This window comes from Elephas maximus, chromosome 24, assembly GCF_024166365.1.
Source record: "Elephas maximus indicus isolate mEleMax1 chromosome 24, mEleMax1 primary haplotype, whole genome shotgun sequence".
NCBI lineage: Eukaryota > Metazoa > Chordata > Mammalia > Proboscidea > Elephantidae > Elephas > Elephas maximus.
The window spans coordinates 9,036,717-9,108,805 of NC_064842.1; positions in this window are offsets into that span (position 1 = coordinate 9,036,717).

The following is a 72,089-nucleotide window of genomic DNA, read 5'->3' on the forward strand; positions in this document are numbered from 1 at the left end:
GATCAGAATTGCTAATTCTTGTGAATGCTTGTGAAACACCGAAGGTCTCAATAACATGAAGACCTGGGGCCCTCGAGCTTACCAGAGGTGATGTCTCTTTGAAAAAAATCATCCACTTTCTCACAGAACATCACCAACTTTCTGATTCCAAAACATCTTCTAAAACAGCCTCTAGCCTGGCTCTCGTAGACGCCCCTGACATGGATGGAACAGCTGGAAAGCAGCAAAGTGTGGAGAAATTTATTCCAAAACAACACTCAATTTAATCAATGCTCACGCCACACCGGTACACAGCAAACTGGAAAACACAAATACGTAATTTAAAAATGTTTAGCAAATTGGATTTTTAAGGCATTTTAATCAGATAACTTATTTACAATGTTTTCAGATATGCAATATTTTTAAACTTTTGTCCAGAAGAACCTCATGGGCCCAGGTGGTTGTCCTGGCATCCCATGGGCACACATGCCAATTCTTTCATAGAGGTAAAAGGGAAACAATTCAAGTTGGTGTCTTAACACAACCCCAGGCAAACTTTGATCATTGTATTGAATTTTTCACATTTCAAGCAGTTGCTTTTGCAGTGTGCAGACAGGAACATTGACATCACTCCTCACAAGACCTCCGTCTTTCCCGACAGTCCCATACTTTGGGAGGAGGGTAGTGACAGACAATAAGAGAAATATGTGTTGGATGAATCTGATATTTAATGCATTCCATGAGATGCTTTGTGTCCAAACTCCACCAGCTCTCATCAGCTAACTCCCCCACCCACTCGCCCCCCAATCAAATAATTCCCTTCTCTTTGATAAAGAGCCAACACAGACAGAAGCAATGGTTTGGAACAATAGCATCTGAGGTGGAGGAAAGCACAGCGGGCCTCTCACTTTCCCTCTCTAACCACAATGACTGGAGGAGACTTTGGCCTGAAAACCTCTATCTGCTACTAAATGGTACCCAGATGGAAACCACAGCTGCTTTCTTGTACCAGCTGTACCTATGCCCATCCATCTTCAGAACAGGCCTGCAGCTGAGCAGAGAGAGAAATTGAGTTGACAGAGAAGTTCAAGAGCCTCTCTTTTCTTTGGCACACTTTTCCTTTTGTCTTTTTCTCTTCAGCTTCAGAGCTTCTTGTTCTCACCTTCATGCTGTGGCGGTGCTGACAAAAGAAAACGGCAGCCCTGAGAAGCCTCAGTGAGTAGCAGCCCCAGGCTCCGAACACCTAATGCCTATCGTATGCGCTGTGGGAGGCAGAGCAGAGGGAGGGGAGGAGTCTGGTCCAATTGCCTGAGTAGGAACCGGACCTTGTGGGGACGACGCACAATGCATCCAGAGAGTATCTGAGTTTTGATACCTGTCCTCTAATGAAATCCAAGGCTCATATACGCACGACCTTTAGGAATGCCTTGTTCAACTGGGTTTGATTCCAGCCCAGAGGCTCTGCAATTCACTGACCACTTTGAACCTAATTAGAAAAAGAAGAGGACACTGGAGACATTTTAATAAAAGGAATCCAGTTGCTGCTTCATCTTCATGACCTGGGATTTATAAGGGAATTTCACTGGCTTTGTAGCAATGTAAAATAAATAGACATTAGACGATGACAGGGAAAACAAAATTGCCGCCAAAGCTAAAAAGAACTTGGCAGAAGAAGAAAGAGCTCCTACACAGTCAGCCATTATTTACTGTACGAACCTTCCCATAAAGCACAGGAGAGAGACACACAGGAATAACGGGCCCTTGCCAAAAGATGAGAAGGCCTCTCTGTAGTTCACATTATCCCCTGACGAAGGCGCTGACGTGTCCCAGTTGTTACAAAATCTTATTGTTCTATCCCGCCATTCTGAAAGGCCAATGAGCAGCCCCGCTCTGGATCTCTTAAAGGCTGAAATAAACAGCCCTCGTGTTTCCAAGGAAAAGAATAAAACTATACTGGATGGAAATAACTAATTAATTAGTCAATTCTTACAGACTGACAGGCTCCACTGCATGTTCTCTAACCAGTTAATTACTCTTCAACTTGTAATACTAAAATGTAAATGATTGCACTTACCTAATCCGCCAGCTCCCGACAAAAAGATCCAGCTCTTCATTATTCAATTCAAGAGGAGGAAGGTTTTGCTTTTTGTTATGGTGGTTGTAGCCGTGTCACTAGGGTTGGTATCACCCAGTGCGATGACTCATGGTGTCACCCCACCCCATGGACCTCCTCCAGTACCAGTCCATACAGAATCCTTAGTATGTTTTTCGTACTAATGATACTCGTAAATCCCATTAATCACTCCTTTTATCCTTTAATTACTACTTCATTCTCAGAAAAGTTATTGATATAGTCTCACAAATACTAACTGTCAGAATATTGTGGCTGAAACACCAGAAAATTTAACCCCCCAAAAAATTGACTATAAAAACACCCACAGCAAGGAAAACAACAGCACTTGTAAGCATGCAGACGAAACCACGTGATTCGAAGCGTCATTGTAATTGGGTGTTAATCACAGCTCTTGCCGGAGCACGTTAGAAGGTTCAAAAAATAAATTAGCATAGAGTTTTAGCCTTGTAGGTCTACTGATATACCTAAGCTGGGCTTATGAAATATATTTTTGTTGTTTTAACTATGGAGATATTTTTATAAAAAAATAATGCATTCCTGCAGAAACCCTGCACAAAAATTTCATAGACAGCCATTTTCGTGTCATCCCCTCTGACAGTGTCACCCGGTGTGGTCCACACCCCCACACCCTCCTAGTGAGGACACTTGGGTGGTTGTTTTTGAGATGTCAGTGAACCACTACAATCTAAAAAGGTTCCACTTTATCATGCCTGACAGTGATGGTTTGATAACTATGTTGTTTCCCTCCACCTCATAGAATGCTGAACAAATCATGTGGCTTCTTTAAATAAAGTTCCTCAATTAAACTAGAAGAAAATTATTGTAAATGTAAATAAAGGAGAATGTTTCTGTAAACTGTAAAGTGCTCAATCCGTAAAGCACTATAATTATAAACGTGGCTTTTTTTTCCAGTTGCTGTCAAGCCAACCCCAATTCATGGTGACCCCAACTCATGGTGACCCCACGTGAGTCAGAGCTCCACAGCGCTGCACAGGATTTTCAGTGACTCATGTTTCCTAAGTAGGCCACCAGGTTTTTCTTCCAAGGGGCCTCACGGTGGACTCGAACCTCCAACCTTTTGGTTAGCAGCTGAGGGCATTAACTATTTGTGCCACCCAGGGATTCCAAACTTGGCTTGGACAACAGAAAGGTCTGAAGGATCAATATACATTATTTATTAATGCCAGTTCATAATCTACTAGAGTACCTGCCTAAAGTAACTTGTTTTTCCACATATTTACTATGTGGCTTGGGCTCTATTTTGTAGACCTTTTGTTCTCTTCTTACTTCTTTTATAAATTTTATGACTATATTTTTTTATCCCCCAAGCATCTGTCAATTTGTCATACATGAGGGCTTGTGTGTTGCTGTGATGCTGGAAGCTATGCCACCAGTATTCAAATTCCAGCAGAATCACCATGGCGGACAGTTTTCAACTTAACTTCCAGCTAAGACAGACTAGGAAGAAGGACCCAGCGGTCTACTTCTGAAAGGAATTTTCCAGTGAAAACCTTATGAATAGCAGCAGAACATTGTCTCATATAGTTTCAGATGAGCCCCTAAGGTTGGAAGGCACACAAAAGATGACTGGAGAGGAGCTGCCTCCTCAAAGTAGGGTTGACCTTAATGATGTAAGTGGAGTCAAGCTTTCAGGACCTTATTTGCTGATGTGGCATGACTCAAAATGAGAAGAAACAGCTGCCAATATCCATTAATAATTGGAACCTGGAATGTACAAAGTATGAGCCTAGGAAAATTGGAAATCATCAAAAATGAAATGGAACCCATAAACATTGCTATCCTAGGCATTAGTGAGCTGAAATGGACTGGTACTGGTCTTTTTGAATCAGACAATCATATGGTCTACTATGCTGGGAATGACAACTTGAAGAGGAGTGGCTTTGCATTTATCATCAAAAAGAACATTTCAAGATCTATCCTGGAGTACAATGCTGTCAGTCATGGGATAATATCCATGTACCTACAAGGAAGACCAGTTAATACGACTATTATTCAAATATACGCACCAACCACTAAGGCCAAAATGAAGAAATTGATTTTTACAAACTTCTGCAGTCTGAAATTGATTGAACATGCAAATAGGATACACTGATAACTACTGGTGTTTGGAAGGTGAAAGCTGGAAACAAAGAAGAAGGATCGGTAGTTGGAAAATATGGCCTTGGTGATAGAAAAGATGCCGGAGATTGCATGATTGAATTTTGCAACACCAGTGACTTCTTCATTGCAGATACGTATTTTCGCCAATATAAACGGTGTCTATACACATAACATGGACCTCATCAAATGGAATACACACGAATTGTACAGACTATATCTATGTAAAGAGACAATGGAAAAACTCAATATCATCAGGCCGACTTCGGATCAGACCATCAATTACTCATATGCAAGTTCAAGTTGACACTGTAGAAAATTAGAACAAGTCCATGAGAGCCAAAGTATGACCTTGAGTATATTCCACCTAAATTTAGAGACTATCTCAAGAGTAGATTTGATGCATCGAACTTTGATAACCAAAGACCAGACAAGCTGTGGAAGGACATCATACATGAAGAAAGCAGGAGGTCATTAAAAAGGCAGGAAAGAAAGAAAAGACCAAAATGGGTGTCAGGAGAGATTCTGAAACTTGTTCCTGCACGTCAAGTAGGAAAAAATGATGAAGTAAAAAGAGCTGAACAGAAGATTTCAAGGGTGGCTGGAGAAGATAAAGTATTATGATGACATGTGCAAAGAAGTGGAGATAGAAAACCAAAGTGGAAGAATATGCTCAGCATTTCTCAAGCTGAAAGAATTGAAGAAAACAATTCAAGCCTCAAGTTGCAATACTGAAGGATTCTATGGGGAAAATATTAAACTATGCAGGAAGCATCAAAAGAAGATGGAAGGAACACATAGTCACACCAAAAAGAATTGGTTGACATTCAACTGTTTCAGGAGGTAACATATGATCCGGAACCCATGGTACTGAAGGAAGAAGTCCAAGCTGCACTGAAGGCACTGCAAAAAACAAGGCTCTGTGAATTGTCGGAATATTAATTGAGATGTTTCTCAACAAATGGATGCAGTGCTGGAAGTGCTCACTCGCCTATGCCAAGAAATTTGGAAGACAGCTACCTTGCCAACTGACTGGAAGAAATCCATATTTATGCCTATTCCCAGGAAAGGTGACCCAACTGAATGCGGGAACTATCTAAAAATATCACTAATGTCACATGCAAACAAAATTTTGCTGAAGATTGTTCAAAAGCAGCTGCAGCAGTGCATTGACGGGGAACTGCCACAAATTCAAACTGGATTTAGAAGGAGACGTGGAACCAGGGATATCATCACTGATGTCAGATGGACCCTGGTTGAAAACAGAGAATACCAGAAAGATGTTTGCCTGTGTTTTATTGACCATGCAAAGGAATTCAACTGTGTGGATCATAAAGAATTATGGATAACATTGAGAAGAATGGGAATTCTGGAACACTTAATTGTGCTCATGAGGTATCTGTACATGGATCAAGAGGTGGCCGTTGGAACAGAACAAGGGGATACTGCATGGTTTAAAGCCAGGAACAGTGTGCGTCAGGGTTGTAACCTTTCACCGTACCTATTCAATCTGTATGCTGAGCAAATAATCCGAGAAGCTGGACTACGTGAAGAAGAATGGGGCATCAGGATTGAAGGAAGACTCATTAATAACCTGCACTATGCAGATGATACAATCTTGCTTGCTGAAAGTGAAGAGGACTTGAAGCATTTACTAATGAAGATTAAAGACCGCAGCTTTCAGTATGGATTACACCTCAACATAAAGAGAACAAATATCCTCACAACTGGACCAATAAGCAACAACATGATAAACAGAGAAAAGATTGAGGTTGTCAAGGATTTCATTTTTACTTGGATCCACAATCAACACCCATGGAAAGCAGTAGTCAAGACATCAAAAGATGAATTGAATTTGGCAAATCGGCTGCAAGAGATCTCTTTAAAGTGTTGCAAAGCAAAGATGTCACCTTGAGGACTCAGGTGCTCCTGACCCAAGCCATGGTGTTTTCAAAGGTCTCATATGCATGCAAAAGCTGGACAATGAATAAGGAAGACCGAAGAATTGCCACCTTTGAATTGTGGTGTTGACAATGAATGTGGAATATACCATGGACTGCCAAAAGAACAAACAATTCTGCCTTGGAAGAAGTACAACCAAAATGCTCCTTGCAAGCAAGGATGGCGAGACTGTGTATCACATACTTTGGACACGTTGTCAGAAGGGATCAGCCCCAGAGAAGGACATCATGCTTGGTAAAGTAGAGGGTGAGCAAAAAAGGGGAAGACCCTCAACGAGATGGATTGATATAGTGGCTGCAACAGTGGGCTCAAGCACAGCAACAATTCAGAGGATGGCAGAGGACTTGGCAGCGTTTCATTCTGTTGTGCGTAGGGTCACTATGAGTTGGAAGGTACTCGACGACACCTAACAACACAACAACTACAATGTTTTTTTATGAAAGCACTCAATACGTAGGTGAAAGATAAAATGGCTAGTCTATAAACCCCAACTTATAGACAATAAATCTACCAACTTTTATAGAAGAGCTTCACAGGTTTTCAGCTATTAATAGTTTAATTTTTAACTTATAAGCATCATATCAAGTTATAAATGGGTTTTGAGGCTCTGACTCAGCCAAAATATTTTTTTCTATTCCTGCTTGTGTTGTTCAGGGTCATCGCCAATGTTTTAAGCCAATGTTAAAAGTATGAGAACTGGAAATCACCCAAATGTTCACTAATAGGTGGCTGGTTGATTACGAAATAGTCATATACTACAGAGCAATTAAAATTAAGAGGTAAATTCATATATTGTTTAGGAAAAAATGTACTTAAAAGCCATGTACATAGTATGCTAGCTGGAAAGGGCTGATGCTAGAGAATGATGGGTGATATTCACAACTGTTCATAGAATAAACCTGGGTGGACACAAAGCAGCAAGTTTTAGCCGCTACTCATGGATGGTTGGATTATGGGTGACATCCATTTTCACATTTACATATTTCTGTATTTGCTGAACTTTTTATAACGATCATGAATTGTTTCTGTAAGCCAGGGAAAATTACATTTATTTAAAAAAATAAAATAAAAAAGTAAAGAAAAGAAAATACATGAGGATACTCAAAATCTTAACCCAAATTCAAGGACTATTGGGAATTATGTTGGAAAAGTTGTGCTGGGAAAATTTCTACCTCCCACAAATAAGTATGCTGCCGGATGGAACTCTCTGAACAACCTGGAGCAATATTCAATATATAACTTAATGAACAAGTGGCACCCACTGTATTGACATTGGCAGAGCTTCTTAGAGATAGAGTCTGGCTTGTAGGAAGCATTGAGGTTGATATTCGTATGTGTTTTATATTAGTTTAGTTCTTTAATTGATTCCCCCAGAATAGTAGAAAGGAAAAGAAGTTGTATACCTTGGCCCGTTGGTTTAGAATGGATGGAAAGCTCTTGAAGGAAGCAGAAGAAACAGCAGTAAAGAATCACACATTTTTGTTCCTGGGACATAACAGCCCAGCGTGGAGTGCCTGGTTGGTACAAAAAGCTAACACCTTTACCCGCTAACAGAAAGGTTGGAGCTCAAGTCCACCCACAGCTGTCTTGGAAGAAAGACCTGGAGATCTACTTTCAAAAATTCATCCATTGAAAGCCCTGTGGAGCGCAGTCCTACTCTGACACACACGTGGTCCATGAGTCAGAATTGACACAGCAGTCAGGGCCTTGGTTACATCCCAGCTTAAACATGGCTCTCCGTGTCTCCGTGTCTCCGTATCAGCATTAGAGCCTATTATGTTTCTTACTGTGTTTTTATTTAGGAGAACTATAAAGATGAGAAAGAGTCCATCCTGTCTTCAAGGAGCTCACAATTCATTGTGTCTGCACAGTCTTGGAGCTCCCAACAGAGATTGACAACAACCAGGTGAATTAGTCAGATTACTGTTTTCAAGATAACTATTCATTTTACTAATTTCAACAAATGTTCCTTTCCAAAGCATAATTATACTTTATGTAAGGAAAGAGCCATGGACAAATTTATAGATGTCAAAGCTGAAAATCTTCACCAGGCATCAGAAAAAACAAAAAAATTCAAACCCATTGTCATCAGGTCAATTCCTCCTTCTGGCAATCCCGGGTCTTTTGGAGTAGAACTGCTCTGTAGAGTTTTCTTGGCTATGATGTTTATGGTAACAGATCACCAGGCCTTACTTCCGTGGCACTGCTGGGTGGTTTCCAACTGTCCACTTTAGGTTAGTAGTCAAGCGCAAACTGCTGGCACCGGAAAAAATAGATACTTATTCTTTGTTCGTAAACCAACCTGAAATGTGGTATGTGCAGAGCCATGGGGTGTCTCTCTGCAGACCAGCCAGAGAGCAGGGAAATACTTAGTGTTAGGAGAGAAGGTAAACTGGAAAACATAGCAGGGAGTAGGGGACAGGCTCAGGAAGCTGACGGAGAGGATTGTTTAACGTTTAGACAGAAGTCTGCACACACAGAGGCATTCACGTGGCTATGAACAAAGGGGCAACTGCAGCGTGGTTTATTAATCGAAAGTAAATTTCCTTGTGAAATGGCTTGATATTGGAAAACCAAACACATGGTAAACGGACATGCACAGTCAGCAGAGAACTGCAGCTTTGAAAAATCTGCCAGGAAGGAGAAAGCTTAGGATGGATTTGTTTTCTGGCTCCTTGCAGCAAATAAACCACCACGGGACTCCCAAAGATCTGAGGAATGAATCAACCAATTTGTGTGCGTGCGTGCCTGTGTGTGTGTGCGCGCGCGCGCGCGTGTCCTCAAGAAGCAGGAACTAGGGAGTTGCTGTATTTGGGTCTGCTTTCTGATACGGTAACTGACCCCTGAGAACGTGGTGCCCACATAGCCTGTACCAAGGAGCTAGCGTCTTACTACAAGACAAAGATTAGATCTCTAGTTTACAAAGCATTTTTTTTTCAGTTGTTAAATTAATATGGTTGGCATTCAACAATTGTGTTTATGAAGCGATTATGTGAGTAACTGCAGAATATGTTTTCTCAGGTGTTTACACATTTCAGCATCAGGTTGCAAATTTACACATTTAACAGTGTGGCTTCATTAAACCAAATCCCATCATCATTGAGTCAATTAAAAAAAGAAACCAAACCCATTGCCGTTGAGTCAATTCCAACTCATAGTAACCCTGTGAGACAGAGTAGAACTGCCCTGTAGAGTTTCCAAGGAGTGCTTGGTTCATTCGAACTGCTGACCTTTTGATTAGAAGCCATAGCTCTTAACCACTACACCATCAGGGTTGCCACTTAGTCAATAGAGGGACTTAACTGACTGTGGTCCAAGACCAGGCAACATTTCCTTCTGTTCTACATAAGGCTGTCATGAATTAGAGCAACTAACAACAATAAATTGACTATATTGATGAAAATTTATGTGATGGAATTAAAATTTGTTGTTGGCCACTCTTGTAAAATGGGTGTGCTAAAGTGTTCAACAGTGGAGATAGATTGCTTTGAGCTTCCCAGAACTGAGTCCAAAGTACCCTGTCAGGATGCAATAGCTGAAAAAAAAAAAACCAAACCCAGTGCCATCGAGTCGATTCCGACTCATAGTGACCCTATAGGACAGAGGAGAACTGCCCCATAGAGTTTCAGAGGAGCGCCTGGCGGATTCGAACTGCTGACCCTTTGGTTAGCAGCTGTAGCACTTAACCACTGCGCCACCAGGGTTTCTGATGCAGTAGTTAGGACCACAAAAGTACCATCAGTATGGGTGTTTGTCCTGGAACCAACACAATGCTGGGCTCAGGCAAAACTGAAAGGTGGACAAAACTTGTTTTTGATATGATGCTGTACGCTGCTTCTTTTCCTGTACTTCACAGCCACGCGTCCACTCAACACACCCTATGGGACTCAATGCCTTCAGGTTTGTGCCTTCAGGTTTGTGCCTTGGTGTAAGTAGATGGCATAAATGGTTTGCTCTCAACTACCAACCTAAAGGTTGGTGGTTCCAGCCCACCAAGTTGTGCCATGGAAGAAAGTTCTGGAAATCTGCTTCCATAAAGATGACAACCAAGAAAACCCTATGGAGCACAGTCCTACTGGGTAATCTGTGGGGTCTCCATGAGTCAGAATTGACTCAGGGACAACTGGTTTGGTCTGTTTTGTGTGTGTGTGTGAGTGTGTGTGAATTTAAGTCGATGAGGTACCTCTACGAGATAATACTTGTTCTTAAATGATGTCTAAAGTGTGTAAGGGAAGCCTTTAATTGCACTTCCTATTTATAACTGTTCCAAACATCAAGGAAGGGACTGTAGAGGTGGCGCTGTATAAAAACCTACCCCATGTTTTCCTCTCTTGAGTAAGCCAGTCCCCTTTGCAAAGGAGACAGGAACATCCGCTTAAAAGGAGGCAAAGGTAAATATGTTCTGAAAGTGAAGCCCTGCCAAAGAGTAGTCTGTCTTGGGAAAACTCTCCCTGGGCCACGTACAGCACAACTGAAGGACACGATTTTAATTTCCACCGTCCATGTGTCAGTCTGATGTTAGTTTTGATTTTTCATCTTTGGAGCTCACGTCCCTGGACTTTCCAGTTTGACCATCTCTTGACTACAGTGAGCATGAAGGTGGATTTTCCCATTTGTCTGATACTGCTGTTTCGGCTTCCACCACCCATCTGTTAGTTTGTCTTAGTGGTGGCTTGCATGTTACTGTGATGGTGGAAACTATGTCACTGGCATTTCAAATACCAACAGGGTCACTCGTGGTAGACAGGTTTCAGCGGAACTCTGAGGATAAGAGAGGCTAAGAAAGGCCTGGTGATCTACCTCCAAAAATTAACCAGTGTAAACCCTATGGATCACAACAGAATATTGTCTGATATAGTGCTAGAAGATGAGCCCTCTAGGTTAGAAGGCACTCAAAATACACAGTGGCCATAACAATAGAGTTGAGCATCAAGGATCGTGAAGATGACACAGGACCAGGCAACGTTTCATTCTGTCGTTGCATCCGCCATGCATCGTGCCAAATGATGGCAATCGAGAAGAGTTACTTCCATTTTCTTCCCAGTGCTGTCAGCAAGGAAAATAAATTCTTTCAGGGGAGCTGTGGATCTAGCCTGATGATTTAAAAAGGATGCAAGGGATTAGCAAGAAGCAAGAGGAAAGGGAAGACGGAGCCAGGGTAGAAGATGGAACAGAGTGAAAATTCGCCCAAGACTTTGAGTACACTGGGAAAGAGCCCAGGTAACGCATCATGACTGAGCTTAAATGCCCTCTGTGTGTTTTACTGTTGAGGCACATGTAACCTGCCATTCTTAATGCTGAAAGTGATTACAAAGATTACTTCATAAATCTCAAAAGCAAATCATTTCTCTTTTTTATCATAATGGCATGCAATTTTTCTAAGAAAAATAAACATTAGACAAAAGAAAAAAGTCTCTCCAAGCACGTACAAAACCCAAACCTTAAATCTTCTGATGTTAGAAACAAGGGTGAATAACAGGAACAATCTTCCCACCAGCTGTTCCATACATGAGCTATTAAGGACGGCATCTCATGGTGTCACTTAACCAGCTGTCATATTGAGGAAAATGGACCCACTGATGTAATGCTCTTGGGAGGTGGGAAGAGTAGTGGTTTCTTTGAGAAGAGTGAGCAGATGGGTCAGGGAGGTATGGCTCTAACCTGTGAACAGTGGTGGAATTGTTTGGAATGTTGATTCAGGATCTCACAAAGGCCCTATTCTCCAGGTCTACAGTACACCTGACAAATGGTAATGGCAACATTACCAGGCCTGAGAGAGTTCTTTAGCTCTCTAGTGTGTGCCAGTATTAAGTCTGATAGCTCCTCTCTCTTGATCTCTCTCTCTCTTTCTCTCTCTCCTATTTTGATAGCTGCCTGCTGTTTCAGCAAAAACACCGGGTTTTCTGACAGCTGATGCCCAGGTGGCCCTGGTATCAATCTAAACAAGTGGACGTGAAATTGATCTGCCAAGGTTGGGACTAGGGGAGCTGGTGTCAACAGAGCATTCCACCTTCAGTAAAGATAATTCTTTCATCATCGAGAGAAAGGGGAGAGAGGAATAAAAAAAGCTGACACAGGTGTCCAAGTTGCCCACTTGTATTTGCTTTTGAAACCCCAATTGTGATGACATCACACTATCAAAGGGCTGTGTTTGGGGATGTTTGTTTATGTGGGTTGTCAGTATATAACCATGCACAATTACAGCTGGGATCAACCGACTATATTAAAAAATGGAAAAAATGAATCACAAAAGAAACTATTTGGGTAGAGAAATTTTCATGGGAGCAAACAAGGAAAATGTACCCTGGGTGGAAATTTCCATAGTTCCATAAACAATCTGAACAGTGTGGGCAGACTAGAGGCTGAGAAAAATACATACAGTTGACTCTTAATGATGCCCATCAATAAAGTCTAACTGATAGAATAAGTAATCCAGAAATACTTTCTACCTAGGCTTTAAAATTAATAGGTGAAATTTTTGAAAGTAAACTTCTCTTGTTAAGTATTTTTGGCTTAAGATTCATTTGGCTTTGGCATTTAATTAATCTTTTGGAGCAGTATATAAGTTCAAAACGTAAGTCAGGGTGACCTTTGTGTGTGTGTGACTTAAACTTGTCGGGGAAAAAAAAACTGTAGAGAGAAAATGAGTAGTCCTCACGAGTGTAGGTTGGTGACGTGAACAGGGGCATTTCTTTCTTAAATCTCACTGAGTTGGAACGGTTGGAAATGAGGCATGACCTAGAGTTTCGATGCAGGAATAACACTAATCCCTTATCTATCAGAGTTGTCCTGAGATTTAAGCTAGATCTTAGAAATCACTAAGAAAACTGATTGGAAAGTGAAAAATTTAGATAAACAACTGGTTCTTCAGTTTCTGTAACACTAGAATGAGTTGATATTAGATAAAGCCAGGCCTTTTCACTTAAAGAGTGTTTCGAAAACTCAACGTCAGCCTTTAATAACAACAACAACAACAAAATCTGCATGTACAATCCCCACCCAGTGCATTAAAGAGCATCTTCTGGTTTGGAGAAACATGAAATTAGAGCAAGCAAATGTATAGATTCTGCAGAAACTCAGTAGAGTCACCCACCAGCCGTGGAAGATCTCAGGAAACACATGGTCCCGGGCCCGCCCTGTGACTCTTGTGGCCTGAAGCTAAACATACAAACTCTTTGAGGTACAACCGAACTTTATCCTAGAAATGCAATGGAGATAAAGGGCACTACAAATGTGGTAAGCGTCTTACTAAGATTATAGGGGAAACTGATGGTTGAACATGTTGAAGAAAAACTTGGAAACAATATTTGAGGTCTTTAACACACAAATTCAGAGAGGAAACAACTTCAGTACAAACTTTCACTCGCTGAAGCTTTCCAGAGACTTCCTAGAACATGATGAGGAAAAAAAAAAAAAATTCAAGTAAGGGAAGCTAAAGCCATCACGTTTCTACTTCAAACAGTGGCACTCTTTTTTTCCCCACATACCTAATTGTTTGAGATTTTTCACCCCAACCTAGAGAATACTAAAAGCCACAATATTGGGTGGGCCCATGAGCTAACTGAAAAATCACAATATTTTCGTAACACGCAGCCATTCTGATAAGAGATCAATAATGTGGCCTCTCCAAGCTTTGCCTGATTTCAGCATCTTATCTCTGGTCCACTAAGACAGTTCTACCAGAGTTTGTCAATATAGACAAAGCCATCTAATAAGCCTTGATGTAGTACTGAATATTTCCCACAGATCTTTGCTTTATTAAAAAAAAAAAAAAAATTGCCGTCAAGTCAGTTCTCACTCATGGCCATCCCTTGTGTGTTAGAGTAGAACTGTGCTCTATAGGGTTTTCAGTGGCTTGTTCTTCAGAAGTAGATCACCAGGCCTTTCTTTACAGGTGGCCCTGGGAGGACTGGAACCTCCAAACTTTGGATTAGCACTGAGTGTGTTAACCATTTGCACAACCCAGGGATTCCTCTTTGCTTTATACCAGTAACCAACCAATTGCCTTCTAGTTGATTCTGACTCATGGTGACTTGAGTTAGAAATATAATTACTCTGGATCAACTCTGTTCAAAGGCACTTTTGTACTCCAGATGTATATAATAAAAATGTATTGATGTCTCACTTATTTGGTACCGTGATGGTATGAAATAGGCAATCTAAGTTAATACTCCAGATAACCTGTTTACCACTATATTTGAGAATCTAGTTCAGTTCTTGGCAAGTAGTAGATGTTCAAAATAAGTAATTTTAATAGCATGAAAGTTTTTTTTTTCTATCCTTATCATTATTGTCACATGCATTTGATCTTTTTTTAAACTTTATTTATTTTGTTGTTGAGAATATACCAATTCAAAATTCCTACGTGTCCAGTTCAGTGACATGGACTCTTTGTACCTATTCTCACCTTCTTTTTCTGAATTGTTCTTCTCCCATTAACATAAACTCACTTCCCTCTAAATTTCCTGTATAATCTTTCCAGTTGCTGTTGTCAGTTTGATCCCATATAGATAGATTTTTGTAAGAGCACAATGTTCAAGGCAGGCATTCTTTACTAGTTAAGCTAAACTATTTGGTTTTAAGAAGACTTCTGGAGATATTTCTGGTTTAAGGTTTAAAGCTTATCTCAGGGCAACTGTTTCAGGGGCTTATCCAATCTCCATGGCTTTAGAACATCTGGATGCCATGATTATTTGAAATTTTGTTCAGCATTTTACCCCTTTTGATCACAATTCTTCTATAGAATCTTTGATCAAAATGTTCAGTAATGATAGCCAGGTACCATCCCGTTCTTCTGGTTTCATGGCAAAAGAGGTAGCTGTGCATGGAGGCAATCAGCCACACATTCTATAGTCACCTTCTATTCCTCACATGCATTTGATCTTAATAAACAGGGCATTCTACGTACAATTTCATGTGTATTGATAAATCAAGCTTACCATGTAATTGTGCTATAGTGACGATGCCTTCAGAGAGAGAGAGTTGAGGAGTGTAAGGCAATTTTCCCCACACTGGATGGCCCTTTATGTCATCTGTCCAGCCTCAGTAAGCATGCTTGCCTCAGAGTTCTGCCTCTCACTATTCATCACCCATCCATTCCATAAACATTTATTGAGAACCCACCATGTATTACTCCAAGCATTAAAGCCCTAGACCTCCTATAGGCTTTATTCCTATAGAGAAAAGTGCTTGCCTTTTATAATGATTTTCCATACTGCTCAAAAGCTCTTTTGAACTTATGTATGGCTTTGTGCCCATATTCAAAATGACTGAGGTTCCTAGGTTTCCAAATTCCAGGTTAGTGGGGTGTCATTGAATTTCATCGACTTGCTTTACTCACTGCTGACATGTTGCTCTCCATCACGCTTTATGTCTTTGATTCCAGTGACCCCTAAGTCAGGAGACAACAAAGAGTCTTTCTCACTTTGCGATGGCTAGCACAGTGCTGATCCTAAAAGTATGTCTAAAAAAATTTTTTAGATGAATAATTTAATCCCTAAAACTATTGCCCTGAGATAATCTTTAAACCTTAAACCAAAAATATACCCTGAAGTCATGTTTAAACAAACGATGTTGTTGCTGAATGCTGTTGAGTCTATTTTGACTCATAACGACCCTATAGGCTAGAGTAGAGCTGCCCTATAGCGTTTCCTAGGCTGTAATATTTACAGGAGCAGATTGCCAAGTCTTTTCTCCCACGTACCCACTGGTGGGTTCAAACCATCTATCTTTTGGTTACCTACCTAGCATTTAAGCATTGTATCATCAGGGCTCCTTAACCAAACAATTGTTTAGCTTAATTCTTAATTCATATAGAATGTTTTCCTTGAGCATAGTGCTCTTTTAAGGAACTGTCTATATGGAATCAAACTGACAGGAGTAACTCGAAAGGTTAGATAGGAAGCTTAGGGGGCAGTGAGTTTATGTCAACGGTGGAGAAAAAAACTCAGAAAAGGAGGATGAGAATCATTCCACAACTTGAATGTAATCAACGTCCCTGAATTGTACATGTAGAAATTGTTGAATTGGTGCATGTTCTGCTGTGCATATTTTCAACAACAAAAGAGTAAATTATTAAGAATATATTTTTGGGGTTGGTGGTAAGTTATAACAGGGTGAGATTTCATTTTGTAAAAGCCTCAGGCCCCACGTTCATACAACTCAAAGAGTGCAATCCTAGCCCTTTTCAAATTGCTGCTCTGATTTCATTCTCAATGATGTGTGTCTGCTTGAATCAATGCAGTTCCGCTGTCACACTTGCTCCCAATTCATGCCATCTCCCGACGCGAGGGGCACGCAACAGTATGCAGGGGCCTGGCAAATTCAAAACAGCCCATTTCCCATTAGCTCCTTTGACAAACAACAATGAAACAGGAAATAACAAAGCATGATCCTTGAATTAGTTCTTCAGCAAAAATACTCAAGAGTTTTCCACAGTCTGTAAATTGCTCCAGCTGTGTTTTCACGGTTTATGAAATTGAGAGAGGCAAACTCTAGAGACAAATTAAAACCTTGGATCTGGTCAGAGATGGTTTTATAGTAAAGGTGCTTGGTTATATATGGCATAGCCCATAGATACACACATGAGCCAAGCTCTACTGAAAATACAAACGGTTTGCCTTAAACACTGTCCACCCACTCGGAGGGATAGGGACTGGCATATATCAAAACACAGATCAACCCAGAGAATAAGGTCTGTTTTATTGCTATGTTTTACCAGGAGAGGATGAGGGTATAATATTTTATTATGAAACAATGAATAGAAGGAACAGAAGAACACGTGGATGTGGACTCACTGTGGAAAGAAATAACTGGTGGATGAGGAGTGCCACCTTTTGGCTATTGGGTGCTTTAACATTCTTTAGGTGAAAACGATTTGGGGCATAGTGAGTACAGAGCTTTGCAATTCAGGTCAGAAATGTTTCTAAAAGTTCTTTAACAGGTATATATAAGCCTCATCCTGCTGAGAGTAAACCTTGTCTAACTAGTGTTCAGCCATTCAGTTACTGTCAAAAGGTCGATGTTAGCTATCACTGCTCTCCATTGCTCACCAAAGTGCCAAAGATATAGCCAGAAGACTGGCAAATATTGAAAAGCTGAGTATGCTTTAAAATTGCAAAGCACTGCTAGCTGGGTTGGCACTTAAAGAACAAATAGTCTGATTGGTCTAGTGTAGTCCTTAGAGGATAATAGCCCTGAACCCAAGCTATGACATTTTGGAAAAGATTTACGGTATCTGGTTGGATAAGCATGGAGTTTTCCAGAGAAATAAATTAAGCATACAAGTAACACAAATAACATGCAGGTTTTGATGTATGTCACATAAGCTCCCTACCTCAAAAAAATCTACAGATAGCCATATTGGTGCCTATTAACTGTGGTAAAATGGAAAGATTTTAGAAACTAAGAATTGACCAATGGCTTGGGTCACCAAGCCATGGTGGCACCAGGAGCAAAACTGCGCCTTGCGTCCTATAGAGTGAACAGGAGCATCAAATTCTGTAATGTAGTGAAAATGAGTTTTTATTACCACCCCAAGCAGAGCACAGATCATTAAAGGAGCTAGTATTTTAAAAGTCTTTTCTCCAGATGTGTTTCCTAGAAGCTTTGGGCATTTCCATCACTGTTAATAAAACCCGTTACTAGTTTCTGTTGCGTCCATTTGAACTAATGGCAACCCCATGTGTGTCAGAGTAGAACTGTGCGCCATAGGGTTTTCAGTGGCTAAATTTAACCCAACCCCAAACCCCTTGCCATAGAGTCGATTCCGACTCAAAGCAAACATATAGGACAGAGTAGAACTGCCCATATGGTCTCCGGGAAGTAGCTGGTGGATTCCAACTGCTGACCTTTTGGCTAGTAGCCATTGCTCTTAACCACTGCACCACAAGGGCTCCAAACTTTACCAGAGGTGTGACACTGGGGAGAGATGTATGGTGCTTGGTCGGATAAGCATGGGGTTTGGGGAGAGATGTATGGCGCCTGGTCGGATAAGCATGGGGTTTTCCAACGAAATGAATGAAACATGCGTGTATGTTTAATCACAGGTCTTTCTTCTGAGGTGCTTCTGGGTGGACTTGAATCTCCAACCTTTCAGTTGGCAGCTGAGTGCATTAACTGTTTGCACCACTAGGAACTCCTCATCATTAATAGTTTCTTCAAAGGAATTAACATTATTGTGTTGGTGAAGAATATTGAATATACCATGGACTGCCAGAAGAATGAACAAAGCTGCCATGGAAGAAGTACAGCCAGAATACGACTTAGAAGCAAGGATGGTGAGGCTTCATCTCACATACTTTGGACATGTTATCAGGAGGGATCAGTGCCTGGAGAAGGACATCATACTTGGTAAAGTAGAGGGTCAGCGAAAAATAGGAAGGCCCTCAATGAGATAGATTGACACAGTGACCACAACAATGGGCTCAAGCATAACAATGCGTGTGAGGATGGTGCAGGTCCAAGCAGTGCTTTGTTCTGTTGTACATAGGGTTGCTATGAGTCAGAACCAACTGGACGGCACTGAAGAACAACAACAACAAAAGGAACCAACAGCTCTTCGAGGACTCACTCTCCAGGAGAGAATACAGGCACCCTGCACACGTTCAAAGTCCTAGAATCCACTTCAGCAATAGTCCCACATCCTCCACCCCCGCCCCCATCAACCTTGCCCTTAGTGTTTGCTAAGTTCTTGTCTCCATGGAAAGCTACAGAAAGAAAAACAAGCAAACAAAAAATGGTAGCAGTTGAAAAAACTATCCCTGCCTTCCTGTAGTCAGAAGCAACACATGAGAAAAATCAAAGACCAAAGCAAGATGAGCGCTGAGTTGCTGAGTACACACCCAAAAACCTAACAGTCCCGAGGACCACCTCATCTAATGTTTGGCATGCATTACAGTCTCAGAAAAAGTTCATTCACCCTTCCTTCTTTCCTTCCTTTCTTTTCTCTTCTTTCTGGCCTTCCGGGTCAAAGAAGGAAAGACCTCGACAGTGGCATTCTGACTCACCTTTGCCTGTGAGACTTGGCTGCCACATACAGGTCTCACTCTGAAGCACAGCTACTGAAAGGCATTCTTCTGAGAATTATCATTCTGAGAATTATTAACAGGGGGCGCTGATAAACATCTCAGCAGCAAGGTTCGCTAAAAGCCATCCCTTCCCCTAACAATGCAGAAAGACACTAATATGCCAAATTTTCTGCACAGGGCAGAGCCCAGCAGCCTGGATTGCCCCTTGTCTGGTCAACCACAAGGGCTGCACACAATTACACAACCAGGGAGAGGTGGACGTTGGGCCTTTATTTTAATTCCATTGTTTTTTCACAATATGCCCTTTCTGACTGAGCCAATCCCAGCCAAAAAAAAAAGGAAAGAGTTCGACCAAGAGTTGACACAGATGGTAAATTTCATTTTTTCCCCATCAGGAATAGGGCCCTCTTGTGCCAGCCTTGTCTCCTCACTCCCAGACCCAGCCATGGCCCCTTGGAGATGGTGAAGAGCTGGTCTCGCTATCAGAACCAGGCCAATGAGTGCACCAGAGGACACCATGCACCAGGGAACCCGCTGAAGAAAGTATACTCTTTTATGCTACAAACATTTGCCGAATTCCCATTAAGGTTCCTACGAGACTGTCACGCCAAAAGTATCATCTTAACTAAGCCCCAAAACAACTCAATGTGTTGGGCACTGTTAGAGTCTCCATACTGATGAACTTCAGAAAGGTGAAGTCAATACCTAAACCCCGGAAGAAATGGTCTTATTGTGTCACCAGAATGGAAGAAAATGATGGGCAGGAGAAATTTCGAGAAGCAAGATCTGGAAGCACAGGCAGTGTAGATGTCTGTGAGGAGCCAGTGAGGAAGGGGAGGCACAGAAATCAAAACCTTAGCAGAGCCAAGCAGAGCAGATATAATTATTTAAAATCAGTTAAAAAAAATAATTCTAAAAAGTTCTTCAAAGCTCATCATTGAAAGGACTGTCAGAAAAAGTGACAGGCTGATAACTGTTGAAAATATTTCTAATTATAATCATTTGCCTTTATTTTGTGCTTTGTGTTTCTCATGGAATTTTATACCCATTATTTGATTTGTTTTTCCCAACCAAACTTGGAAGGTGGGTAAGAAAGACAGTGTCGATGCCAACTTGCAAGTGAAGAGACCAAGGTTTGGAGCAACTCAGTGTCCTGTGTCCTGACCAAGGTGAGTGTGTGATTGCTGGGCGTGGAGCCCAAGCTGGACTCCCCGCACTTCCATTTCAGTATTTTCTTTTATTACAGTGTTCACACGCCCTAGCGAAGCCAAGCAAGCCTGAGGTTGCTTTCCTCAGGTGTAGTTAAAATAAATGGTTAAAAAGAGACTCAGCTGGACTGAGTATTGTTAACAGCACTCATTTTCTTTTTATTTCTATTTTTTTTTTTCCAAGAAGCCAATTTTAAGGGTAGGAGATCAAAGGAGAACAATTGAGTCACAGCCACATGCTCAGGAACCGCAGCCAAAGAATTTTTTTAGATGGGACTTTGTTCAGAGTCAAAAACATAACAAACTTATTATTAATTTTTATTTAATTCTATTCTTTCAATTGATGAACTTTGTTCCAGACGAAACTGCATTGTAGCAAAAATATGAAACACGACGTCATCGTATTATTAGCCTCTGAAAAAAACAAACTTCACGGAGGGAGAGATTACAGACAATTGACTGCAAACAGGCTAGGTTAGAGTTATAGGTAGGTATAGATCCTGGGTCACGTTAGAGGCAATCTCCCCTGCCAGAAGACTGAGACCAGTCTCTTACTTTATGACCATGAGAAACAGAGCAGTATTAGACTGATTTATTGATAAAATAATAGTTACTTTAAAAAAGTAATTAATAGCAAGTCTGCAGACTTATTAATTATTGCATTATTTGGAAAGTCAGTGTGTTAGTTAAGGAGTGCCTCAAGGCCGTACTATCAACAGCAATGGAAAAGATGGAGGAGGGAAAAATGGCCATTTGCTTCATTTCTGCATGTCTGAGGAACTCTGCTATTGCCAGGATCAGGAGACTAATTTTGCTGTCAGCATACCCATTCTCACAAAGCTGCCACATTCCCCCTTGAAACCGAGAAGTATTCAAGACATAATAACGGTTTTCTGGGTTCCTAGCTAATTTGGACTTGGCTCTATTTTCTTTTTTTAATAGATTTTATTTTTTTAGAGAAGCTTTAGATTTACCAAAAAAGTATGAAGATAGTACAGAGAGTTCCCACACATACCACATCCACTTACCGCTGTTGTTGGTATCTTGCTTTAGGAGAGTACATTTGTTACAATTAAGGAACTGATATTGGAATATTTATGATTAACTAACTCCACGGCATATTCACATTCCCTTAGCTGTTACCTAATGTCCTTTACCTCTTCCAGGATCCATCCAGGACACCACATTACAATTAGTCCTCATGTCTCCTTAGGCTCCTCTTGGCTGTGACAGCTTTCAGGCTTGCCTTGTTTTTGAAGCTCTTAAGGTCGGCAGTTCAAGTCCACCAGGCACTCCTTGGAAATCCTATAGGGCAGTCTTGCTCTGTCCTATAGGGTCGCTATGAGTCGGAATCGACTCTACAGCAACGAGTTTGGTTTGGTGATGGCGTTAAGGAGTATTGGTCAGGTATTTTGTAGAATGTCTCCTACTTAGGATTTGTCTGACATTTTACTCATGATTAGTCAGGGGTTATGGATTTAGGGGAGGAAGGCCACAGAGGTAAAGGGCTGTTTTCATCACATCTTATCAAGGGTACATATTATCAACAAGACTTATCACTGCTGATGTTGACCTTGATCACCTAGCTGAGGTAGTATTTGTCAGGCTTCTCCACTTAAAGTTACTCTCTTTCCCTGTTTTCATACTGTCCTCTGGAAGGAAGTCACTCTGTGTATCCCACATTTAGGAATGAGGAGTTGGGCTTCCCCTCCTTGAGGGCAGAGTATCTGCATACACAATGTGGATCCTTCTGCAAGGGAAATTTGTCTCTTCTCCCCCATTCATTTATTTACACAATCATTTATTTATGTCCATATGAAGTCATGAATATTTTATACTTTGAATTGTATTTCAATACTACTTTATTTATATTCTTCAAGCTATGGCCATTGGGAGCTCTTTCATTTGGCTCCTGTGTTCCTTCGACATACTCCACCAATGTAGGTTTTTTTGTTTGTTTTCTAAGCACTTCCTTACTTTCTAGCACTGCGAGATGCTCCAGGCTCATCTTGCATATTTCTTGCCCCAGCCTAGATCTGCCGTTTCTCCAGGGATCCCTGGTTCCTTTTATTGGAGAATGGTATTAGAAACCAAGATCTGGGCATTAGGTGCACTTGCTACCTAGGGTGCCTTGGCTCTAATTTTAATGTCAGTTAAAGAATTTTTTTTCTTTCACATATACATTCAACAAATTATTCACTGAACATTCACTATGTATTTGAAACTACGTTGGACACTCAGGCACAATTAAGACACCTATAGTTTTCCCACATCAAACTTACATTTTACTGGGGGTTAAGTTTAAAAACTAGATAAATTCTTTTATCAGAAGGTGAACAGTACTCTGGAAAACTAAAGCAGGGAAGAGGAATGGGAGAGAGGGAAGTTGCAACTTTAAATAGACTAATCAGAGAAGGCCTCCCCTGAGGAAGGTAAGGGAATGGAAAGAGTCGTGTAGATATCCAGGGTGGAAACATTGCAGGAGATGAAACAGCTAGTGCAAAGGTCCTTTGGTGGGCACATGCCTGGCATATTCACAGAACAGAACAGAAGTAGAAGGTGAGGTCAGAAAGGTAATGGGCGTGGGAAACTGAAAGAGGTTGGGAGGGAAGCGCAAATCATTTACAGCAGGCAGGCCATCGTGGGGACTTTGGCTTTTGCTCTGAGAAATACGGGAGAGGGCATTGGAGGTTTAGCTCTTCTGGGCTAATTATAAATAGGAACGGTTACTTTAAAATGAATATATTTATATGTGTCTGTATTTTTTTTAACTTACATCAAAGATCACAAATACACACTTTAACACCAAATCAAACCAAAGAACACAACAAGGAAGTTGTTGTTAGTTGCCTTCGAGTTAGTTCCGACTCACGACAATCCCATGTGTGCAGGGTAGAACTTCTCCATAGGTCTTTCAAGGCTGTGATCTTTTGGAAGCAGATTGCCAGGCCTGTCTTCAGAGGTACCTCTGGGTAGCTTCAAACCAGAAACCTTTTCGTGCCTAACCATTTGTGTCACCCATGGACTCCTCAACAAGGAAGAAGGCCAACATTTTCCAAAAGTGCGGTAATGGAAAGTGATGAAGTTCATCCTGAGGAACGTGTGAGCTTTGTTGCCCTGGGATATTTCTGTGAGTTCCTGAAGGCGGGGCGGGGAGCCCTCCTGGTGGGGAATTCCTAGGTGCTGTCTTCAAAAGGTCAGTCATTTGAATCCACCAAGCTGCTCCTTGGCAACTCTGTGGGGCACTTCCCCTCTGTCCTATAGGGTTGCTGTGAGTCAGTCAACTCGAAGGCAATGAGTTGAATTTTTCCAGGGCTGCCTAATAAGCAATTAAACCTGTTGCTATTGTGTCAGCTCCAACTCATGGCGTCCCCACGTGTGTCAGAGCAGGAATGTGCTCTATACCGTTTTCAATGGCTGATTTTTCAGAAGTAGATCACCAGGCCTTTCTCCCAAGGTGCCTCTGGGGTGGACTCAAACCTCTAGCCTTTTGGTTAGCAGCCGAGTGCCTTAACTGTTTGTACCACCAAGGGACTCCTTATGAACTGAAGAAGGTAAAAAACCAAAAACCCAGCGTCATCGAGTCAATTCCGACTCATAGCGACCCTATAGGACAGAGTAGAACTGCCCCGTAGAGTTTCCAAGGAGCGCCTGGCAGATCCTAACTGCTGACCCATTGGTTAGCAGCTGTAACACTTAACCACTATGCCACCAGGGTTTCCGAAGAAGGTAGAGTACCCAGAATATTGCCTGGCAAGATGCGTGCTGTTACGAAATGTTGTATGCCTTATCCTTCCCCACTTTTATAGCGATGTAAGATCTATAGGAATAAAGACCGAGTCTCATTCGTTTCTGCATCTCCTCCCAAACCTAGCACAGTGACTTGAACTTATAGAGTAGAGGTTCCACGGCTGTCAGCTGAAGTAGTGCTTGCATGAAGTCCATAGTAACACCTCACATGCGTTGAAGGAGAACTTGCACCCACACACACACTCACACAGGCTGGCAGGAATCGTGGTGTGCCTTTCTGCACGTGTTGTTGACTTACCCCACGGCTTTCCACAGCCCAGTAATGAGCCGGAGCTCAGTAAACGCTGTTGGTTGACTGATAGCACAGACTTCGTGAGCGATAGAGGGCTCTGAGGTGAGCAGCTACCACCTGTGATTCCTGACACTCTTGCCTCGCTCCACCCACACCAACACTGGGAAAAACCAAGTCGCTGCCGTTGTCAAGGATACAGCACCCACGCTGGGCTGTATTTATGCCACATCATGTGCTTTTCAGCTCCTTAATTAAAATGGAAATTGAATGTGCCTATTGTGAGTGGAATAAAGTCTAAGTGATGGATGAGCTGCCACTGAAGCCATCTGATTTCTCTCCTAGGGTGACTTTTTCAAAGACTGGATTCAAGAGCTGTAAGACCTGGTGAAACACAGACTGCCCAGAACTAGCTGAAACCAGAGTCTCCGTGCTTAGACGCAGTCCAAATTTATGCTCTGCTCTGGATATTGTCATTGTTGGTCACCATCGAGTCAGCTCCAACTCATGGTGACCTTATGAACAACAGAACAAAGTATTTCCCAGTCATGCATTGTCTTCATGATTACTGGTATTCCAGAATCCACTGCTGTGCCTTCCAACCTCAGGAAATTATCTTCCAGCACTAACTATATCGGACAATGTTCTATTGTAATCCACAGAGTTTTCACTGGCTGATTTTCTCCCCAGTCTGTCCTAGTCTGGAAGCTCTGCTGAAACCTGTCCACCATGGGTGGCACTGCTGGTATTTGAAAGACTGGTGGCATAGCTTCCAGCATCACAGCAACACGCAAGCCACCACAGTCTGACAAACTGGCTGTCAGATGGTGGTATCTGGAAATACTGTCTTGTATTAATAAAGGAAAAATTAAAGCACCTCTGAAAATCGACTTCAAAGCACAGCCAACGAGGCCTCAGAGAAGGGAGTGAGAAACTGCACAGAAAAAGCCCTGGAGGGTCACCCGAAGGCATCTTGTCCTTCAAGCAGCATCGCAGCTTGGCTCAGCCTGTAGAGAGGTGAGGCCTGGCTGCCAAAGATTATCCTCCCCAGATGACTTCTCCATGATGAAATGCTGGCAGCTGCACTTGAGACTGGAAATTGCTTGGCCATCACCAGGACTCCCTTTGAACTAAAAGTGTTTCTTGGGAAAGTCCCTGGGAAGCACTAATGTGTATGTTGCGGAATCAAAGAAAAGGAAAGTAGAGGTCACATTGGATGGTGGGGTGGGATATTCCATCTAAATATTCTCTTCCTCTCGGCTGGCTCTCCAGTCAGAAATAAACCCAGACTTGAAACCAAGGTCCAAAGTCTGGTCCCTTCCTCGTTGGTCTTGTTGACCATCGGGGGAACAGCAACAGGGAATAAATGGGCCCAGAAAAAGAGGCAGGAGTTGTGTGAGGGGAGTTCCTTTAGACCAGCTGTTCTCAAACCTTGTTACTTTTAGAATCATCTGAGGAGCTTTTTAAAAATCCCAATGTTCCTGGAAACCCCCCACAACTGAATAAATCTCTTGGGGTGGGCCCGGACATCAGCACTTTTTTCTAAAACTTTTTTCTAAAACTCTCCAGATGATTTCTGAATGCAGTGGAGTTTGAGATCTAGCACTTCGGGCCACCAGAGTCTACTGGAAAGATGAAGCTAGAAGAATACTTTCCATGGACCTTATCAACTCCAGACCCGCAACCTCTGCAAGCTGCATGTGCCAGGCCCTATCAGCACCCCGCACCCCAAAGATGATGCACATCTCTCAGGACGTATCCCACCTGTTCCCAAGTCGTCCGGAGGGCAGAATGCTCCCATGAGTGACTTTCTAAGAATACCAGTTTCACTAAGGATGACCAAAAGGTTACAGACCCATCAGCTGAGGCCATTCTGTTTCAGGACACAGGATTTTAATAAGACAGACTAGAATTAGTCTCTGCTCAATTTACAAAGACTAAAAGCAACTGTCGTACCACTAGCGTGAGCTTCAAAAGCCAAAGGTTTGGTAAAGTGTAGATTTAATTGTTTCTAAGGAGAAAAGGAAATATTTATTTAGGATTAGTGGCAGCTGCTCCAGTGGTACAATGGAGGATAGTGTAAGATATAATTAAGAAGATTGTGTGAGGGAGGTCTGGAAAGCCACCAGAAGGTACAAGAGCCTTGGAAGAAATTTTTGCATAGGCTTTTGTGTGTGGGCAGCTGAGTGTTAATAGGCACTTAGAGGAAGAAAAGAGATAAAGACGCATTCTAATTAGCAGCAGACTTAGAGTTGCGAGATCAAATACAGGCAAGATCAACCACAGACCCTCAAAATTGTTTTGTTTAGTGAAATGGCATCATAATGAGTACATGTTAGAAATCAACACTCATATCTCCCTGCCTTTTCTACAATGTCCCCTCACCTAGAATGCCCTTCAAAAAGAGAAGCAGCTAAGTTTAGGATTGTTGAAAATGTGCCTGAACTGTCAAAAGTATAAGAGATTGGCTGTGTAGATAATGTGAGTAAGTAGCTATGGTTCTGTTTTGTTGTTGTTAGTCACCCTCCAGTCATGGTGATGCCATGTATAATAGAACAAAATGTCGCCCAGTCTCGCACCATCTCCATGATTGCTGGTATCCTTGAGTCCGTCGTTGTGGCTGTTGTGTCAATCCATCTCATGGAGGGTTTCCCTCATTTCTGCTGACCCTCTACTTTATCAAACATGATGTCCTTTGTTAGCGATTGGTCTTTCCTGATGACATGTCCAAATTAAGCAAGTGGAGGTCTCTCTCTTCTTCTTCTAAGACTGATTTGCCCATTCGTCTGTCAGTCCATAGTATATTCAATATTCTTCACCAACACAATTTGAATGCATCGTTGTTTCAGCAGGATAAAAATAAAAACTACTACTGTATACAAACAACCTGTGTCTTTAAACCAAATGGCTTGACCCAGCCTCTCATTCCTTACCCACTTTCTGTGTTGAAGAAGCCAGATTCATCTTTCAAGGCCTAAGTGGGCAAATGTCATCCGCCTTGCTCACATCCCTTTGAAAGAAGGACTTCCTTCCTCCGCAGCCCTAGCACATATTGCTTGCAGGCACACTGGACATTTATTTCATTCTGCCTTGTATCATCTTGAGCTGTCTTACTTATCTGCCTCCTCAACCAGGTTATAAGTAATATGAGAACTGAGAATTTACTTTAGCTGTCTTTTATGGGACTCTGTTCATAGTAGATAAAGAAGAAATGTTTATGAATTTGAATTATAGTGGCCTAGATTCTCTCGAAGAAAAGATTTTTCCTAACTGTAAGTTTCTCTTCCTCCCCACTATTTTAATAATGCTGGCATCAGAATGGTCTTTAGGTATGCCTACAGGGACAGATTACCCAATAAGTGAGTTACACACGGGCTTATTTGTGCTTACTTACTAATCTCTAGTGCACAATTTCACCTGTTTTTCACCACATCTTTGAAACCCTTGTATATTTATTTCACATAAATTTACATGTATTTAAAATATACATATAAGAATAAAATATTAAATAAAAGTATATTTTTATTTAAAATAAATTTATATTTATTTAATATAAATTAAACTTAATTTAAATAATCAGTAAGTTAAATAAGTAAATATAACTGAATAAAATTAAAAATTGAGTTCCTCAGTCAAACTAGCCCCATTTCAACTGCTCACTAGTCACATGTGGCTGTTGTTGCTGTGGTCAGTTGTCATGAAGTTGGCTCTGACTCATGGCAGTCTTACGTACAACAGAATAAAACATTGCCTAGTCCTGTCCCAGCCTCACAATTGTTGGTATGTTTGAGCCCATTGTTGTAGCTATTGTGTCAATTGATCTGTCTTAGTCATCTAGTGCTACTATAACAGAAATACCACAAGTGGATGGCTCTAACAAAGAGAAATTTATTTCCTCACAGTAAAGTAGGCCGAAAGTCCAAATTCAAGGTGTCAGCTCCAGGGGAAGGCTTCTTTTTTCCGTCGGCTCTGGAGGAAGGTTCTTGTCTTTAATCTTCCCATGCTCAAGGAGCTTCTCAGATGCAGGGTCCCTGGGTCCAAAGGACGTGCACTGCTCCAGGTGCTGTTTTCTTGGTGGTATAAGATTCCCAACTCTCTGCTTGCTTCCGTTTCCTTTTATCTCTTGAGAGATAAAAGGTGGTGCCGGCCACACCCCAGGGAAACTCCCTTTACCTTGGATCAGGGAGGTGACTTGGGTAAGGGTGGTGTTACAACCCCACCCTAATCCTTTTTAACAGAAAATTACAATCACAAAATTGAGGACAACCACATGATGGTGGAAATCATAGCCCAGGCAAATTGATACACACATTTTTGGGAGGACATGATTCAATCCATGACATCATCTCTTGGAGAGTTTCCTTTTCTTCACTGGCCCCCTACTTTACCAAAACCTGATGTACTTTTTTAGCAATTGGTCTTTCCTGACGACGTTTTCAAAGTAAGCAAGACAGAGTCATGGCATCCTCACCTCTAAGGAAAATTCTGGATGTATTTCCTCCAAAACTGATTTGTTTGTTCTTCTGGCAGTCCACAGTATATTCATTATTCTTCACCGATGTCACAGTGTGGATACTGGCTACCATATTGGACAGTGCAGCCATAGATATTTCCATCATTGCTACTAGAGAAACTTTACATGAAAGGAACTCTGTGGTGAATCAAAGGGAGGATCCTGCTATAATATGAACAATCATGCTCAAGTCTATCTACTTAAAGTCAGAGCTTTCTATGGGGTTCTCTTAAAGTACGCAACGATTGTAGACTTAAAGAATGTCAACAAGTTTCAATTTTAGTATCATAGCTTACTTTATTCAATAAAGACCCAAAATTTTCACTAGGGGATTTTGAAAATTGACTAGAAAATACTCAGAACTCTCCAGTGGTCAAGAAAACTGATATTCCTTATCATCATCGAACAGTACATCAGACCAAAAGAGGTGCTTCCCAAAGCAGTTGGCATAGTTTCTGCTCTAAGGAGCCTACCGCTCTAAAATATCGTGGTCAGGAAACATCATTATTTGAAGTCGATATTTTCCAGTTTCTCCTATGAGCCAGGTACATATTGGTGCTTCTCACAATTTTGCTTTCAATCCTTTCAGCAGCTCTTTGATGTAAGTATTGTTATCTGTGTTTAACAGGTGAAAAAAATGAACTACCAAAAAAAACAAAAAAAAAAAACTAATACTAAACCCATTGCCATCAAGTCAATTCCAACTCATAGTGACCCTATAGGACAGAGCAGAACAGCCCCATAGAGTTTCCAAGGGGTACCTGGTAGATTTGAACTGCTGACCTTTTGGCTAGCAGCCATAGCTCTTGAGTACTACGCCACCAGGGTTTCCAAGATGAACTACAGAAGCATTGAATTACTTGACCATTATAGGGTGACCAACCATCCTGTTTTGCCAGGGACTTTGTATGTTCCCTGCTAAAACCAGGATTGTTCCGGGCCAGTCAAGATGGCTGCTTACCCTGTCAGACCACATAAGTAATAATCTCAGAACAAAGCTCAAACTGAAGTCTTTCTAGCGCCAAAGTCCAAGTGCAGCTATAGATATGATCTCAGAGAGAGAGATAGGGGTAGAGCCAGAGATGGAGTTATAGAGGTGATTTTTTTTCCAGGTGTATCTGTATGTAAAAGATATATACATATGTAGATACATAACATATGTGTGTGTGTGTATATATACACACACACATATATATATACACAATACCAATGTCCCTCTATTGTGTCCCTAATGATTTTGTCCTTATTTCCTTACTCTGTTTCTAGTTATCATTACATTAGAGGCCATTCTGAAGATTTAGAGTCTGTGTAATTCAATTTTCTTTTTTTGGTTTATTCCCAGTTTTCTTCCTACATAAATTAAGCTTTATGTTGACATTCAAATTATTGAAACAATCCCACGGGGCTCTAAGAGTTTGTTTACTGGTTTGGCACCTACTCTGGTACAATTCAACATTTCTGTTGCGTTCCCTTATATCATTTGGGGGGATTGTAGTTTGAAAGACTCAGGTTATTTGACTTTTCCTCAATGGTCTTTGCCTGTTCAGTACACTGAAAGCTGCTGTCTGTGCAGGAGAGAGAGGTAAGATGAGGGGTTACATAAGCACTACTCAAAGTGTAAGACATGGCCTAGCACCATCAGCGTCACCTGGAAACTGGGGCGAGAAGCAAATTCATGAGCCCCATCCCAAACCTATAGCATCAGAATCTCTGGGAGTGCAGACGAGCAATCTGTGTATTAACAAGCGCTCTAGGTGATGTGTAGAATGCACGGTCAAGTTTAAAAGGCTCCAGACTACACTAGATCAGTGGGGGCAGCGGTTCAGTGGTAGAATTCTCACCTTCCATACAGGAGGCCAGGATTAGATTCCAGGCCAATGCATTTCCTACACAGCCAGCACAGCCTGTCGGTGCAGGCTTGCATGTTGCTGTGATGCTGAACAGGTTTCAGCAGAGCTTCCAGACTAAGATGGACTAGGAAGAAAGATCTAGTGATCTACTTTCAAAAAATCAGCCAATGAAAGCCCTACGGATAACAATGGTGTGATCTGCAGCCTGTCATGCGGATGGCACAAGACGAAGCAATATTTCATTCCAGTGTGCGTGGGGTCACCATGAGTCCAGGACAAGCTTGAAGGCAGCGGACAACAACACTAGATCAGTGTTTCTCAAGCTTCTATGAACAATAGAATCATCTGGGAGCTTTGAAAACTCCTAATGCCCGGGCCACACCCAGATCAATAAAATCAGAATTTCTGGAGTGGAAACCCTAAATTGGTATTTTTTAAGACTTCCCAGATGATTTCAATGGGCAGCTCAGGTTGAGAATTTATGCAGAAATGGGGATAGAAGTTTCCTTTTAGAGCTACCTTTCTGTAATTTTTAATTTCTGCCTCTACAAAAATCACACTTGGAATACTTTCTAACACATTTTCTGAATATATCATCTTTAGGAATGATAATGAGCAAGAAAAAAAATATGAAAGTATCATATGTTTTTTGAAATTTTGAGTGAAAAAAAAATAAAGTCTCCTCTAGGAATGACATGTGTGGTAAACGCCCAAGCACAAATTGTGTGCTCATAACAAGTTTCAGTTCTTTTAACAAACAAATAAGCCAGTACCACCATAGGCAGGCTTGTATTTTCTTCCTAAGGTCAAATCGGATGACAGGGATAAATTGGCAATCATGGAAATGACTTTGGGATATCTGCTTTCTATTACTGTAATTACGGAAAGTGGTGATAGTTCATTTGCCATTAGTGTTTCTACAACTCTGTGATTTGTGGCCAAATACCGATGTTTACTTGATGGTGTGGTGATTTTTAGCACAGCCAAAATGATCAGAGATAAAGGGAAAGTGTTGAAACGGGGCATTTTGGAAGCACTGGGAGCATGGCTCTCCTTTCTGGCAGTTGTAAGCTGTGGTGTAACTTTGCTAGCCCACGGCTGTTTTTATAAGCCCAACAAGCTTGACAGGAGTTGACTTGAATTAATAACTGGCCAATTCATTCAGCCCAACAATTTGCTTGAAGTTAAGTTTGATGAAAATAAATGTAATCAGGTCTGTTCACTCAATTGGCCAGTTTTTTTTTGTTTTTGTTTTTTACTTGCAGAATAATGCATTTCTTATCATAACTTGAAGGGTGATACCAAGGTCACCAAAATCAAATTCTCTCATTGAAGAAGCACGCACTATGGTGGCACCGGGTCCTTGTGATAGTCTTTGGATGAGAAATCCATACCCAGCTGGCCACAGGGTTAGTTACCTCCTTAAGGACAAGAACCAATGGAATCCACTTCAACTTCAGACTGCTTTGGCGAATGGTCCTTCTAGTCCTAAAAGAAACAACTCTTGATTTTAATAGTGGGGGTCGCAGCAAAGGGGGTTATGCCAAGCATGGAAATAGGCATAGCCTAGGTGCCCATGATTAGAGAAAATAAAGAAAAAACAGAAGAATTGAGCAAAAACGTTCAGTAGAGATAGAATACTCGGTCCTCTGTGTTTGAAGACCATATTCCAGTACGCCCAGAGCAGTACCACTCCACGCCCAATGACTTAATACTTTCCAGCTAGGAGAAGAATTAATAGAAGTGGCCTGGAGGTACTCTAAGATCCAGTGTTTCTTCCTTCTTCTTGGCAAGAAAAGCTACCATGTTTTATGCTGACAGGTACCTAACCTTCTTCAGTCTACTCTCTACCCAGTGTTTTCAAAACCATGGGATTCATGCCACTCCTAGAATATATGAGAATTTTAGGGACATGACATTTAAAATTATGAACTCAGGATAGAAGCCCTGGAAAAGAGTGCAGAGGTCTCCAGCCCACTTTCCTTTCCCACCCTGAGCTCTGTCCTGCATTGCAAGGGGTCCCACATATACATATGTGGAACGCACAACCTACGTCTTCAAGCACTATATATATTCGTCCTAGCAAACAGTCTCCTCCTGCCCATCCATTCCACCTAGGGATGTGCACACCAGCAGCACAGCCCATCCTCAGAGGACAAACCTGGTGGTTTGGGGTGTCTGGATTGAATAGTGAATGCAGGGTCTGAGGCATATGTCCCTTTGACCCTTGAACTTACTCTTCCCATGAGGTGGGGCACAGTTGGAGAAGGGCCAAAGCAGAATACTCTAAAGAGTTGGGTTCTAGGGCAGGTGCCCAGTTGCTCTGGTGCAAGGGTATGCTGTCCACAATATCTTCAGCAAATATTCATCCAGCCTCTGCCTGAACACTTCAAAGGACAGGGCAATCATAACTTCATAAGGTGCATTTAGTAAGGGTCTCACACTCAGAAAGGCTGCAAAGAGCCAGAAAGTAGCCTGAATCAGGAAAGGAGGCTGATGTCAATCCAAAGAAAGTCACGGGGCACGTGGCAAGCTGGGAAGCACATGTTCTTTCCCGAGGAAACAGCCTCTGGGATGAAGGGTCTCAGGCTCAGCGTTGCTGGATCTTTCCATTTTTCCAAAAAAAATTTTCTTAAAAAGCCAGAAATCTAAATTTTTGTGAAATGTCCTTGATGCTTAAATGGTGATAACTAATTCAAATTTTGTTTCAAATACTCCACGAGTCCAACAAACCACACCTGCTAGCTGGTTTTTGCTTATGGACCACCAGTTTGCAACTTCTGATTCAAAGCTTTCCTCATGAGACTGTGTTGAAATCTGCCCCCTTGGAGATCCACTGGTGTGGACCGAGCCAGATCGTCACCCTCCTTCACAGGTGTGCTTTTGAAGCTAGACGGCATTTCCCCCCAGGTTGCCTCTTTTTGAGATTCTTGGTTGCCAATTGCCGTTGAGTGAACTCCGATTCATGGCTACACACGTGTGTTGGAGGAGAGCTGTGCTCCAAAGGGTTTCAATGCCTGGTTTTTCAGAAGTAAATTTCCAGGCCTTTCTTGCAAAGTGCCTCTGAGTGAACTCAAACCACCTACCTGCTGGTTAGCAGCGGAGAGTGTTGACGGTTTGCACCACCCAGGGACTCCCTTTATGAGACGACTTAGCCCAAGCTTTTCCAACTGCTGGGTATATGACATAGGTTCATAACCAACACCGTCATAGCCACCCACCTCTGGAGGCCCCTCCCATATCAGGTTTTCAGAGTGGGCCACACATAAGCAAAATGCTTCAAAGGTGACTGCTTCTCCTTTCTAATAACTGTTTTTCTTAGGTTTGCACGCCCAGGTACAGAAAAGGAAAAGATGACTCAATCCCAGAGCTTCTTGTCCTGAGGCTGGTGATTTTACAGCCGCATCCGGAAGAGCGAGTGGATGGAAAGCTGAAAGTGCTCACAGAATCCTTGATTAGCCGGAGAGTACAAAATGAGGTGTGTATTTGATCTGCTGTCGGAGTAGCAGATGGAACACAGCAAGCATGACATGGCAGACGTAGGACTTAATGCATCATCTTGAACTGCCTGGGACTGATTAGCCATGCTGCAGCTACACGCAGTTCTTAATTGATTGATTTGAGTTTGTGGTCAGATAATGACTGTCGGCTCCAGCTTATCTATAATTATCAGTAATCAGAACCAGACCTCTCCCTCCTTAATAGGCCAGGGCTCCTCCAGCCTGCTTGGCTTTCCTACTTTTCGGACTTTAACCATTCCTAATAGCTCTCACGGCAATAACGAGATACCTGGTGACCATTGGGAAAAAGACTCTGGGGGAAAGAATGTAAAGGTTATAGGAAGGCTGTTCGTTCATTAGCTTAATAGCTTGGTTATTCTGAGTTCAAGACAGTTTCGAATTAATAGGAGGGCTCTTAGTCACAATTTAGCTGGTCTATTAATAGACAAAACCAAGTGAAGGGTTAAAACATGAATTCCTGTGACTCTGGCCAAAACCTCGTTTTCATGCTAAAAAAAAGAAAAACTCAACGCTAATTAGAGACTGGAACTATTTTCAGAAATCAGAGTGTCCCTATCCTAAAAAAGGGTATCACTAACCATTCACCAGACCACCCAATCAGAAACCTGGAAATTATTCTACGTCACTTCTCCTCCACACAGACCCCCACTCCTTTACATCCAGGCCATCACTAAGGCACGCAGATCCCACTTTTCCAATCTGCATGACCTAATAACAAGTGAAGACCTGGGTTCAAATCCTGGCCCCATAATTTATGAGTTGTGAGACCCTGAGCAAATTATCCACCTTCCTAAGCCTCATTTCTCTCAACTGTAATATGGAGATAATACACCCACCTTAAAGGAGATCCAAGTCCCTCGGTGACACAAACAGCTAAGTGTTTGGCTACTAGATGAAAGGGTGCCAGTTCAAATCCAAGAGGAGATGCCTTGGAAGAAAGCCCTAGTGATCTACTTCGAAAGGCCACAGCCATTGAAAACCCTGTAGAGCACAGCTCTGCTTTGACATAAATGGCGTCTCCGTGAGATGGAAGCAACTCAACAGCGACAGGTTTGTTTGTTTTTAAACGAGATTAAATAATAATGAAATACTGTGTGTATCAAATGCAATGTTTGATATATATGTGCTCAATAATTTCTTTAAATATTGTTGGTTAGTTATATCTCTAGCCCTACTAATACAATCTAAGTACAGGACAACAAATGTCATGCCTGGATGATGATGATGATGATGATGTCAGTGACAGTGGCTGTGGCAACCGTTAATTGAGAGCATTGCCTCTGAAGTTATGTGAATGCCCCTTGTGGCCCCCTTAGAGATGGTCAGCCACGTAGGGGTGATGTCTGTGCTGTGGTGTTGTCACATCCTGAATCTGCTGGGGCGTATCCGAAGAAAGTGCTGCCATCACCTGCAAACCGTGAGCAACTAATCTGCTGCAGTCACTTGTCTTTCTATTTGGATTTCCACGCTTTGTTCCTTGGATCTCAAAGATGCACTGTCCAGATATTCAAGTCTCTCTGAGATTTTGTGAGAAAACAGTTCCTTTGGCTTTTTCACTGAACACCTGACTCTGAGTCTACAAGAGGGATCATTAGCTCTGTTTTAGAAACGAGAAAATCAGACCTCAGAGAGGTTACAAAGGCTCTCTCTAAGCCACAAGCTTGTCAGAGGCAGAGCCCCAAAGCCTCCAAGCCAGGTTAGTTCACCACATCAAATTGTCCCTTCATCTCTTATGAATCACTGGAGATGCTGTTTTCTCTGTGCTTCCTGTTCTTTCCTGAGGGTGGAGAGACGCAAAGCTGGCGTGATCTTCTGAGGAAGGAGTCTGACCTTGAGTCATTTTGATCATCCTAAGCCTGGTGGCACAGTGGTTAAGCACTCTGCTGCTAACTGAAATGTTGGCAGTTCAAACCCACCAGTAGCTCTGTGGGAGAAAGATGTGGCAGCCTGCTTCTGTAAAACTTACAGCCTTGGAAACCCTGTGGGGCAGTTCTACTCTGTCTTGCAGGGTGGTTATGAGTTGGAATCAACTCAATGGCAATGCGTTAATCTCATCAAGAAGCAAGCAAGGAGCATTGATAGAAACGTGTATTATACCACCGGTTTACTGTATCATTTTAGGTGACTCGGAGGCATTCAGAATGCACAGAAGAAACGGCCTGAACCTGGGAGGAAGACAGGAATTGGGATTTGACTCCTTCCTTGCTATCATTCATCAGCAGGTTCTCCTTAGCGGGCCTGGCTCTGTTTTGGGTACTGAGACTACAACAAGAAATAAAATCCCCGCTCTCATGCCACTTAAGGTCTTATGGGAGAAGAGTGAAAATAAACAAATGCAGAAATAAATAAATTGCAGGTGATAAAAATGCCATGAAGGAAAATAGAGTAAAAGGATAAAGAGAGTTGAGGTTTAGGGTCTGTTTTATATAAGGTAGCAGGGAGGGATTTGAAGAGGAGGTGACGTTTAAGTAGAAATTAGAATAAAGTGACAGATTCCAGACAAGGGAGACAGCAGGTACAAAGGCCCTGAACACATCAGACGTGTGTGCAGCATAGTAAGGAGCTCAGTGAGTGAAAGGGACAAAGATGGGTGGAGAAGTCAGGTTAACTGGGACGGTTGGGGGAGCAGACCATATAGGACCTTACCAGAACAGGTGCCATCAAGTCAACCTGCTTCCTGGTGCCCTCATGTGTATCAGTGTCACAGTAGAAATGTGCGCCATAGGGTTTTCAATGGTTGATTTTTTTGGAAGTAGGCAACCAGGCCTTTCTTCTTAGGCACCTCTGGGTGGACTCAAACTGCCAAATTTTCAGTTAGTAGCCCAGCACTTAACATTCTGCATTTCCCCAGAGACTCCCAGGACCTAAAACGACAATATTTTGAAATCTATGGTTGATTGCAGGAATAGGAGGCAACATAGCAATAGCATTCAAGTAATAATATGCAGCAGGGGGTCTGGAGGGAAGAGGTCTGGGCTCCAATTGACCTAACTCTGCAAATCAGTACCAGGACGCCCTTCTCTCTTGGATCTAGAACCTCCAACCTGTGCATGAAACACCTTGAAACTGTTGTTGTTAGGTGCCGTTGAGTTGGTTCCAGCTCATAGTGACCCTAAGAACAACAGAAAGAGATACTGCCTGGGCCTACACCATCCTCACAATCATTGTTATGTTTGAGCCCATGACGGCAGCCACTGTGTCAATCCATGCACTGAGCATCTTCCTCTTTTTTGCTGACCTTCTACTTTACCAAGCATGATGTCCTTCTTCAGGGACTGGTCCACCCTGATAACATGTCCAAAGAATGTGAGATGAAGTCTCACCATCCTCGCTTCTAAGGAGCATTTTGGCTGTACTTCTTCCAAGACAGAATTGCTCATTCTTCACCAACGCCACAATTCAAAGGTGTCAATCCTTCTTCACAGCAAAGGGTCTGAAGGGAAGAGGCCCATGCTCCAATTGACCTCACTCTGGAAATCCATACCAGGATGCCCTTCTCTTTCAGATCTAGAACCACCAATGTGTGCACAGAACACCTTGGAACTCCACCCACTGAAACCCACTGCCGTCGAGTCGATTCCGACTCATAGCGACCCTATAGAACAAAGTAGAACTGCCCCATAGAGTTTCCAAGGAGCGCCTGGTGGATTCGAACTGCTGAACTTTTGGTTAGCAGCCATAGCACTTAACCACTACGCCACCAGGTTGGCCAAAGTAAAGTCTCGACCAAGACTCCTTATACTCTGCTGGTCATATAGACATATTCCTGCTATGTAACCAGCCTCAATGGCAGAGCCTTCGGGAGGCTTGCTGAGACCAGGTGTAAATCATCAATCTAACTGTTATCGATCAACAATGCTGACAAGCTGACAAGTTGTTACAAACCTCTCAGAAACTCCCGAGACCAATGGTTACAAAACAGCACTGTTAATCTCTACTTTTCCTGCCTTGGCTCCCCTAGAATTGTCTTCTTGAAGGTGCCTGGGTCTTCTAGGTTGCATCTATTTTCTCCCTCTGTAGATATGTCAGGATTATCAGATCTCACACACTTGAGAAGACAGCAGAGAAAACTGACCTACCTCGCCTGGTTTCAGGGTGAATGTAAAGTAAATATTTCCACCGCTAAACCTGATCACTTCTTAGCATAAGTCTAGCCCATTATTTTCCTAACAGAGTCTTCACCTCTTTTCTCTGTTTTGCCAAAGATCTCATTTGGTTATTATATCTTGGTACAAGGAGGCTATGGGAAGAAGAAGAAAATTGTCCCGACACACAAAGAAGACACTGAGAGGGGTTAAGTGACTTGCCTAATCTCCGACTCAGAAGAATTTTAATTTATTGAAGCCTTTTCTCCTTCATGAACTTTCCACCTCTAATCTAAACCAAACGCATGCATTTCACCAGGCATCACGTCATCTCTTTCTCTCTGATTCAAGACAATGGCCAGGGCCACTGCTGGCTCCTGCGACACATCTGTGCCAGAGAAAAAGGTGCCCCTTCTTCTTGACAGATATATCCCCATACAGACTAGATTGCAACTTTCCTTCGCCACCCCCTTCCTGGGGGAAAAATATTGAATATACTGTGGAATTCCAAAAGAATGAACAAATCAGCCTAAAATGCAACCAGAATGTTCACTAGAAGCGAGGATGATGAGACAGCGACTCACTTACTTTGGGCATGAAAGACTCGTCCCTAGAAAAGAACATCATGTTTGATCAAACAGAGGGTCAGCAAAAACAAGAAAAACCTTCAAAGATAAGGATTGACACAACAGCCGCAACAATGGACTCAAACATCATGAAGATGGCACAAAAACCAGGCAACGTTTTGTTCTGTTACACGTGGAGTTGCCGTGAGTTGGAGCCAACTCAAGAGCAACTAACAACAACAACTATTCCCAGGCAGGACGTCCTAGTGCTGAGTGAAGTCTGTGCTGTTATGATTGGACAGTTAATATGATTGGAGAATTAATATGGTCCGCCAATTAATGTGGTCCCTTAATAGGGTTGGACAGCAAGGCGATTCTCAATTTGAAGAAATTTCCATTTAACTATCTTGTTAATGTTTTAAATTAGAGATGTTGAAACTTGAGAATATTATCCCCTTCGTTATGTCTTTTTCCATTTTGTCCATTCCCATCTGTGATTTTCTCAGGCAATGGGGGGGATGGAGTTGCTATTTACTGAGATATGGAACTACAGAAAGAGCAAATTTGGAGGTAACTTAAGCTCTCAACCTTGAAATCAGTATGTATTATAGCTGGCTTCCCTTCATCCTCACATCCAGGTTAACACCAAAACTTGCCAATTCTCTTAAAAAACGCTAAGCATGTTTTCCCTCCAGCTACGACCTTCTGCCAGCCAGTAGATTGCATTCCTAGACTCCCGAAACAGGTTCCCAGTCTGTTTTACATTTTAGCTTCTTGTACTTTCAGATCTTCCAACACAACAACAGGAATCATATTTCTTGGCCACCATTTTTAATTATGTTCATCCCTTGCTCAGAATACTTCGTCTACTTAAAAAAAAAAAAAAACTAGGCTTTTTGCAAAATTAACCCTACAAAAATCCCTCCAGTCTTACGTAACACTGCTGCACATTGTGTTGTCTAGACCTTGAGATGGAGTTGAGTGTTCAGCATGTTTTTTGGGAATCCGCTTGGGATTGATACCTGCGGGAGGGAGAGGGGAAAAGCAAGATTGAAGAGAGGGAAAAGTTGAGCTGTGATACAGACCTGACAGCCTTACCCAGTCCCACAAGCCACTCCAGAGTTTTAGGGGTCCGTCAGAGTTGTCCCACTGAGGGCTGAAATGACTGGGGCTTTACACCTCCACCTGGATCAGTCATTGCATCAGAACCATCCCTGGGAGGGTGTGGCCTTAGGTAACGCAGCTTTCTACAGCTGAGACAATTCCTGAAGGGGCTGAGAGCTACAGCCTCTCTGCTGACAGCACTCCCAACAGCTGGAGCAGCAAGTCTTTTATGGATTGAATTGTGTCCCCAAAAAATATGTGCTGAAATCCTAACTCCTGTACCTGTAAATATGACCCTGTTTGGAATAGGGTTTTTTTATGTTAATGAGGTCATACAAGAGTAGTTGGGTTCTAAACCTAATCATTTCTGAGTTATAAAAGACCAGAATGGACATAAAAACACACAAAAGTGGAGGACGTCATATGACCACAGACACACCTCGCAGATGCACCTACAATACCAGGAATGCCAAGGACTGCCATTTAGAAGCTGGGATAGACAGATAAGGACCTTCTTCCAGAGCTGATGCTCTGAATTCAGACTTCTAGCCTCTTGAACTGTGAGAAAAATAAATTTCTGTTCTTTAAAGCCATTTACTTGTGTTATTTTTTGTTATGGGAGCACTAAGTAATGAGATAAAGTCCTTCCCTGATGGGAAATCTTGGAGGCACATATCCATGTCCACTTCCATCTATCCCTTGTGCCACTTTGACCCACTTCTTCGTGCATGGTCAGGGAGAATTTCCTCCACTGATCCGGCAGGCATCTCCTTCTGGGAAGAAGTTACAAGAGGGATGTTGATCTTAGGTCTGCAACTGATACTCATCATCCCCCTCTTCCATTATCCATTCAAGATCCCTTTCACCTCAGGTAGCACCTCTGCTGGCTTACCTGGTGGCTTGACCAAGATCCTTGTCCCTGAGGAATCTGAGCCTCTGGTCGCCATGCCCTTCTCAGGCTTGGGTTCTGCACTTGTCCATTTACCAACAAAATTGGGCAAAGGAGTTACAGTAGATGTCTAGTGGAATCACCAGGATGTCACACTGTTCTTCCCTGTCCCAGTGTGTAACAGCAGCCCTGCCTCCTTCCGCTGATCTGAGCCAGTTACCACTGCTAAGATGGTGACTCGACTTTATGCTCGTTGGTTCCTACCCCGAAGAAACCCAAAGTGTCCAGAAAGTAGCTGTAGTACATGGTCAAATAAGACTGTTGTTACAGCCCTGGCAGAAGAATCCCCTTTTGGGGAACAGGACTTAGCCTTATAAAACCCAAAAATGTGGGTTTAGGAAGCATAAATTGGATAGATTTTCCTTCTCTACTACTCAAATACTAACTTTAGCAGAATAACTTCCTGTGGTATGCTTTCCATTACAACTGACACATGAGATTTTGCCTTCTATTCATAATTTACCTACCTCTGAGTCCTTCTATTTGATATTTCCCCAATATGAGATACCCTCTACATCCTCTAATCCATCAACATTTTTTTCCTTCCAAATTAGGACTGGCTAAAATGGTCCTGGTGGTGTAATGGTTATGCACTCAGCTGCTAACCGAAAGGTCAGTGGTTTGAACCCAACAGCAGCTCTGCAGGAGAAAAGACCTGGAAACCTGATCCTGTAAAGATTACAGCCTAGTAAACCTTGTGGGTTTCTACTCTGCCATACAGGGTCACTATGAGTTGGAATTGACTTGACAGCACGCAACAACAACAACAAAATGGCATCAGGCTAGTAGTACCTATTCGAGATGTCCATCTTCACAAAAACTCCCTTTACAACATGTTACAGCAACAGCAACAATGTCAACAACAACAACAAAAACATCAAAAATAAATGATATTCCTGCTTTTAACTCTTTTGGGTATATGCCCAGGGACACAATTACTGGATCATATGAGAATTCTATGTTTAACTTTTTGAGGAACCTCCAGATACTTGCACACCAACGTTCACTGCAGCACTATTCACAATACCCAAAAAGCAGGGACAGCCTAAACGTCCATCAACAGATGAATGGATAAATAAAATGTGGTACATACATACAATTACTCAGCTACAAAAAGAAATGAAGTCCTGATACATGCTACAACGCTGATGAACCTTGAAAACATTAGGCTGAGTGAAATAAATCAGTCAGAAGAGACGAACATGGTATGATTCCACTTACATGAAATTTCTAGAATAGGCAAGTGTGTAGAGACCAAACTTCATTAGTGGTTACCAGGGTGAATGTGAGGAGGGAAAGGGGGGCCTTGTTGCTTAGATGACACTGAGCTTCTGTTAAGGGTGATGCAAAAATTTGGAAATGGATAATGGTAGTGGTTGAACAACATGATAAACGTAGCTAATGTCACCGAATTGTACATGTGAACATTTGAAATGGCAGTTTGTTACATATACATTTACCACAACAAAAAATAAATAGAAAAAGAAAGAAAACAATGATGCGCAACACTAAAACCTCCACGTAATAGCTGGCCATTTGCTACTAGTCCTGGAGGACTTTCCACAGTCACGGGAGAGACTTCAGTGGCCTGTGGTTAAGAGCTCAGCTGCTAATCAAAAGGTTTGAATCCACCAGCCACTCTTCGGAAACCCTATGGGGCAGTTCTACCCTGTCCCGTAGAGTCGCTATGAGTTAGAACTGACTCAACAGCAACAGGTTTGGGTTTGTTGGTTTGTTGGCTTGTTGGTTTGTTTGTGGTTTATATATTCCTACCTTATTGAAAGTAAAGACTTGCATGGCTTGAAATGGTGGCTTCTCAAGAAGCACAGTTAAATAGAAAAATGAAGGAATTATGTTCTCTACTCTCATTTCTTAAATGATACTAAAACTGAGCTAGTGCATGTGCCCAGCAACACTCCAAGATCTGCTTTTCTCTCCCAGGTACTCTCACCACCACTCCCTTTTAGAATCTCTCATTAGGCTGACTCTTAGCCCATACTCTCCCCCTTTCCTTCAGCCCACACTGTTTCTATTCTCCATGTTTTTCTTTCGGCGGCATAGCATTATTAGATAGTCCCACTTAACTGCACCACTTAATTCCTTTCTCTTGTCTTTCTACTACTTACTTCTTCCTCATCTCCTTCTCTGCTTGTTCTCTGATTACACATCATGGAGCAGTAGAAACCAATTGTGAGGCACAGGCTCACTTCATAGGGTAGAGAAGAAAAAGCTAAAGGAATGGGAGAGCAAGGGGAAATAAACTGGCAAGAAGATAATTTTCTTTGACATGATCGGTGGTTGAACTGCCCAACTGGCCAAGAAGTAAACAGGGAGAGAGGAGAGAAAGGCAGTCTAGCTCTCTCACACTGACCATGCCTAGCTCACAAAGTGAATACCCAACCAGAAAGCCCAGCAGCCACTTCCCTACTCAAGAGACCACTCTGCAGGTCCTAGACTCACCTTCCCTGGCAGACCAGCATCATTCCTTATCCATCTAGTCAACCAGGGGTTCATATCATTCATTCAACAAATATTTATTGAGTGCCTACTATGTGCCAGTGGAGAAGATGCTCTGTAATCATAGGGGGAGTTTTTCTCTTTAATAAAGAGAGAAATATCTTTCAACCCTGTTTTTGAAAACAAGAGGCTAGAAATAAGGCCAATATCAGGACAATGAATATAAATGGTATCAGCTTCCCTATGGACACCTCAGGGCTTTCGGATTTGGTTAAGAACAAAATCCAACCATATTTTGTGAAAATAGAGTGACATAAAAAGTTTTAAAATAAAAATATGTAAATTGTGCAAATATATATATAAAGAAAAGCAGGAAGGTAACAGTAATATCAGGAGGTAATAGAATTTGCAATAAAAATATGTTGTCTGGATCAGTGTAGCCACTCCCAAAATAATCCCCACACCCTGGTACTCACACTCTCGTGTGATTCCACCCAGTGCTGGACCATAGTTGCTCTGTGTGGCCAATGTTACAGTAGATGTGATGACACGTCACTTCGAAGATCAGACTATTTGAATTGACTTGACAGCAATGGATTTTTTTTAAGATTAGGCTGTAAAAGACTGTGACACCTCTCTTGGCAGTCTCCCTCGGTCTTTGTCAGAACTCTAGCTTGTGAATTTAATCAAATTAGTCAAAGTTGCCTCTGATCAGACTTTGGAGGAATATAAATAATGATGCTTTGAGGTATGGGATCTTTAGTTGACTGAATTGTTCCCTGATAAATAGATCTCTAGCAATTTATTAAAGAACCGTAAAGCTATAATGGCAAATGAGCACAGATTCTGGCAATTTCCCATCGTCACCACCAGCTACATTCCATACTTTGTAAGGAATGAAAGATCTTGGAGTTCAGTAGATATAAGATTTGTGGAATGCTACCTACAACCCTCTAACTGACCTGACTCCAGGCTATCAAGTTTTAGCAGAAAGGAAGGAAGGGCACCATAAGGGAAGTCCAAAAGGGTAAGAGAAGCTGAGAGACTTTGAACCCTTTAAGAATTGCTTTAAAAACAAACAAACAAACCCATTGCTGTGGAGTCGATTCCGACTCATATCAACCCTATAGGACTGCTCCATAGGGTTTCCAAGGAGTGGCTGGTGGATTCAAACTGCTGACCTTTTGGTTAGCAGCCATATTACACTGTAGCTCTTAACCATTGCACCACCAAGGCTTAGGAAACACATTAATCAAGCGTTTAAAGCTATTATGTCCTATCTCATTCATTTAATGAATATTTACTGGGTGCCTTCCTTGTACCAGGCACTACTCTAGGTGCTAGATATATAACAGCGATCAAAACAAATAAAAATTCCCGATGGAGTTTATATTTTAATTAGGAGAGACACAAAATAAAAAATTAACAGAAATGTATGTTAAAGACAATGAATTCTATGAAGAAAAATAAAAACAGATGAGAATAAGGAATCTTGGAGGACATTGCAATTTTAAATAAGGTGATCATTGAAAGGTGACATTTGAGAAAATATCTGAAGAAGGTAAGGAAGCATGCTACATGCACATGCGCGTGCGCGCACACACACACACACACACACACACACACTCGGGAAGAATAATCCAGACACAGGGAACAGCAAATAGGAAGACCCTGAATGGGGAACATGTCTGGTTTATCTGAAGAACAGCAAGGAAACTAGCATATCTGGAACGGAGTGAGTGAGGGGAAAGTATTAGACAATAAGGTCAGAGACATAAGGGAAGTCTGAGCAGGTATCCTTCCAGGCCATTATAGGACTTTGGCTTTTACTCTGAGTGAGATGGCAGCCCTGAGACAGTGTTGAGCACAGACTAGCGTGTTCTAAGTTAAGTATTCAAAGGACCACTCTAGCTACTCTGCTGAGAATAAGCTAAATTGGGTGACAACAGAAGCAGAGAAACTAGTTAGGACTACTACCAAACCAAACCAGTTGCCACTGAATTCATTTCAACTCAGGGAGATCCCCTGTGTGTTAAAGTAGAACCTGTTCTACAGAGTTTTCAATGGCTAATTTTTTGGAAGCAGATTGCCAGACCTTTCTTTCAAGGTGACCCTAGGTGGAATTGAACCTCTAATCTTTGGCTTAGTCGCCAAGCACTTTAACCATTTGCACTACCCAGGGACTCCAGGAGGCTATTACAATACCAACTAATAGATGAGGTGGCTTAGTCTAGGTGTTAGCAATGAAGATGATGAGAAGTGGTCAAATTCTGGATACATTTTGAAGGTAAAGACAAAGAGCATTAGATAATCCAATTAAATAATTCTTAAGTTCCAGGGAGAAGTCTGAGCTGATCTGTTACGCATGCACTGGATCACATCATTTCCTTATCTAATTCTTCCCAGATATAAACTTCCTAGGCCTCGGGGGGTATTATTTCCCCGAAATAAACTATGGAGTTGTCAGCATTCGGATGGTCTTTAAAGCCATGAGACAGGATGAGATCACCAAGGGAGTATGAGTACGTAAAAATATAAAAGAGGTCCAAGGACAGCCCTAGAAGACTCCAACATAATCCGCCATCAAGCCCACCCACAGGAAATTGAAAATACTCTAAGAGAAAGGGCCAGAGCCATCTGGAGTATCATGGTTCAAGATACTCCACTTTAGGAGGTCCAAGGAAAGCTGAGCTCTGCCCTCAGCATTGGTGTACATGTTGTTGATGGCCTACATGGCTGTGGGAATCTTTAATGTCCTCGATGGAAGTTGAGGACTGAAGCAGAGCCCAACAGTCAGTTGCTACCTTAGGGGAAGAAATAATGAAAGGATAATCTGAAGATCCAAAAAAAAAGAGGGTCAAAGCTTCCTCCAAGAGAGCCAGGATTTTGCTATGAGATTGGCAAGACAGAAAATAGAATTAAATATAAAACCTAAGTGATAGATTGCTCCTTGGAAGCGAGGATGGCGAGGCTTCATCTCACTTACTTTGGACATGTTATCAGGAGGGACGAGTCCCTGGAGAAGGACATCATGTTTGGTAAAGTAGAGGGTCAGGGAAAGAGAAAGACCTTCAATGAGATGGGTTGACACATTGGCTGCAACAATGGGCTCAAACGTAGCTACGACTGTGAAGATGGCACAGAACCAGGGAGTGTTTCATTCTGTTGTACATAGGGTCACTCTGAGTTGGAACTAATTCAACAGCACCTAAAAACAACAAATGCCAGCTCATGTATTGTAATTGTCTAAGCAAGAGATGTTGATGTCTTGGGCTTGGGTGGTAACTAGAAAGTGGAGAGAAGTGGTCACACATATTTAAAAGTAGAGCCAACATAGCTTACTGTTAAGTAGGATGTAAAGTATGAAGGAAAATAAGGCATGAAGGATAACCTATTGAATATTTATCTGGATGATTGGATGCCATTAAGTGAGATGGCTCCAATATTTTTGGATTGGTGAACTGACGAATATCTACTTACTTAAAAGCTCCCCTTTACATCTATAAGCTAGGATTCCCTAGGTGGCATAAACGGTTATGCTCTCGACTACTAGCCAAAAGATTGGTGTTTCAAACCCACCCAGAGGTGCCTCAGAAGACAGCCCTGGTGATCTGCTTCCCAAAGTTCACAGCCTTGAAAACCTTATGGTGCAGTTCTACTCTGGCACATATGGAGTCGCCATGAGTTGGAATCAATTAAACGGCAACTAACAACAATGACGAAAACTATCAGATTCTCAGCAGTAAAGACTTAGTAATACCTGGTATCTAACTAGGAGAGTCAAAGGCACATTACTGTGGTTTTGATGGTGAAAGCATTTATAACAAGACATGACAAATCTCTCAGCTCTCTTGTTTCCCACCTTCCTTGGTTGATTTACCAATCTGATTCTTTCTAAAAGCTGTAGACACTTCCTATCCATTGGCTTTGGATTCCAGTATGGAGGCACCAATCTCGTTTCAGGGTCCTTCAAATTTTTCCCTCCTGAAAAATATATGGGTCCAATCACAAACATATGTTCATGGAGATAAAACACATGCTAGTTATTGTCCTACAGGCAAAGTTGTCTTGATGGGATCAACAACAGCCTTTATTTATTTGAGGAAATCACACAGAAGAATATCTCGTCAGCTATCTCATGACATTTTGTATTTGATTACCAGCAGAAATTCTCCAAACTCAATGTTAGTTTCTTATAAATTAGGAGGGAGGGGGACGTACAGATTCCAATGTGTGAAATTCTCAATTTCTCTATGATTTTTGCTCTCCTTGTAAATGATTAAGAGCTTCATGCTTCCACAGATTTGCCCATCATCCTTCTGGAAAATGTTTAAACTTGACACATCAGAAGATTTGATTAACACACGCATTGCCATTACATTATTTAACTGGTTTTCCAGCCTCAGATGTTAAACAACAGCTTCCTCAGGAAATTTTAACTTCACACTTCACATAGTCCCCTTACAGTTACTGGTTGCCATTGAGTCAATGCCCAGCTCATGACAACCCATGTGTTTCAGAGTAGAACTGTGCTCCATAGAGTTTTCAGTGGCTGTGATCTTTCAAAAGTAGGTCATCAGGACTTTCTTACAAGGCACCTCTGGGTGGACTTCAACCGTCACACTTTTCTTTAGCAGCCAAGTCTGTTAACCATCAATACCGTCCAGAGACTCTGTAGTTCCCTTATTCTGTAATTAATGCTAAGACTTGACGTCTTCCTCAAAGCTTATCTTGAACTGACTCGCCAAAAGAATCTTTAGTTACCAAGGTGATCTTTCAATGATAAACTATCAGTGCAAACGCATCACTCGAACAATTCCAGCTTCCTAAGTGCCCTTCAGAGAAAATTCAAAGAGGCAGGGATAAGGGGGATAGAAAAGGTAACATATTCCCCTTGGAAGCCATTCTTGGAATGTTGAACTATGCCCAGGGTATCCACTTCAACCTGAGGAATTTGGCATGGGGAGAAATTTTTCTGAGAGGGCTCATGAAACCAAAGATCTTTCCCATTCCAGAAACTGATCAACTTAAAACACCTTGGCTCAAAGCCCCATCTGATAAATATCAAGATCTTACCATATGATTAAAATATTGATTGATTTCATCAGCAAGTATAGTATAAAAATACCCACTGAGACATATCTTAAGTGAAGCTTTTTGGGGAATTTTTATTACGATATATCTGGTAAGAAAGTAGTATTTATCTTGCCAGGCAAGACGCGATATAAAAACTTCTTTGTTCAATAAATACACATACATAGGTTCATGTGTGCCCACACACACAGAGGTGAGGGAGAGAGAAAAGGAGAGAGAGAGAGAGAGATTCTGAATTTATCTAGGGTCTGTTGGGCCATCTTAGGTGTTATAATATTCCTCATACTTATGACTTTATCCCCCCAAAAAGAGGGGAGAACAATTGGATTTTTTGCCCTGCGCACTAAAGCCATGGCCTCAGAAAAACATGGCGCACAAATTTAGGGGAAGATTGGTGATGATGGTGAGCAGAAGAAGAATGATCTCTGTACATCACACTAAAAGGTCCCTAGTGCTTTGTGGACAAATGAATCGTAGTTCCCAAAATTCCTGAGAGAAACTGAAGAAGGAAGCAACTGTTTTGATTAAATCAAAATATCTTAAAAGCGTACCACTTCTGATTATGATTGGAATTTGCCCTCCTGCTATGAACAACTAGGAAATTAGACAAAATATATGAAGCAAGTGTTTTCAGGCATTGGAAATCAGATGCAGCACAGAAATGAAGTAGAGAACAGATGTAAGCCCTACAATCAACGGGGCTTTCTGGCCAGAGGCACTTCCCAGACAGCAGGTAGAACCCCAGCAAAGCACATCCATCTCACTGAGTTGAGGCGACAGACACCTGAGATGTAGGAGGCCAAAGCAGTGAAAATCTGAGAGGCAGAGAATCAGAGAAGAAGGAGCTACCCAGAGAAAGAGCTCCAGAAATTTACAAAGTGGTTACCTTGAGTTCTTCACTGAATAGTAAGCTCCACACGCATAAGATAAAATTCTACAAAGCCAAGCAAAGAACTGCTCCTGGGATCTTGAGCTGGGAGTTGAGTTGCAGCCAGCCAGACTAGAGAGACCTCGCTGAACACCCTGGAGATTTTGTAGAGAACCCTGAAGGGGCATGTTTTAAGAACAATGCTAAATTAGCCCTAAAGTAAAAATTACTCTAGACTCGGAAAACTCAGAAACAAGCTTCAAAAGGATCAAGCTGAACTGCAAGTAACTTAACTCCCTGCCAAAACAAAATTCAGCTTTCTAAAGGAAGACTTCCAAAGCCATACTTTCAATAACGTAACATTTACAATGCCCTGCGTCCTAATAATATACATATATGTATGTATGTATTTAAAATGCAAAGAAGCAGGAAAATGTGACCCATAACCAGGAGAAAAATAAGACAATGATGCAGAAATAATAACAATAATGGGGTTAGCAGACAAGGACCTTAAAACTGCGACTAAAAATATGTACAAAGTCTTCAAGGAAAACATGAACATAATAAGAATAGAAATAGAAGATATATATATATGGAAACCTTGGTGGCATAGTAGTTAAGAGCTATGGCTGCTAACCGAAAGATTGGCAGTTCGAATCCACCAGGCACTCCTTGAAAACAATTTGGGGCAGTTTTACTCTGTCCTATAGGGTGGCTATGAATCAGAATTGACTCGATGGCAGTGGAGTGTTTTTTAATACGTGCAATATATACACACACATCCGCAATGAAAGAAAATGCTGGTTCTTTGAAAAAAATCAATGACTAAGTGGGGTTTATTCCAGGGATGCACAGCCGGTCCAATATTAGAAAATCCACCATACCAACAAGCTAGAGAAGAAAAATCATATGATCATATCAATCAACGCAGAAATAACATCTTACAAAATTCAACACCTACTCATGATAAAGATCTCAGAAAAACAGAAATAGAGGGAAATTTTTCAACTTGATAAAGAACATCTACAGAAAACATACAGATGACATTATCTCTCTCTTAGTCACCATCGAGTCAGTTTCAACTCATGGTGCTCCATAAAGTTTTCAAGGCTGACTTTTCAGCAGCAGATTGACAGGCCTTTCTTCCAAGGCATCTTTGGGTGAGTTTGAACTGCCAACAATTTGTGCCCCTCAAGGACTGAATACTTCTCCCCTAATATTTGGAACAGGTAAAGGATGACTGCTCTCACCATTCATATTCAACATAATACTTGAAGTGAAAAGAAAATAAAAGGCATATAGATTTAAAAAAAAGAGAGAGAAAAGACTATCCATATTTACAGATTATGTAATTCTCTATGTAGAAAATTCCAAGGAATCTACAAAAAGAAAACTCCTAAAACTAAAAGTTGAATTCAGCAAGTCTGCAGGATTCAAAAAATCAACTATATTTCTATATATTAGCAATGAATATGTGGATACCAAACTTAAAAAGACAGTATCATTTGTAACGGCTCAAGAAAGTTAAATACTTGGGTGTAAATATAATGAAAGATATATAGGACTTGTATGCTGAAAATGACAAATGCTGATGAAAGAAATCAAAGGAGATCTAGATAAATGGAGAGACATATCACCTCCATAGATAGCACGACTCAACATAATAAAGATATCAATTCTCTCCAAATTGATACCCAGGTTTCAGGCAATTTCCATTAAAATCCCAGAAAGATTTTCTATAGCTATACACAAGATTGTTATAAAATTTATGAGAAAAGATAAAGGAACTAGAATAGGTAAAACTATTTTGAAAACATAATAAATGAGGAGAAATCAGTCTACCTAACGTCAGGACTTATTATGTAGCTACAATAGTCAGGACTCTGTAGCACTATAGTACTGGAAGAGGGATAGACACATAACTCAATGGAACAGAACAGAGAACCCAGAAATAGACCCACAAAAATATGCCCAACTAATTTTTTAGAAAGATTCAAAGCAATTCATGGAGGAAAACTTGCCTTTCCAACAAATGGTACTAGAAAAATTGGACATTCATAGATAAAACCCTTGACATAAGTCTCACAGACTTTATACAAATATTAACTCAAAATGGATCACAAACTTAAAGGTAAATGTAAAATTATAAGACTTTTAGAAAAAAAGTAGGAAATTATCCTCAGGACCTAGGGTTAGGCAAAGAGTACTTAGATTTGATACCAAAATCAGAATCTATAAAAGGAAAGATTGATGAATTTGAATATTATCAAAATTGAAAACACTTGTTCTGCAAAAGATCCTATTAAGAGGGTGAAATGACCGAAATGACAAACCATTGACTGGGAGAAAATATTTACAAACGACATGCCTAAGGATGCAAAAAAAAAAACAAACCCACTGCCATTGAGTCAATTCCGACTCGTAGTAAACTCACAGGGTTTCCAAGGCTGTAAATCTCTACAGAGGCAGACTGCCACAGCTTGCTCCCACAGAGCCACTGGATGCTTTCAAACGGCCAGCCTTCTGGTTAGAAGTCGATAGCTTTAACCACAATGAAGGACTAGTATTTAGAATATTTAAAGAACTCTCAAAACTCAATTTTCATTTCAATGAAAAGGATATACGGATGGCAAATAAGCACAGGAAAAGATGTTCAATATTTGTAGCCATTAGGGAAATGAAAATTAAATCCACAATGAGAGATATGACAACACACCTATCAGAATGACAAAAATAAAAAAATAGTGAAACATCAGTTGTTGACGAGGACATAGATAAAATGCATCACTGATACATTGCTGGTGGAAATGTAAAATGGTACAGCACCTCTGAAAAACAGTTTGACAGTTTCTTTAAATACCAGAATATAATTAACATATGACTTAATCATTGCTCTCTTGGGTATTTATCCCATAGAAACGAAAACTTATGTTCACACGGAAACCTGTGCACGTGTGTCCACAGCAGCTTTGTTCGTGGTCTCCTCAAACTGTAAACAACGCAGAAGCTCTTCAGCAGGTGAACTGTTAAGACACTGTGGTGCGTTCATACTACGAACTGCTACTTAGCAATAAAAAGGAACAGGCTATTGATACGTGCGAAAACCGGGATGAATCGCCGGGTAATTATGCTGAATAAAAAAAAAATCAGTCCCAAAGGTATCATATTGTATAATTTGATTTATATAACTTTCTCAAAAATGACAAAATGTCAGAAACTGAAAAAGGTTAGTGGTTGTCAAGTGTAAAGAAGAGGGTGATGGTGGGAGGAAAGTGAGTGTGGCTATAAATGGGCAACACGAGGGATCCTTGTGTTGATGGAAATATTCTGTATCTTTGTTGTATTAATGTCAATATGCAAGTTTTCCTAATATACTATAGCTTTGTGATATGTTACCGTGGGAGGAAATTGAGTAAAGAGTGCATAAGATCTTCTGTATTATTTGTTACAACTACATGTGAACCTAGTGCTGTTGGCAAAGAATGGTAAATATATACATATATATATTCTACCAGAAGAATAAACAAATTACTCTTAGAAGAAATACAACCAGAATGCTCTTTAAAAGTGAAGATGGCAAGACTTTGTCTTGCATACTTTGAACACATCATCAAAAAGACCAATCACTAGAAAAGGACATCATGTTTGGTTAGAGGGTCAGTGAAAACTAGGGAAACCCTCAATGATATGGACTGATACAATAAGCACAACAATGGGCTAAAACATACATGATGATGAGGCTGGTGTGGAATCAGGTAATATTTCATTCTGTTACACAAAAGGTCACTATGAGTCAGAGTTGATCCAGCAGCTACTTACAACAATAACGTATGACTCTACAATTATCTCAAAATAAAAATAATAAACTTTTAAAAAAAAGAAACTTTTAGAGATAACAATGTAATAAAATGCACTGGATGGATCTAATAGCTGATCACACACTGCAGAGGAAAAGATCACTGAGCTTGAAGACATAGCCATGAGAACTGTTCAAATGAGATAAAATAGTTAAAATCAACTGAAAAAAAAAAACACAATCTCAATTACCTGTGAACTAATCTCAAACAGGCTAACATACCTGTAATGAAAGTCCAAGAAAAGGAACAAAAGAAAAATATTTGGGGAAAAAAATGGCTGAACTTTTTCCAGCTTTATAAAAATTCTAAGTCTATAATTCCAAGAAATACAACAGAGTCCAAGCAAAATAAACAGAAATGAAAACATACCAAGACATATAGTAATAAAATTCTGAAAATTAGTGATAAGAAAAATATTTAAAATTAACCAGAAAAAACATATATATTACATACAGTGAAATGAATGAGAATTATTGGAGAGTTCTCATCAGCTACTAATGTAAGTAATAAGACAATGGAAAAAAAAATGTTTTTCTAAATTCTACATCCAGCAAAAATATTCTTCAGAAATTAAGGTGAAATAAAGACATCTTCAGAGACAAAAAAGCTGAAAGAATTCATTGACAGCATACTTGTAAAACAGAAGATGCTAAAGGAAGTTCTTCTGGTGAGATGAAAATGATTCTAGATGAAAACCTGGATCTATAGTAAAGACTGAAGAATGGGTAAATACGTAGGCATATATAAAAACTTTTTTCTAAGGTTTAATTTCTATGAAAGATAATTGTTCGAATCGTTCAAATTTTAAAACCATATTAACAACGTAATGTGGGGATTGTAACAATACAGAAATAAAACCTGTAACAACAATAGTCCGAAGAACAGGAGTAGAAGATAGAAATATTTATAGGGTCCTTAAATTATGTGTGAAGTGATTTAATAACACCTAAAGACAAAAAAAAAAAAAAAATTTTTTTTTTTAAAGACAGACAATTAAAGCCTCACATTATAAACCCTGGCACAACTACAAAAAAAAAAAAAAAATCAAAGCGGTATAGTTAGTAAACCGACTTTGCTGTTGTTAGCTGCCATCAAGACAGCCCTGACCCAGGGTGACCCCATGCACAAGGGAACAAAATGATGCCCCGTCCTGCTTCATCCCCAAGATCGGGTGTGGATTAGACAGACCGTTGCGATCCACGGGTTTTCATTGGCTGGATTTTGGAAGTAGATCATCACGCCCTTCTTCTTAGCCAGTCTTAGTCGGAAAGTTCTGCTGGAACCTGTCCAGCAATATGCAAGTCTCCACTGGCAGACGGGTGGCGGCTGTGCATGAGGGGCATTGGCCAGAATTCGAACCTGGGTCTTCCACATGGAAGGCAAGAATTCTACCACTGCACCACCAATGCCTCATAGTAAGCATGAGGGAAATTTTTGAGTAGATAAAATATTCTGTATTCTGAGTGTGGTAGTAATTATAAGACCACATACATTTGTCAAAACTCATTGAACTGTAAACTTAAAAAATAATTTTCTAGTCTGACTGAGACTAGAAGGACCCTGGTGGTCATGGCCCCTAGACTTTCTGTTGGCCCAGGACTGGAATCATTCCCGAAGCCAACTTTTCAGACATGGATTGGACTGGACAATGGGTTGGACAGGGATGCTAGTGAGGAGTGAGCTTCTTGGATCAGGTGGACACTTGAGACTATGTTGGCATCTCCTGCCTGGAGGGGAGATGAGAAGGTGGAGGGGGTTAGAAGTTGGCAAAATGGACACAAAAAGAGAGAATGGAGGGAGAGAGTGGGCTGTCTCATTAGGGGGAGAGCAATTGGGAGTGTGTACCAAGGTGTACATGGGTTTTTGTGTGAAAGACTGACTTGATTGTAAACTTTCACTTAAAGCACAATAAAAATTATAAAATAAAAATAATAATTTTCTATATGGAAACTTTAAGGAGCTCTGGTGGTGCAGTAGTTAAGCACTCAGCTGCTAACTGGAAGGTTGGTGGTTCACATCCACCAGCTGCTTTGCAGGAGAAAGATGTGGCAGTCTGCTTCCATAAAGATTACAGCCTTGGAAACCTTATAGGCTCTGCCCTATAGTGTCCCTATGTGTCAGAATCAACTCGATGGCAATGGGGATATATAGTAAACCTGACCAAAAATAAAAAACACAAGATGCCACCAAAAACCAATAGAATGACACTTAAAAATAAAAGGACTGACAATATTAAGTATTGGAGAAGACGTGGGACTAACTAGAACTCCCTTACATTACTGTTGGAAGTGTGAAATGATACAACTACTTTAGAAAACAGTATGGCAATTTCTTAGAATCTTAAACATACAGTCACCATACAACCCAACAATACCACACCTATATATTTACCCATTACGCCCAGACAAAAATGTTTATAGCAGCTCTATTCATAATAGCCAAAGTAGAAACAATCCAAATATCCAAACAGACGAATTAATAAAGATGTTATGATATAGCCATACAACGGAACATTACTCAGAAATAAAAAGCAGTGAGGAGGGGGGACCCAAGATGGCAGCTTAGTCAGATGCACCATACCCTCCCTCTACAGCAAAGACGCAAGGACCAAGTGAAACAGATGCAAATAACAATCCCAGAGCCTGAACAACAAAAAGGAAGGATGAAGAATTGAACAACAGAAAGAAAAAGATGATCAAACGCAGTGAAAGAGGAATGACAAGGAGCAAAGGGCCTCAAAGTGGCCATCTTGAAACAAACCCAGTAGCTGCACCAGGTGAGGAGCACAGGAAGGCAACTTCACGGCATTCCCATAAGAGACAGAGCAAGTATATAAACGCACCCAGAGGGAAGAAAGGTAAGGGGGTCATGATCCAGAATCCATTCATTCAACAATTTATTGAGTATCTACTGCATGAATACAATATGTCAAATTTCAAAAAAAAAAAAAAACCTAACACACTAGAAGACATAATAATGTGGCTAGATCTCAAAAACATCACGCTGAATTAAAGAAACCATATACCAAATATTTACTAATATTTAATAATTCTATCAATACAAAAATCTAGAACAGGCAAAACTAATCTATAGTCCAAAAAAAAAAAAAAAAAACCAAACCCAGTGCCGTCGAGTTGATTCTGACTCATAGCGACCCTATAGGACAGAGTAGAACTGCCCCTATAGAGTTTCCAAGGAGCGCCTGGTGAATTCGAACTGCCAACCCTTTGGTTAGGAGCCGTAGCACTTAACCACTACGCCACCAGGATTTCTCTGTAGTCAGAGAACGTATATATGTGATTTCTTAGAGTTGAGGTGGTGGATAGGTGGGACTGACTGCCGAGAGACCTGAGAGAAATTTGGGGTGATAGAAGTGTTTTGATGTTTATTGTGGTGGTGTGATTACATGGGAACATGTAATTGTCAAAACCCGTCTGATTGCAACATGCTTTGCATGTAAAACTTACCTCAACAAAGTTGAGAAAAAATTAAGCAATCAACCGATAGATACACCTCACAATAAATTTCTGTCATAAGGCAAATTAAATTATGTGATATTCATATATCAAAGGTTGTTGTTGTTGTTAGGTGTTGTCAAGTCAATATTTGACTTACAGTGACTACATGTGACAGAACAGAATGGCCTCAAAGAGTTTTCTAGGGGTTAATCTTTATGGGAGCATATCTTCAGGCCCTTCTCCCTCAGAGCTGCTGAGTAGATTCAAACCACCAACATTTCAGTTAGCATTGAAGTACTTACCTGTTACACCTCCAGGGCTCCTTGTATCAAAGCTACTAAGGATTAATTCTAAGAGTATTGTATAGCTGACTCATCCACATACCATCTTACTTTTTGGTGGAAAATCCAACCATAGCCTCAGAATGTTTTAAATGTGACCTTTTTGTTTATAAAGTCCATATTGCAGTAAGAAGGAGGGGTGCTCACCAGCGAGGGGCTGGGGATTACCAGCTCTTGAATTCATGAGAATTTACTTTCATTCAAGAGTTCAAATTAAGATTCTTCCAATCATTTTTTCTTTTCTTTTCTTTTGGTCAGGGGGAAAGAAGGATCCTCCTGCATGTCAGGCACTGAGGAGAGATCTGGTGACAGCAGGGCGAGGAGGGACGACTTGGTACTCCCAAGAGAAGACTTCAGGAGAGTTATTTTATGACCGCTCTGACAGGGATCACAATGAATGGTCCCAGACTGAGCAGGAGAAAAATGTAGAAGAAAATTCAAATTCACAAAAAAGAACAGACTTACTGGTCTGACAGAAACTGAAGGAACACCTGAGGCTATGGCCCCCTGACATCCTGCTAAGCTCAGAACTGAAGCCATTCCAGAAGTCCACCTTTCAGCCAAAGATTAGACAGGCCTGTAAAACAAATAATAACACACGTGAGAACGTGCTTCTTAGTTCAGTCAAGTATATGAGACCAAATGGGCAACACCTACCCAAAAGCAAAGCAAAGACGAGAAGGTAGGAAGATCCAGGAAATCTGGATGAATGGACAGGTGTGGAAGAGGAAAGGGGGACAGTGCTGACACGTTGAGGGGATTGCAACCAACGTCACAAAACGATCTGTGTATAATTTTTGAATGAGACACTTATTTGTGTTGTAAACTTTCACCTAAGGCATAATTAAAAAAAAAAGGGAAACGCCCAAAAACTGAAAAAAAGAGAAAGTTATTTTAAAAGGGGTGCCAATAGCGCACAGGAGAGAGCTCAGAGTATTGGTCCATAAAACACAGAGAATTTAGAAAAGGACCACTGTTTGTCTAAGGGTGTAACACATTAACAATCTCTTGTTTGTTGAGATTTTACCTTGCTTGGTAACTACAGACATGCTGGCTGTTGTTGTTAGCTGCCGGGGAGTTGGCAGTGTTGTTTTATTATGGAAGGGCCAATTATCTCATCTGAGTCCTTCAGCCCACACATTTTCGTCAAAAAAAAAAATTTTTTAGAAACCAAGAATTATTTGTTTTTTTTGCAAGAAAATGTTGCCTTTAAATGGTAAAAGTATGAATATATTTTAACTGATTTTCTGTATTTTTAAGTATTGTTTTATAAGTAGTACTTTTGAAATGGAAAAATAGTAAACATGTTATTATGGCCTGCACTTATTGGTAATGAAAAACATGTCAGTGACAACAAACCGTTCTGTTGTACCCGCCTAACTTCTATAAATTTCTGCTACTTTTGCAAGGAAATTACTGCATATTCTGGTCTTTTCTATTAATAAACAAAATGTGCCTTTCTATACCACAAACTATTTTATTCCTTACTGCTGCTTTTTTCCATTGCACGTGTCCAATACGTCAACGTTCCCTCCTACACTCCGCAAGCCACAGACCACAGCCACCTGAGGAAAGTGGGCAGAGTCTCCTCTGGTTTTGTCCAGGAAGGAATCCATTCTACTTCATGCCAGGCTAGTTCAGTGGCTAATATTCTCAGGGTTTTAATGACCAAGGTGTTTTAACTCAGGAGGAAATTTCAAGTAACCCAAATAAACTGAGGAAATAGAATTAAAGAGTTGTATGCAATTAAGGACATTCTTCCCACCCCACCCCCAGATTAGGTGTGTCTTCCAAACTGGTGACAATTCAAAATGGTACTTGATTATCACACAAAGGCCTTGAATGCTGAAGGCATAATCTGTAGTCCCTCATTGGCAAGGAAGATTTTTTTCCCATGACCTCTTTAACCAGTTGCAATCAAGTGGATTTCAACTCATGGTGACCCCATATATGTCAGAGTGCAACTGTGCTCCACAGGGTTTTCAGTGGCTGATTTTTCAGATGGAGATCACTAGGCCTTACTTCCAAGTCACCCCTGGATGGACTCAAACCTCTAACCTTTCAGTTAGCAGCTGAGGGTGTTAACTGCACTACCCAGAGACTTCATGACCTCTTTCTACTTTAAAGATTAATGAGATCCAACAAATGCCAAGAGGCTGCCCTGCCATGATTCAAACAGATTTGCCAGGAGTGGAAGTTTGGGCTTTTGGTTTTGAATATGTTTTTGCCCTTCCCTTGTCAACAGATCATAGTGGAAAAATCTTGTCAAAAGTAGTTAGGCAAACCGTCTACTTATTTCTTGCTCAGTGAAGATAAAGTAGTTGTTTGGGAGACCTGGAATCAGCACCCCCTCTGATCTGGCTTCTGTCATTAGTACTGCTGGTGCCACAGCACCAAGAGAAGAATTCTGACACTAACACATTCTGCCCTCCAATTGGATTCAAAGACTATCATATGGGGATTTTTTTTTTAATGTATATTCTATGTTATCTCTGACTCTGCGTCAAATAGCAAGGTGAACAAATTTGTACTGGATCCTAATATCAAAGGGAGAGCAGAGTGGGTGGTCTGCTCAGGAAGAAGAAGGAAAGTGATATTTACTGACTGTCTGCCAGGTACTAGTGGCTTGACAGGTATTCTATCCTTGCTATGCACAGTCAGCCCTCAGACCAGTAGGATCAGTATCACCTTGGAGCTTGTTAGAAATGCAGGATCTCAGATGCCATCCCAGACTTGCATTTAACAAGGTCCCCAGCATTGTTTTGTATAATTTAGCCTTTACCAAACTCCAAGATAGAGATGTTATTGTTAGTTGACGTCAATTGCTCCAACTCATGGAGACCCCATATATAACAGAACAAAATGTTATTGGGTCCTGTTCCACCTTCACAATCATTGATATGGTCAAGTCCATTGTTGTGGCCACTGTGCATTTTGAATGCCTTACAACCTAGGGGGCTCATCTTTCAGCACACTATTGGACAAGTTCTGTTGTGATCCGTAAGGCTAACTTTTGGAAGTAGATCATCAGGCCTTTCTTCTTAGGCTGTCTTAGTCTGGAAGCTCCACTGAAACCTGTCCACCTTGGGTGACCCTGCTGGGATTTGAAATACCAGTGGCATAGCTTGCAGCATCACAGCAACATGCAAGTTACCAAAACATGATAAACTGACAGATGGGTGTTGGGACATGAATGTTATTATCTTCATTTTACACTAGGAAATTAAAGTTCAGAAAGGTTAATAAATGTGCATAAAAATCACAATATAATGATAAGTAAAGCTGGTTTGGGGGCTCAAATTATTTGAAAACTTATCATACTTCTGCTCCACTAGGCTAAGTCCTCAACCAGCCTAAAACCACAAAATTTGGGTTTCAATTCAGGCTCTGCCATTAATATCTTTCTGACCTCAGACACATCAGTTTTCCTATCTGGGTCTCACTATTGTCCTGCTTGTTTCATGGAATTGATACAAAATAAATGAAATTAATATATACGAAAATACTTTGTAAAGTATATAGCACTGGCCAAAATTAATCTGTTAACAGAATCTGACATGTGAGTCTTCTTGACTCGGTTTTCGCCAAAGCACAAGGACCAGGAACAAAACACTGGATGCCAATCCCTCCACATCAAGTGCCTAAGTGGTTTGGAAACTGGCTAAGCCAGCCTTAGTCCATCACTCATCTCAAAGGTATAAAAAGTTTTGAAGTAGTGTTATCTATATTTTCACAACAATTTAAAGGAAAGAAGGAAAGAAAAGAGAGAGAGAGAGAAATGAAAGAGGGAGGTAGGAAGGAAGAAAGAAACAAAGAAGGGAGGGAGGAAGAAAGAAAAATGAAAGCAAAGATAAGAAGAAAGAAAGAGCATGAGAGGAGAGGAGAGAAGAGAGGTTTTTTCTAGAAAGTTTTTTATCCGGAAGGAAAAAAAAAAAAAAAGACCAAACCCATTGCCATTGAATCAATTGCAACCCATAGCAACCCTGTAGGACAGAGTAGAACTGACCCATAGGGTTTCCAAGGAGCAGCTGGTGAATTTGAACTCCCGACATTTTGCTGGCAGCCGAGCTCTTAACCACTGTGACACCAGGGCTCCTAACCAGTAGAAGGAGGGGATAATTTCTTCCTCATCTGAATCCCAGTGAAAGGGGCTCTAAGACGCCCACACAGAGCCTGCTGTCTGTCCCCTGAAAAAAAGAACTTAATCTGGAAGAAGAAATCTGCTAGAGACCTTCCCTCTCCAGTTGGTTTTTTAGACTAAATCAATACTAAGTGTTGGTATGCTGTGCTAATTACTGGACTGGAGAGCAAATTTTAACTACTTATAAAAACCAAAACCAAACCCACCATGGATGACTCATAGCGACCCTATAGGACAGAGTAGAACTGCCCTATAGAGTTTCCAAGGAGCCCCTGGCAGATTCGAACTGCCATCCTCTTGGTTAGCAGCCATAGCACTTAACCACTGCTCCACCAGGGTTTCCTTAACTACTTATATTGGGACTAAAATGACTAAAAAAAAAACCCATTGTTGCCCAGTTGATTCCAACTCATAGCAACCCTATAGGACAGAGGTATCAGTCAGACTAGTCAAGGTGGGGAAAGCTGGAAGTGTAAGCAGACCCAGGAAGATGGGCAGGAGTTGGCAGCTGAACATAAGTGCGAGATCACAGGTTGTTAGTTTTAGATACAGCCACACATGGATAGCTGAGAAACCAAGAGACCAATTGTTATGATTGAATTGGAGCCCTGGGGCCACAGTGGTTAAGCGTTCGGCTGCTAACCAAAAGGCCGGCAGTTCAAATCTACCAGGCGCTCCTTGGAAACTCTATGGAGCAGCTCTACTCTGTCCTATAGGGTCACTATGAGTCGGAATTGCCTCGACAACAAAGGGTCTGGGTTTGCTTTTTGTGCGCCCCCCAGAAATGTGTTGGAGTCCCAATCCCTGTACCTGTGAATGTGACTCTGGAAATAAGACTTTTTTTTTTTTTTTTGTGGTTGTTATGTTGGTTTATGTTAAACAGTCTCTGGATGCTACAAACAGTTAAGTGCTGGATTACTAGCCAAAAGATTTGAGGTTAGAACTCACCCAGAGGCACTTTGGAAGACAGACCTGGAATCTGCTCCTGGAACGTCGCCACCTTGAAACTCGTATGGAGCAGTTCTACTCTGCATGCATGAGGTCTCCGTGAGTCGGGGCATGGAGTGGGAGGTTACAAGGGGCAGGCAACAGTTGGGCGTCCCCTGCATTGAGGCAGCATCTGGAAGGCTGGAGCATAGAAATTCTGGTTTCAGGAACAAAAAAATTCAGACTCTGGGGGCTGGGCTACCAGAGAAGTATCTGGTCACTAGAAGGACTAAGGTCACAATGCATAAATCTTGTCATCAGGAAAAAGAGGAAGAGATTGGGGAATTTGTTTACTAGACGGGTAATTAGAAGACAGAGATTCGCCTACAATGGGACTTAGAAACAAGATGTTGTTGGTCACTGTGGAGTCAGCTCTGACTCACGGTGATCACCTGTGCAACAGAACAGAACAAAACCTTGCCCAGTCCTACACCATCCTGACAATTGTTGGTATGCTCCAGTCCATGGTTGTGGCCACTGTGCATTTTGAGTACCTTACAACCTACAACCTAGGGCCCTTATCTTCCAGCACTATATCAGACAATATTCTATTGTGATCCATAGAGTTTTCACTTGCTAATTTTTGGAAGTAGATCACCTGGTCTTTCTTTCTAGTCTGTCTTAGTCTGGAAGCTAAGTATGCTGGTATTCAAAATACTGGTGGCATAGTTTTCAGCATCATAGGAATTGCAAACCACCATAATACAACAAATTGGCAGACAGGTGGTGGTAGAAACAAGATAGAAACCCAATAATAGGAAATTGTTGCTTACATTTGAGTGAAACCAGACACAACATGTCCTTGATGTTGTATTACTGAGGGCCCCTTTGAAGGCAGGATCGGGGCTGGTCTAGCACATACTCGCACATATGGGGGAGTGTTACAACCCATCTCTGAAAAATAGAAGGAGACAAAAGGTCCAAGAGCCTGGCAACCACTTCTGTCTGCCATCTTCTTCCCTCTCCACATGCAGAAGAAATAACCAAATTTATTAAGATTTTGCTTGCATCCTTATCAGCTGAGAAAGTACTTATCTATAGTTGTAAGTTACGAAAAGAAAGAGAAAATTGATTTAATTCTATTTGGTTGTATAAGGACATGGAGATTGTAAAAAGTCTAGAAAAATCTGAAAACTGGACAAATGGAGAAACAAGAAAGAAATTGAGAAGATCTCAGACTATGCTCTTTCAACATCGGACCCACCTGGTGAAGCTGGAAATGTTTATTAGTTTTCCACAGCTATGCTTATTTATGTAACAAAAATTCATCCATAAAGCCTTCAATGGTGGCAATGAGGCCAGAGAGAAGAAACCCAGCTGTATCTGAGGTTTTGGGAAGCTTTCAAACTCTACCTTGTTCTTCCCAGATGTAAGGGGAGGGGGCCAGGAGAGTCAGAAAAAGAGAAAACTATGAACCTTAGAAGATGTAACTATTTTTCCATTCATGTTTAAACCATGTGTTCTTGAGCAGAAATGTAACCCACGGGATCCTGATTCATTTACACTGTAATCATCAAAATAATGTTTTCTAGGAGCAATTTAACGTCCACAAAGATGCTTAAATCTTTTCAAAAAGGTTTTTAATCCATTTTCCCCATAAAAACAGGAAGTTGCCTCTTGCCAACTGTCAACTGCCTCAATCATGAGGAAAATCTCAAGTTCTCTTCAAACTACCAAGGCCAGGAGTTTTAGTAGGTTTGTGGTAAATTGAGGCCCCTAACCCCACACAAAAAAAGGTGATTGCTTGTCCAGCTGGGTGGGTAGGTTTCCCCCAGGGGGCTTCAGAGGCTGGCCTTGCCCAATAGCAGGAGTCCTGCCTGCGGCACCACGCCCCTGTGTCCTTGGCTTTTCCATAGTAGCCTTGCTCTATCTCTCTTCCTCCCTTGCCTTTATTATCTCCTTTTCTACTTTTATTTCCACAATGAAATGTATGTGATGTTTAGTATATTTCAGGCTTTTTTCTACTCAGCGTTTTAATTAATGACTTGGATGAGAATATTGATAGTTCAGATGTTTATGAAGTATGACATCAAGAGAAGAGGACAGGCTAAATGATGGTGATGGCTGACTCTAACAACATAACAAGCTGATAAGGGAAAAGCAAAAGATATATGTGTTGTTGTTAGCTGCCATCATGTTGACTCTGACTCGTGGTGACTTACGTACAACAGAACAAAACATTGTGTGGTCCTGCATCAGCCTCATAATTGCCAACATGTTCCAGTCCATCATTGTGGCTATTGTGCCAATCCATCACACTGAGGATCTCCTTCGCCCTTGCTGGCCCTCTACTTCACCAAACATGGTGTCTTCCTCTAGCAATTGATCCCTCATGATGAAGTGTCCAAACCAAGCAAGTCAAACAATGTTATGTTGTGATCTATAAGGTTTTCATTAGCTCATTTTTGGAAGTAGATCTCCAGGCCTTTTTTCCTAGTCTGTCTTATTCTGAAAGCTTCACTGAAACCTGTCCACCATGGGTGACACTGCTGGTATTTGAAATACCAGTGGCATAACTTCCAGCATCACAGCAACACACAAGCCACCACAGTATGACAAACTGGCAGATGGGTGGTGGAGAGATACATACACATATGTGTGTGTGTGTGTGTGTCTGTGTGTATTGACTCGATGGCAGTGGTTTTTGGGTTTTATATATATATATATATATATATATATATATATATCACTATTTACTATACTTATATAGTAAAGAGTACAACTTCCCCATCCCCCAGAGGTCAGTTTTAGAGAGATCTCAGCAAACTAAGTATCTTTCAATAGAGAGAAATTGAGATGGAAGAGAATCTAGACGTCTTGATATTATAGGAATTGGGACCACCTAGGAGATAATAGTTTTTGAGTGGAAAAGACCACTCTTCAAATAAATGAGAAGACAGACAAATGACTGCCAATGCATTCTATAGTCAGAGTCAAACATCAAAGACCAATGGACTAGATGATCCTTAAAATTCCTTCTAGATCTGATGATATTCTACACTATTCCATCCAAGTCCTATCCAGCTTTTCTCCTTCAGAGTCCCTCAGCCAGTTTAGAAATTTGTAAATACTAACAGCTATTTTGGGGAGCCTCAATATGAAGTATTCAGCTTCAAAAATGGCACTGACTTTTGTGTGAATTTCTTGACAATTGTTTTCTGTTTTCTCAGGCTCTCCTAAAAGGGCTGCCTGATCATAGAGAAGTTACCTTCTGTAAGAATAAAAGGCATAATGAAATCCATGCCTGAACTTGAAGCATTTCTTCAATTTGTAATGAACTCTCTTTTACCAAGGCACATTCCCCAAGTCTTTCCTAGAATGTCTAAGAAACTAAAATGTCTAAGAACCAATCCCTCCTCTCCTTTCAGGATTTTTAACTATTGACTGGAGCAGCAAGACATGGGAAAAGATGTATTTGACGATGGAAGATGTATAACAGTTATGGTTTCTTATGGCATTTAAGATAAGGGGAAAGTAGGAAAATCTCTTTTATGTACTATTCCAAAGGTTGAGTATTTGGCTACTTTTCATTTTCCAGCACAACCATGAACAATTGTGACCTAAGGAGTTCCAGGACACAAGACTGGGCATTTGAATGACAAGCTAAAAGAGTGCCTGGTGGTGAGGGTTCATGGTGAGCTCCACCCAAGTCAATCAACTTTTCAAAAGAAAAGGAAATGCATATGTATTTATATTTTTTCTCTTCAGTTTACCACTGTGAGAACAGAAAAGATTCCACTTCCAAGAACACTATTAATTTTTACAATGTCAGCATGCTTTTTATAAACTGCATTTTTATGATACCATGCTCAGTGTTGGAAACATTTCGTACTCGAGAGGAAAGTCTGAGCTCTTGAAAAGTGGAAGAACAGTATCATATTTAAACCATTTGATCTGTTTTTAAAAACACTATATTCAAGCATACAGAATGGTTTTTAAAGTCTTTTAGATAGTTTTTTGCAAGACATCTCCTAAGTGTATCTTACGCCTGGCTCTGTCACCCCCTTGTCTTACCTCCTACCATACTCTGCATATTCCAACAGTATGTGCTGTCCATGAACTCAGATTCCTGGGTGTTTGATGCACAGCCCACGTATCACCAGAGACTCAGCCCCAGCATGAATTGATCTGCTGCCTCCCACATCCTCATTTGGCAAAAGAAGAGCTGTCACATGATGGAAGAATGGGAAAAGTTAAGGAAACTGGAAGTGTTATCCCTACAGAAGAGAAAAAGTGATTTGAACATAGTTCTTAAATCTGTTGAGTTTTTTTATCATAGAGATAATGCTAAATAATTGTGCTTCATGTTTAAAGAGAACCTACAAAAAAGAAATGTGTGTAAGTTATGTTGAAGAGTTTGCCACTGGACAAAACAAGGTCTTTTCAAAAAGTTTTGAGTGAGAAAGCATTAAAATGATCTGTTCTGGGAGGTTATGGAACCTCTTTTCCTGCAGGACTTCCATAAAGGAGAGTGAGACCTTTGTTCTGGATGGTTTGAACAAAGGTCTGCGCCTACAATGCAGAGTAGGACCTTGAGAGCCAATGATACCAGACAGAGCTGGGTCCATCCTGTAATAAAGGTCCATGGAAAAGTGTTCTCAGAGCTAACCTTGGTAATCAATTCTAGTATTTAACAACCTTACCTATTAAGGAATTTCTTTTTGTAGGTTCAAAGTCCACCAATTAGGTTCAGATGTTTCCCCAAGAAGAGTGAGGACACATACCACACCCTTGAGTGGTCCTTGATTTCCATGCTGGTGAAGTGCCAACTTGTATCCTGGTATAAACCTGAAGACCCGTTGCCATCAAGTCGATTCCAACTCATAGCGACCCTATAGGGCAGAGTAGAACTACCCCCTAGGGTTCCCAAGGAGCACCTCGTGGGTTCAAGCTGCTGATCTTTTGGTTAGTAGCTGTAGCTCTTAACCACTGTGACATCAGGACTTCCGTGTCCTGGTATAGTGACAATCTCTTTAGACTAGTCCCTAATATATCCTATACAAAACTATGAAGAGAAGAGCCCTTCAGAGAGCACCCACGTGACTCTTCTGACAGTGGATAAAAGTCGCATGTACTCTGCGGTGATCCCAGCATCAAATTCAGCTGAATTCAACAAATACATTTTCAGTGGCTCATTTTCGCCCAGTCCTTGGCTATGTGCTGGGCAGGTACACAATAAAGATGCAAGTCATGGTATCTGCCTCTAGGTGCTGACATATTCTGGGTGAGAAGGAGGCATGTGTGTATTAAAGAGTTAGAGTGGAACCGTTTTGTTAGATGACAATGTGACAGAGTAGGCACTGAAGAATCAGAAAAGAGGAGGACATCTGTGGACTAGCGTAGCTGGGAAAGGCTTCATGCAGAGGACGGAACATACCTCAACCAATCCCCCGTCTAACTGACTTCCCGGGTAAGCCACACCGCCCTTGCCCGCACTACGGCACACTGATTAGAATCCACAACCAGCTGATCACTTCCCTGTCACGAAATGGGAACATTTTTATACCAGCTGAATTCGTTCATACACAATTTAGTAAAAGGTTACGTAAACTGGTAAAACAGTACAAAAAAATAGAGCATTTTTAAGAAAATTTAAAGTTATATGCCTTGAAAACAGCTGATACAAACAAGTTGTTTAAAATTTAGGTACTGGTGAAACGACTACAAGACACTGTCACTAAAATTTGAAGGATCCTGTGTACAGATTGCTTCACGAGTATCTTTTTTGTTCTTGGTTTACTTTAAAGAAACCCAACTGGAAATCCTGGCTTGTATGAAGAGGATAACATGAGCTCTAATCTCTTGGTTCAAACTCAGAACAAATAAATGATCCTTGGCTATAAATGAAAAAAAAAGTCAATACATATTCATCTCTATATTTCTAAGATAAAATACATACATTTATATATATCATATACTATATTATATATTGTATATATTGATAAAATATACTATTTAGGTAAAATACATAGAAATATATGTGTCTTTTTTAATGATTCTCTGCTTTACATGACATTATAAACATGTCAACTAGTATTGGATAATAGGAGTTTTCTTTCCAAAAGTGATATAAGAAGTCCTGGCCGGAAGGTACAAGGACATGGATTCTAGTTTTCACTCTCCATTGGAACTTGGTCAAGACAATGCCTTCTCTGGCCCCCAATTTTCTCTTTCATAAGAAGGTTGATGCAAATTAGGTTTTGCTATGGCCCCTTCTAACCCTGGCATCCTATGAATTAATGAAACCAGCTTTTATGGGCACTGTGCTGCAGGGTCGCTATGAGTCGGAATCAACTCAACGGTGTGTGTGTGTGCATTACAAGTCCTTAATATATACTTATTAACTAAAAATCACCGGCATATTTTACTGTCCCAACATACCATGTCTTTAAACATTCCAGGGCTCCAGTGCTTCTAGAGCTGTTCTTATTTCTCCACATGACTGATTTTTTTCAGCAGAAAATGTAGTATCCTAATTTTCATCTCCACTGGATTGGAAACAGAGTGTGGTATCCTAATTTTGATCTCCACTGGTTTGAAACAGAATGGGAGAAAAGAGTATGTGAGAAAAAGACACGTTCTTACAAGTGAAAAAATATATATGAGAAAACGTTCTTTGGGGTCATTAACTTTGGGCAGTGGTGGTTCCGTGGTAGAACTCTCCCTTTCCATGCCATAGACCTAGGTTTAATTCCCAGCCAATACACCTTATATGCAGCTCCCACTCGGCTGGCAGTGGAGGCTTGTGTGTTGCTCTGATGCTGAACAGGTTTCAGTAGAGCTTCGAGGCTAAGACAGGCTAGGAAGAAAGACCTAATGATCTACTTGTGAAAATCAGCCAATGAAAACTCTAGGGATCACAACGGTCCAATCCACAACTGGTCATAAGGACAGCGAAGGATCGGGCAGCATTTCACTCTGTTGTACATGGGTTGGGGCCAATTTGAGGGCATCTAACACAACAAATTTAGGCAACAGTAAATTCTTGATGTTTTTGGTATGTGTCTAAGAAGAAATCTGAGAAATACAGTAAAACTTCTATACAGCCAGGATTCATCTATCCCAACAAAGAAGCACCACTACCTCCTCAGTTGAAAAAAAGAATAAAAGACAATTAAAATGAAATGGAATCCAATTATGAATTGGATTCTGGAACATGAATAAGACATTACTTGAAAAACTGGTGAAATTCAAATAAATTCTGAGACTCGATTAGTAGCTGCAGTCAAGTTGATTCTGACTCTATAGAACCCTATAGAACAGAGCAGAACTGCCCCGTGGAGTTTCCAAGGCTGTAATCTTTATGGAAGCAGACTGCCACATCTTTCTCCCAAGGAGCGGCTGGTGCGTTAGAACTGCAGACCTTTCGGTTAGCAGCTGAGAGCTTAACCACTGTGCCAGCAGGACTCCTTTAATAATAACATACCAACGTTAATTTCTTAGTTTTAACAAATGCACCATGATTACAGAAGCTGTTAATACTAGGGGAAGCTGGGGGTAAGATCTATAGGAACTCTCTGTACTGTCTTTGCAATTCTTCTGTAAATCTAAAATTATTCCAAAATAAACAGGTTATTAAAAGAGAGAGACAGACAGAGACCCACAGATAGTTCATAGAGAAAGATAGAGGGGCAAAGAGAAAAAGGACCATAGATGAAGAGGGTAAGGACAGAGACAGGCACAAAGTGATGAATACATTATGAAGAATTATAACTCGTTCTTAGTTTTTACCTATTTCCTTTATAGTCTTGTTAGTTTGTGGCTTTAGGGTTCTATAGCTGTAGTCTATGGGAAGTGGGCTGTGAGTGTTTGGCAATTTTCTGCTATCATGATAACTGCAGTAAAAGCAACTCCTCCCCTGACCACTTGCTACTACATCAAACACATCCAGGTGGGGAAGAGGAATGCTTCAAGTTAAATTTCATTTGCATAAAAACAAGATTTAGTCATCTTGAGGACCCATACTCTTACCTTGTCCAAGTTCTCACCAAGTTTTGCAGGAAAATTATTTTTCCTGCAAAACTGGACATCTCTCTCAGTCACTCCTGTTCCGACGCTCTAACATGGAGTTTTCTCTGAAAAATGCCTTTTGGCTATGAGCCTGTTCTTCTGGTACTTGGAGATTACCAGTTTAGAGTCCAGGGAGAACTGACATGGACCAGAACCCTGTAAGTGTAACTATCTGCTGCTCTTTTATTGGAAGGATTCTCTTTTGGGTGGCCTGGATTACCTTTAGGGCCTAAGGACGTTCCTTGAAGGCATCAGATCCAAATTTCAGGCACAGAATATTTGCCAAAGCCTGCATCATGACATGGTCAACAGCCTAGGAATGCAGTGACCACATAAATCACACATGGGAAAATTATAAGACATATATTGTCCACTGGTCCCTGAGTGGTGCAGTTAATGCTCAGAGGCTAACCAAACGGTTAGAGATTTGAGTCCACCCAGAGGCACCTTGGAAGAAAGGCAATCTACTTCTGCAAAATCAGCCATTGAAAACTCTATAGAGCACAGTTCTAATCTGAAGCACGTGAGGTCACCATGAGTTGGAATCCACTCCATGGCAACTGGTTTATTTTCTACTGAAGAGCAAAGAAATATTCACAGTTGGGTCATCTGAGTCTTTCCTTCCATCAAAAGCCAGTAGAGCCAAAGTGTTAGGGGCATAGAAGAAAAAAGATGGCTTAAAAAAATCTTGAGGGTCTCCAAAGGAAATATAGCTACTTTAGGAACTATTGTTCATCTTTATGTCCTAGGGTTTTATATAAGTCATATCATGTAGTCTGTAATATTGGTTGAATTGAATCAAGTAGAGTCAGATGGCAATAGAATTCTGGTGCTAGTTTATCATCTCCTTCAACGTTTTCATGGTTTGAATACTTAGCTGCAAAAATAAAACGATAAGTGTTATGGGTTGAATTGTGTCCCCCAAAAATGTGTGTCAACTTGGCTAGGCCATGATTTCCAGTATTATGTGGTTGTTCTCCATTTTGTGATCTGATGAATTTACCTATGTGTCAGAAATCCTAACCTCTATGATGTTAATGAGGCAGGATCAAAGGCAGTCATGTATTAATGAGGCAGGACACAATCTACAGGATTAGGTTGTATTTTGAGTCAATCTCTTTTGAGATATAAAAGAAAGAAGCAAGCAGAGGGGAACCATTATCATCTACAAATAAATATTGGCCACGGACCAAAGCTTCTTTGAGTAGAGAAAATGAATTGGCGACTGGGTAGCCCAGTGTGTGGCAAGAAATGCCAAGCAGACATGTCAGCACCTCCCCACAAGTGTGTCATGACAACTGGGTAAGGTGGCCATAGACAGGGAAGATGATCAAACCATACTCTCAGGAAAACTTGAGCGAACTACAACCAGCGAGACAGCTTGTATTCGAAAACATTGACTTAATGTCGCTCCAATTTCAGAACATTCACCTCAAAGGAACTGCAAAAGCATATATAGTTCAAATTCCAAGTTGAAGTGGTAATAAAGACTTCTACATCTCTTGTGGGGGCACCTGAACTACTAAACAAATGATCTGTTGCTACACTCTCTGTGAGTCTTTTATATAATAGTTTCTTCACTGGAAACAAAACAGTGATTAATGGTGCAGAACGATCATATGTTCTCAAGCCCTGGAGAGTTATGGCAGGGGTATTGTCGTTGTTGTTAGGCACCGTCGAGTCAGTTCCGACTGATAGCGACCCTGTGTACTACAGAACAAAACACGGCCCTGCCCTTCACCATGCTCACAATCGTTGTCATGCTTAAGCCCATTGTTGCAGCCACTGTGTCAATCCATCTTGTTGAGGGTCTTCCTCTT